The sequence below is a fragment of the Perca fluviatilis genome, chromosome 12 (genome assembly GCF_010015445.1).
Source record: "Perca fluviatilis chromosome 12, GENO_Pfluv_1.0, whole genome shotgun sequence".
Lineage (NCBI taxonomy): Eukaryota > Metazoa > Chordata > Actinopteri > Perciformes > Percidae > Perca > Perca fluviatilis.
Window position 1 is genome coordinate 19,097,456 of NC_053123.1, and position 60,948 is coordinate 19,158,403.

Consider the following 60,948-nt stretch of genomic DNA (forward strand, 5'->3'; position numbering starts at 1 on the left):
CAATGTCAAAGCATGTACAGTGCCTGCAAGACTTATTCCAATGTTTGTCTGCTTTTTATCTTTTACTACTATGCACCACAGTGCAGATAAAGGTTAACTGAAAGTAGATAGCCTTCAGGCAGCATTGTGGCCCACTGGTTACCACTGTGGCCTCACAGCAAGAAGGTTCTGAGTTTGAATCCAGGTTGTTCCGGGCCTTTCTGTGTGGAGTTTGTATGTTCTCCCCATGTTTCTGTGGGTTTCCCCCGGGTGCTCCGGTTTCCCTCACCATCAAAAAAACATGTACTACCCTTGATCAAGGCAATGGCTCAGATCTGGAGTTGGTCCCTGGGCACTGTAAATGGCTGTCCACTGCTCCCTAGGGATGGGTTTGGTTTAGGGTTCAAGGAGTAAGACAGGTTGCTGAGAACTGTCTGAGGAATGTGCTTAGCTATTAGTCCAACAATACCCCTGGCCAGATACAGCACGTCTTAACTTAATGTGCACTATATTGGCCAAATGCAGGGATTTACATGTTGATCGTATGTACATGCTTGCAGCTATGTTTACATTTGTAATAATATCATTAAAGCACACAAACTCCCATTACATGTAATGTGTTCTTAAAAAATGCTTTGGCTTCTAGATTAGGTCTGAGATAAGCGTGTGTGCGCATGTGTGTGTACACACTGCTCAAAGTGGGTCTGTGGAAGCCGTTAAGACAAAGCTGGGTTCAAAGTTTTAAAACGGTAACTTCCGACTTCTGCTATTTGACATTTACTCACTTCCTTTTGTGCCAGGCTGCTGCCACTTCATGCTGTGCACCGCTGTAGAGGAACCTGTAGGTGTAACATACAAATCTCATTCCTGTCTCCACAGGTCTCGAACATTATGCACCAAGCAGAATGTGCATGTTAAGTTACATAATTGTTAGGGAATAAATCATACCTACACACAGTATGTATGCATATAAACACCAAAACAAACACAGTCCACTCATATCTTACAGTTTAATAATATATTGTATACAACCCCAAACAGTTAATAGTCTAGTTCAAAATGCCATTCCTGAGGAGACTTGTTCTTATCCCTTTATTATGTGTGTCCCTGCAGCAATAGATAGAAAGCTTATTCTAACTAGAAACAGGAAATGAACTCTGGTTGTTTTCATTGTGCTGATAAACCACACAAGTCTGTAATAACAGCAGAGCCATTTTAAATGTATTTTCTGGAGCCTATAATCCCTACAATAGTGCAGGCACATTAAAACTCTGGTGCACCCACATGGTCGGAGTCAAAAGTGATACTGCAGCATGTCTTATTCTGTTAGGCATGCAGTTTGCATGATCGCTGGTGGGGGGGGGCTTCTCTTCGTCAGGTTTATAGTTGTGTAATTAGACCCAGCACGAACCTCCCAGGTTAAGAAGAATAAAGGGCAGCTATAAACTCTGACCTTTGGGGTCTAGCCACTTAAAAAGATTAAATGGCAAATTAAGCGCATGCAGACATCAAAGAACAATGCTACTTTAAGCTACAGTATAAATCTGTATCATTACGACGAGAGGCTTCATTATCACAGAAAAATGGTCCTTTAATTGTAGCTTTGATAATAGCAGCATGGAAAAGTACGTTTTGTATTACACCTAGAAAACATACACAGCTGACAAGGTTCCCAAATCTAACTGAGCAAAGCATGGCTTTAAATCCCAAAAGTGGAATACAGCGGGCGTAACAGGTAAAGCAGGAAGAAGAATTAGTGATGGAAAAAAAACGAAAGGTTAGGACCTTAGAAAATTGTAAAGTTGTAATTTGTTTAGGAGCATTTTAAAGGTCAACCTCATCTGAAAAGGAGGTTAATAAAAGGGACATGGATTTAGATATAGTCATCTTACAGGAAGTGTACAGGGGAAGTTCCTCATTAGCTAACCACTGATTTGAAGAAGTGGAATTAAAAAAAACATACTGCAACATCTGTAGATATACAGTATATGTGATGTTGTTTGATGGTGTGTGAGGCTAAGTCAGAAATCTGCGAGGAGAATGAATCACAAGAAAACAAAGTGTTAATTCATCACTTGGATTATTGAATTATTGAAAAGTCAGAAATAATGCAGCAGACAAAGGCTAGTCTCCTCCTCTACTACTGGAAAACTGTGGTACAACTCCAGCAAAGCAACTGACGTAGGTCAGTGTTATTTCTGTGAAGCTATATCATCAGCTCCGCTGTGTCTAAAGAGTAGCCAGCATACAGTAAGAGCTTTGTTTGAGACTGTGACATATTTAATAGGCTACTATAATGTATCTGACCAGGCAAGCCTATTAATAAATAATTATGAGACAAATATCAAGCCTCTTGAGATGTCTGACGCTTCCCCATCAAGCTACCCTCACAGCATGGTACAACTGCTGCATTATTAATAAGAGGAGAATGGGAGGAGGTGTCCAGCTGAGGCCAAAGCCTGCATTTAGCCCATCACACCCATCATGTCGAGGGGCTTTAAAGTGTCTGTGTGATCTCGCAGACAGCCTGAATCCCTAAAGGTCTGTCTCTCTGGTTGCACTGGGTTCAACCTCACTTAGCACCAGTCTGTCATTGTGTAATCTGTGGGCAGCAGATGTTTCACGAGGAGCCCCTAGACTTATAAGATCTACTTTTTGTGAATTACAGGAGGTTTCAGGTTAAGGAAAAAAACATAAAATTACAACTAGAAGTACAAAAATTAAAACTTCTGACTTCTATCTGAGGTTCTTTTGGACACTGACAGTTGCGCTGTAAGGTATTGTGTCCTTAACTACAATATAGCACTCAAACACATTATTTGATTTGTTTCCCTTCCACCTTTTTACATGGAAGCACCTGCACAAAGTCAATATCACTTTGTAATCACTTGTTTCATCCTCTGTCCTCACAAACGTTTAAGACTAGAGAGATGGGCATGCAGGATACTGCAGTCAGATTTGTACACACCCAGTCAAAAAGATTTCTTAAGGCCTCATGTATTATTGCAGGGGGAAGTCACGGCTCCCTCCCTGCACTGTTTAACAGATCTTATACAATTGATCAGGTTTTAGTGGTTTTATAAAGACCACAGTGCAACAGAAAATGTCTTATTTTCAGGATTGAAGCTTTGAAGCCAGATTGTCATTTTTTTTGTTTGATAGTTACCACATTTAACTGAAAAAAAGGATTGTTGCACATAACCTTCTTAAATGTGCCCATTATATAGACTTAAATCAAATCGAGACAGCAGTGTTTGAATGTATTTGAACACATAAGCTCAACTAGTGTACCACAATATCTTTGATAAGCAGTGACCCATTTTCACAGCAGTCAGTATTCTCTGCAGTGCATTCATTACCCATTTCATCTCCCACTCAGGACAGGATGTGGTTCTGTACACACATCACTTTCAATATAAATACTCAACAGTCGTGTCTCTCCTTATATAGCTATATAAAAGCCTTGCTCATTGTGCCAGGGGCCACAGTGAGGGACTGTGTGTGCCCAATAGGGGTCACTGATTTCCTTTAAAAAAAAAAAGCATGCATGTTGCAGGGGGATAACTGGAGTCTGCTAATCAGTTTCAGCTGCATCATCAAATTATAACTTCATCGACTCGTGTCTGCAATGCTTGGAGCCAATTTCATGCCAGGAAGTGGGGAGGCACACTTCCTGAAAGTTAGTCACTTTCTGAAAAAAGTCAAGTCAATACATGAAAAAGGCCAAGTGTGAGTTAAGTCTCGATCTACACTACACTTTACACTAACCCTTTACTGTTCTGAACTCAGCAAAGAAAACAGCAAAGTCGACTACTGACCCATTAGTAATCACCTCTCTTTATAATCAAACTGTACTCTCCTTAAGGATATGATGCAGCTTACTTCAATCAAAAAAATATATATGCAGACAGGCAGGGACCTCTAGTGACAGAGAAGAGACAAAGCACAAAATAAATCACAATCGCTGGTAATATTCCACTCACAAACAGCTGAGATTTCTGTTCAGATCAATGCAGAACACATTAAACCACAAATAAATCACAAACAATGAAGTGGTATGCATAGTCAGTAAAGAATTAAACACATCTGCAATCCATGTGATAGAACAGTTAGATTTTGAAGATGAATGTATGTAGATTCAGGCCAAGTATTAAGCAACACATGGCCTTTTGTTTACCTCTTGTTTCTTTATCTGTGTTGGCGAAAGCTGAACTATGTCTCCCCCTCCTGAAACTAAACGTAACTGAAGAAAAATAAGGAAAGACAAACTCATCTTTGTCGTCCATGAGGGAGAATTTATTTACACTAGGCGCAAAGCAGACTCTGAGAAACTATACATATTTTTTAATACTTGCACTAGTAGGAACACAGCTACATTTGTCAGGTCAGGCTTTTGTTAAACTTATTTATATCTAACCAAGTGTGCTTCCTAACTACCACAAATTAAACAAACTTTATGTTTTTTAGTCATTTAAAACATACTCACATAGTTCAGCCGAGGATATTTTGAAATACTTGCTAACTGAAAAGCCCCTAAGCTGCACAGAAATCCTGTTTGATGAAAGTTGGAGGGCTACCAAATACCAGGGCTTTCTCCTGGACAGAAGATGGTGCTGTTGTTGTGAGCATAATGGCTTCATCAGGTTCACACCACCGACATAGCATTTCCAGGGAAGCAGCTCTAATGTATAGTATTGCATGGCCCACATGCTTGAGATGTCAGTCATACAGAGTCAGGTTGCAGACTAGAAAAAGAAATTGTGTGTTATTCTATAGCATGGAGCCAGAGGTGGTACAGTAAAGACATCAAGCTTGAAATGAAACAAGGACTAGTGACTACAGAAAGTGCTACGTATGATGCTAGAAAACAGTTGCTGTACATCATGTAATGCATAATGTATGCAAACAATTATGTTTCGTGTTTAATGCCATAACTGGGCTAGAGCCTGACACCATACAGACAACAACAACACAACAAGCCTTTGTTTTGTGAGAATACAGCTCTCATTTCATTCCCTAATTTTTGCTGTAACCAAGAATCAACATTGTTTTTGTCATGGAAGAATTCAGAGTATTGCTACTTCCAAATAAATTATTGGAGAAGAACATTGCTTGGGTCAAACTATCTCTTTAAAAATACAATAAAAGTTTTAAAATGTTGTTGCCATGACTTGTGAAAGTTATTTTTTTTTGAAAATATTTTACATCTCCGTGCTCTTGTGAAAACCTTGTGACCAACTAAGCTCCCCAGTGGTGTGGTTATGCCTAAGAAAGTAAAACTACCTAAGTAAGGTTACAGAAGGATAGTGGTAAAGACAGCTAAACTATTAAACTATGTGATTTTAAGACTTTGGTTAAGGTTAGAATATATAATGGCAATTGTTACTGTCCATGGGGTTTGTCCAAATATTTTCTCCTCTATTAACAGATATTGCATACTTTCTGCCAACAATGCCACAACTCAATGCTGCATATTTGCAGCAACCACTGCCTGCTTCCCAACCACACTTCCTCCCAAGCGTCCTGCTGGATTAGCATTTAGGAATTTCTGCATGTGGATTCGGCAATAGGAGTTCAGGTTCACCTTAATAGTTATGAACCACTTGCTCTGTTAAGGAGTGTTTGTGAGCTCAGAGTCACGTCTATGCCACATTGACTTGTTCTGGAGCAACACACGAGCGGAGCCACACCAAAGTCAAATGTGTATTATTTTTGCAATAAATGGGTGCAACAATGGGAGTGTCCAGACTGAATTTGGTTTAACCTCTCGCTGTCTAAATAAAAAAAGACATTTAATTAGCTGAAACATTTCTGCTTCCTGACCGGTGCTGAATGTCAGGCAAAATAATCACAGACTTGTATTGTTGAGCTCAACTACAGTGTGTAACTGCAGACTTCCTTCTCATCTGAAGCTGTTTCCATTGCAGTTTTCTAATCATCATTTTGAGCCTCTTTGGACAATGTGGCAGGGGACAGACGTCCATTGTGTAAATTAATTCAGTGCAAAAAATCAACTATTTTAAAAACATGGGAGAAGTATACACAAATGTGAAATAACACAGACACATCACCTGTCCATTTCTAAGGGTATAGAGGATCAGGACCAGATGTTGGAGCTGACTTTGAAAGCATAAAAACTCATTAAACATTTTTATGGCTGAACTGGGAATTAGCCTGTGTGAGAGAGCAAACGCTTTATGTGCTACCTGTGAGTAAGACATCAAAGAGCTCTGCAGCTGCTAATGACAGGCCTATGCATGTCAGAGTTCCAGAATTAGCCAATACAGCTTATTATCCCAAAAAAAGAAGAAAAAAACACCGGCAGATCATCAAGTAACAAATGCATATGAAGGAATCAATAGGTTGCGCTGCATTTGACATTTTTACAACAGTATGATTTTTCCTACTGCACAGGAAGACTTTCATTTGGTCTTGTATAGGGTTTCAGTGAAGAGAGGAGCACCCCTAAACATAATCCCCACCCCCCTTTCAAACCCACTCCTACCTCCAAAAGTCGCAACCTATCCCCCACAGTGTAGTGTCATTTCACAGTGTCAACCCACCTCTGGAATTTCAGAGAGGGGAGAAATAAAAAAATAAAAAAAAAAAAATTTTTTTTTTTTTTTTTTTTTTTTTTTTTTTTTTTTTTTTTTTTTTTTTTTTTTTTTTTTTTTTTTTTTTTTTTTATTTCTTCAAGAGAATACTCAGAAATCCCTCAAAGAATAAATCGCTTTCAAAGTCAAAAGCGGCTCACGGATCACAGAACATGAAGCCGTTCACCTTGGTCAGTGCTGTTTTTTTCATGCTCCACATCTCCTCTGGCAGTGCGGAAGCCCATAGGTAAGTCAATGAACTAGAGCAACAGAGCATTTTATGTGGTATTGTATGTTTCTACTCTTAAGACCTGCAGCAGGTCTAAACTTTACTTGGACTCAGTCAAGAATTAAAAAGACCTTCCAGGATAATATCAAATAGATATCTATGTATTATAGGGTGTATCACATTGCCTCTGAAATGCACTGGCACCAATTGGCTAATATACAATTTGGCCAACTTCCTGTAGCCATAAAGAGGAATTACTACCATTTAACTGCTAGTTCCTACACATGCTTTTACTTTAAGTGGAGCTTAATGAGTAAGATGACCCACCTATTTGACACTGAATTATGTGCTTTAAATCTTTACAGTGAAAACTGTTGTTTTGATGGTATTTACACACTGTTGCCCCTGCCAGCAGAGGACTATGACAGTTATGGCAGTACCTTCAGCTAAATGTAGCACAGCAACCGTTAATAACTGAAGAGCACCTGTCACACTTAGGAGCCCCTCTCATGTGGGCTATTCTGGATGATTTCTATCAAGTCTCAGATTCCCCTAGTCCCCCTGGAGCCGAGGCTGGTATAAGATGCTATCCCTGTGACACTAAAACATCTGGGATATTAGAGTTTGGCACTGAGCTTAAATATAGACATAATGATGCTAAAAGCTCTTAAGTCAGATTTGGATGTGTGATTCGGACATACATTTACTGTCAAAGTCAAATGGCATCCTAATAGTTTAATTTAATTTACAGGTTAAAAATACACCCATGCAATATAATCTATATGTGGGTTATTTTGAATGTAATGCTGACTCCCTGCCCGCCACAGAGAATAACTTTACAGTAGATTCTCATCTGACTCCAGAAATTTGATTCAGGTGAAGATCAAGGTACAGTGAAAAAGAAGGACATGTGGTTGTGCATAAGGTATCAGTGCAACGCAGGAAATGTCTGATTAGTGTGCTTTTCTCCATCTGTAGCCTACATCCTGTCAGCTGGCTGTTGCTCCACAGGGAGCCCACTTTTATCACTAAGCAAGCCTGTGAGGGGACACTTTATTTAGGTTGTCTTTTCACACAACTACCAGTAGGACCTAAATTAAAAGAGAATGATAGCTAAAATCTACAACTGGGAGAGCGCAGTGAGACTGTGGATGCGTTGGGATAATTTGTTTTCATGTTAATATATTTTATTTTGTAATAATATGTCATAATATTTTCAAATTTTCTATCTGATGTTCCATGCATTAACCAGGGTGGGCTGTAAATGTAGCCGAGACAGTGAAATAACACATCTTACCTTCCGCTCCTCTCTTTTTCTACAAAGGCACTACCGACAAGTCCTTACTGGAAACCAACCAGGTGTGTGTCGCTATGGAAGGAGGCTGGAGTGTTGCTATGGCTGGAAGAAGAACAGTAAAGGACAGTGTGAGGGTAAGAGCAGTCCATATTGATTCAAAGACTGATACTTTAAATATATATATACTGCCACAATACACAGTGTCCTAACAACTGTTATTCTTTTTTTCTAACCCAGAAAATGTGGAGGAAATGTGAAATGTGTGGTTTGACTATTATCCATTATTCTCAAACCACTGATATTTCTGGCTTTATTCTCTTCATGTTAAATGTTTTACCAGCTCAATGTGACCACGGCTGCAAGCACGGAGAGTGTGTTGGCCCCAACAAATGCAAGTGTTTCCCTGGATACACCGGAAAGACATGTAATCAAGGTGAGTAGTTGGGGTCTGGAAAACATAGGTCAAACTGGGTACAGGATAATCTCATTTCCAGCTGATAACTGCCATTACTATCTTATTTTAGGTATGTTTTAATTTCAGCAAATATGTATCTCTTGTGTTTCAATAAAAAGCATTTCAGTTAAAATGTAAATTTTTTAGGTTTTAGAAAACAAGGTGAAACAAAATGAGGGTTACTCTCATTTCTAGATCTAAATGAGTGTGGTCTGAAACCTCGTCCCTGTGAGCATCGCTGCATGAACACCTATGGAAGTTACAAGTGCTACTGTCTCAATGGTTACACCGTAATGCCTGATGGATCTTGTGCAAGTAAGTCCCATTGTGTTACTGTCCATACATACCCTATAAAGTTGCCAAGTTTGAATATTTATAAATATTTGCTTTTATGTTTGTATTCATGTAGATTCTATGACATGCTCTATTGCCCACTGTCAGTATGGTTGTGAGGAAGTTCAGGGGGAGATTCGTTGCCTCTGCCCATCTGCGGGGCTGCAACTGGCGCACGATGGGAGGACTTGTGTAGGTGAGCAACCACACGCACACAATAGATTATAATCACAGTGACTGACTGTGATTGATTTTTAAGCATATAGTTTGAGAGGGAAAAATCAGATGGAGCATAGCCCTTTTCTAACAAGGAATACAGAGTAAAAAAGAATTGGCTTTGGCTTGTTTCCGAGTGTGTGCATAGTAGAACAATTCTGTACGGATTATATTATGTGGCTTTTGCATGCTTGGCCTGTAATTCAGATGGATGCAATTAAGTTATATTTCTTCCCACAAAACTGCTTCAGCGGTGACAGAGCCAGTCTGGCATACTGATCACAAAGGGGAAGTAATATAATAGTTCTGGAGCATTAAACTTCAGTATTACCATGGATTCAACACACTCAAATATCAGAGTTGCAGCAGAAGTACACTTTTGATATACCAAAAAGTACATTATTCCCAGATGTAATGTAACATAACAGACAAATAATGGCCCATTATGAGACAGATGCATATCTACTGTATCCATCATGAAAGTATAAACTAGTTTCTAATAATGTAAAGTATAATTTTAAACCTGAACTAGAGTAGCAATCGTTCAGTTTGTACTAGACATGATAGACCCCTAACTGGCTGTAGGTCATTACATTAAGTTGCTGTCTGACCATACATACAATGTGAAAACATGCATACAGGTAGATACATATAATTAAAGTAACATCATGACATGACTGAATGAAAATATGACGGTCAATTAATGAACTACTACTACAACTAGTTGGCACTGTATCAGCGTTCCTAATGGTGATGTTACGATTAGTTTAAAAATTGTTTTGCACACCTCCTGTGTTAAGTCATTCATTCATTGCATCCACAACATCACAACCTCAGTTACTACTCAGTGGAAGCACTGCTTTTTAAGCTGGCTTGTGTTCTAACACAAATTAGCAGTGATGCAAGTGGGAAGACAGTGAGTGATCATGTTCATGATCATCAGGATGGTGTAATGCACTCAGTAGGCTACACCAACAATGGTGAAGATCCCTGCTGGCAGATGAAAAACAGCAGCTGATGACTCCATGTGATTCAGAGGAAGCACACAGTTGTCTATAACCAACCCACGACAAATAATTAAGTGTTGAGGACTACTGAGTAGTGAAAATAAGCAAAAACAAGTCCATAGTGGACTTATTTTCTCAATATTGCCTAATGTGACATGGTTTAAAGGTTCTCCATTTTCACTTGGGGTGCATATCTGGTTCTTCGATAGCAGAGTAGAGTGGTACCCCACAAAGATGGTGTTGTACTTGGTACAACTATGCTTACATTTTTATGAATAATTTAAACTTGATAAAAATAAAACCATAGGCCCTTTAATGTCCACCCTGGTTTTGTTTCCCTTCAGATATTGATGAATGTGTTACTGGGAAGAACCTCTGCCCATACAACAGACAATGTGTGAACACCTTTGGAAGCTACTTCTGCAAGTGCCAGGATGGCTACGACCTAAAATATGTTGACGGCAAATATGATTGTGTAGGTAAGGTATACAAGTTTATTACGGGAAACAATTGTGATCAATTCTGCTCCTAAAAGGTACAAATAGACTTCTTCCAATTTCAGACCTTGATGAGTGTACAGCCGGCACCCACAAGTGCAGCCACCATGCTGTCTGTGTGAACACTAAAGGATCCTACAAGTGCAGGTGCAAGTCTGGCTTCAGAGGCAATGGCTTTGAATGCTCTGGTGAGATCCAATAACTACTGCGCAGAATTATGAATTGATTAGTTTAAGGGATGCCTTTTGATATAACACTTCCATTCACAAATATATTTTAGAAACTCGTGTCTCAGGCCTCTCCCAGGTGAGAGTAGTCAGTCAGATAGGCCAGGAGCAGTTTTACAGCCACATATTTCATCTGAACTCTTTAAAACATCAGCAAACAAGAGTCCTGCCAAGGCTAGTTTCCTACTTTCAGACACCACACCTAACAGATGTTAGCAAGAGAGAGCCACAGATTGAAAACACACCTGTGTATATGACATTGTACAGTAGCCATCTATCTGAAGAAGGAGAAAGACAGGTTGTGCTGTACTTTATAATGCAGGCCCAGAATACAACAGGTGAAGCCCCATGTAGAAAAAAACAAAACATAAACAGAATATGCAAGGGGTTACAGCGTAAATGAAAGATGCCTTTATTTTTTGTAGTCAAGCCATTTTATCAGAGGTCGTGGGATGGAGACAAAGGCAGTGCAGATGATTTCCTCAATGGTGAGATTTTGTGAAATCCAAGACTCTGCTTCCGCTGTTCACGCCCTGCCCTGCATCCCCATTCATTCTCTCCTCTTGCCTCCTACTTTTAAGAACACCTCTCCAAACTCTCTGCCTTGCATATGGCTGGAAACGTTGTACGTCCACCACGCACACAGCTTGATATGAGACCTGGAATCCTCAGCATGACCCTTTATATACAGAATTTGTGTGATAAAATGCTTGTGCAATTTTAAACACTAATTAACGTTATGTGCAATAAACATTGCTGTCATGCTTCATCTGCATGGAGTAGAACGAGAACAGCAGCTGCAAAATACATGACGACAAACCTGGTAAAATACAGTCTTTCCCACTCATGATTGCGGTTCCACATGTCTAATCTGATTTATCTTTCTGCCTGCAGCCATCCCGGACTCCCAAGTGAGAGGTACACTGGACAACGAGGACATCAAAAATGTTATCCCTGAACCAGTAGCAACGGCGCCTCCTAAGATCCGTGAGCAGCCTTTTGACTATGATGGAGAGGTCTACGTTGGCGAGACTGAGCAGAGACGGGTGGATGAATTTCCTGAGGAAGAAGAAGAGGAGGAGGAAGAAGAGGAAGACAACCAGCTCAATCCAAGAGGAGATGTTTTTAGTAAGTGCCCTTTCGTTTGGCTTTCTTGCAGTAATTCTGGGTGGTCCACAATGTATTAACCATACCATAGACTAAACAAACTCAGTCTCTACAGAGACGTAGCACTGATGTCTACACAGCATCTGAATACAATTATCGATTTTTCAGTAGGCAGTTAAAGTATAAAATAGTAGGTCAGGTCTAAGACCTTGACTGGAGAAGAAAGGGGCTTGTTGCTTTATGTCCCCAGGCTCCTCCAAGATCTGTATAATCAGAATGAGAATCAGAAAGGAATTTATTGTTGTTTACAAACAAACAAACATATTAATAAAACAATTAACAAAACATTAATAACTCAGGGAAGATCTGTTGTTACTGACAATGGAAAAACACATTTGTTGACTCTTTTTAGTAAACAACATGCTAAGACACATTGATACAGATTAGTCAAAGATGTCCTAGTTATTTCAACAAAGAACCACAAGCATGGTGTCATGTTTTTTAGCATTATAAAAATAGGGTCACTAACATTAAGATCCTGTCAACTCTCAGCTGGCATTTTTTTTTAAATGCTATCATAATATTAAACCATTGGCTGAAGCTAAAATATTAAGATCTAAATAAGAACCCAGCAATGTGTACATGAAGAAATTATCTTTAATCAATCTAATTGGCTATTAAACATGATGGCTTCTAGCACATCATTCACACCTGAGTTGTATTTATATATGCACATTCTGGCAACACATCCAGACACTTTCATCAGATAAAAAGAGAAGAGTGGGCAACAGTGTGGTCATGAAGAGGTATACATCTCAATGAGAAACCCTATACATGAGGTTACCTTTACCTTTCACCACTAATCTTGATCTTTATGGAAACCCCCGAGCCTGTGTAATAACTCAGATAGCAAGAGGAGACAAGCCCCAAGACATCCGTCACCTCCAGGGAGGAATTTTACTCTGTCGGCATGTGAGAGCCCAGGGATACAACTCATACTGCTTCCCATCTCCTGGGAGGAGGGTGAGGAAGGGAGGGAGGTCACTTAAGCCTCCAAGCCTTTTATTATGTTTTCCCCAAAACAGCTGTCAGCAAACAGACTTGACTCCTTGGAAAGTCTGTCATCAGCACTCTAGACCTCTCGAACACTCTGGCTGAGCAGGTTCAATAACCCCAGCTGTCACTTGTCTGACTCTCTCAGGCTGCTTGCCATGGGGGTGGTTTGCTGAAAGAGCTTTAAAATACTTGGGGGGGCTGTATCCTAAAGTTGTAGTTTCATCTCAAGACATGAGTGACAGCAGGGCAGGTCTACACCTGCTGGTTAAAAGGCCCCCTGGCTTTTGTTTAATCGTGGAAATATCTTTGCTGCATAATTTTTGAATTTTTGAATTTTTTTACGATCACATTTTTTTAGAGGAATTAGTAGGGAAAATGTTCTTTGTCATGTCTATGAGGCAAAATTTAGGCAGCATATTTTATGAGATTTGTGAGAGTATAATTGTGATACAATTGTGTCTGCTTTTACTCATGTACTGATGATTCAATTTTGCTAAAATAATATACATTCAGTTGCCAATTTATAGGGCACAAGGAATGCAGCCCTGAAATAAATCCTAGCTTCAGTTTTTGTTGAAACTGAACATTATAACCTTTATGAAAGAAGGATTTATTGCAGGACTGTTGTGTGCTAGGTGATACCTAATAAACTGACAAGTGGGTGTACTGTACAGTATATTTAGCTGAAGATTTATGAATTCACTCTAATTGTTACTTTAATCTCTAAACACAGTATCAGAGGACTTTGAATCAGTGTTCGGACCGGCCACAGAAATCAAAGAAATCGAAATGGCACCAGTTCAGGAAGGTAATCAAATATCCGTTTATGTGCTATTGTTATACAATGACTGTTTATGTGACTAATTTGCTAATGTGCTCCTATCGTTTTACCCTCTAGAGTTTATCATGGATTGCAACTTTGATCAGGGAGCATGTGAATGGGTCCAAGACAAGGCTGATGACATGGACTGGAGTGTAGCTTACCATAACGGTAACAGAATTATTATGTTTTAAGATTAATTTAATGTTTGTGAATTTAGATCCATTTACTTATAAGTGCTACAAATTTGTTCAGGTGGTGAATACTACATGGCCATGAGTGGGTTCCTAGGGGTGCCAGAGGATATGGCCAAACTGAAGTTGCTTCTCAGTGACCGGGCCCAGCAGGGCAGCTTCTGCCTCACCTTTGACTACCGTCTGATGGGCCATAATGTGGGAACTCTCAGGGTGCTGCTGGATAACAATGGTTACCCAGTATGGGAGCAGAGGCAAAGCAGAGACCAGGGTTGGCAGACAGAGCTCCTCACTGTGGCCTGGAAAGAGGAGGCACCACAATCTGTGAGACATTTTATCGTTTTATAAGACATATTAGTAATAGATGATTGTCAAACCAGTGCTGTAACTGCTAACAACACTAATAACAGACAAAGTAAATTGAACAGCACAAATGTTGTATCATAAGTCTATGCAGTACTTATGTGGCTATGCTGGATTTTTCTCAAAAACTCATGTGGTCCACAGTATGTTTGCAAGACCACCCTGATATTGTTCACTCACTACTGGAATCTACAGACTAAAGATGTGATGGTACTATTCAATGTCTTTCAGATTATCTTTGAAGCTCAGCATGGGAAAGATGTTGCAGGAGAGATTGGGCTGGACAATGTTGTGCTGACCTCAGGGCCCTGTCAAGACGATGTCAGTCCACTCGTTTAAGAAGTATCTTTACTCTGGATTTACATTTTGAAAATCTGCTCTGACACATGTCAAAGATTCCTGTTTCCTGTCTGTTCTTATGGTCTGGAGTTTCTCAATGTTTTCTAATGGCTTATCCACACGACAGCCACAAAAAAATACTGAAACATGGTCTCAAGGGAAGATGATGTACTATCAGTGCATGCATGTTTACTCCATCACAGTGCTGCTACATCAATACATCCTGCTTTATTCTCTATCGTGATTTTTAAAATGGTCTCTCTTATAATACAGATAACTCCGATCTCAGGAATAGGTGGAAATGCTAACTTTGTCTGTTAGTTAGATGTGACAGTATTGTGCTTAGCCCTTTGTTGTGTATGTGATTGCTGAAGTGAACTGAAAATAATCTATGATATGTAATGTGAATTCTTAGATAAATTATATCTGAAATTCAATCTTAAATGAATAACTTTTTTCAAAGGCTGGTTAGTTTAAATATTAAAATGTATCAGTGCATAACTGCTGTAAATGCTGCTTTCATGTTATATTGTACTATTACATTAATTAAATTAGTTTTTTTTTCTAACTCTGTCTACCGTTCCTTTTTTCCCCACACACTGTATGATTGTACACCTGTATGCCGAATCTTCTTGATCATGGCAGACTTTAGTTTTCGGCAAACAGAATTTTCTGGGTATGGAAATGTATAATATGCCAGTGTTGCAGTGTGGACAAAATCCAAGGTAATATGACAAAGAATGTGGGTAATTTAGGAAACACAGTCTGCTGACTGAAGAAATGCCACCACAAATAAAATGTAAATTTATGGATGCCAGGCATGGCTGGTATTTTATCACAGAAAGTTGTTTGGGGAAGTCAATGAATACAAAACGTAATTACTATAACCTCAATAATGTTGCCGTCTGATAACTTGTGTAACGTTATGCTTTAAGTACAAATTTTGAGGTACGTTACTTGATTAAAATGTTTGCACTAACGTTACTTTATTTCAGAGGAAAATACTGTACTTCTACTGCTCCACATTTACATGCTGTTTAACGTTACTCGTTAATGTTTATTCAACGAGGCCACTGCATAAAAAGTATAATTTTCGAACGTTAGTAAACGATATGTAGGCCTACATTGTGTTGCTAATATTGTTGTACATAACTTTGAAGTTGCTGTAGCCTACATTATGGTATTGCTATGTGGTGTAAAATTCCTTCCATAAATTCCCACAAATATGCTGACAGTGCTACGAACAGGTTTGGGGGTCGAGTGGATTTTGTCTCCGTGTGCAGCTGGGATGCTGGGAGAGAACAGCTAACTAAGGTAAATGTCGCTCCCTGGTGGTTGAACGCATGCATAATACAAAGAAGTAAAAATGTGTTAAAGAAGTCCTTGGTTTAAAAGTAACTCTACGTGTCGAGCGACTTTTTAAATAAGAACGGTATAACGTGTGCGAACAATTATAGCTAGTGCTAATGTAGCTAGACATTGTATGGGGTCTGAAACGTTACCTCAGCGCTCGTTGGTTGTTTCTGTCTGACAAGATCACATGATCCGAGGCTGCCCGTGTATCGTTAGCTTCTTAGCAGCTAGCTGCGTTAGCGCTGAGCTTTATGGGTTCACCAGGAAACAGTGCGACCTTATCTCGAGCCACACCAAGACGAGGAGCTGTCAAACGTATTTATTAACGTTAATATTATTTCGTGTTTCTTGTTGACTCAACCGCTGTCTGGCCCAACGTGTAAGGTACGCTACTAGCAATATTACCTGCAAGTAAACCTGAGCTAGCGAATGCTGTGTATTTCATTAATCTAACTCCAGCTGTGTTCCCTTGTTTTCCTTTTTTATGTTAGCCTAGCTGAGCTAACACGTAGCTAGCTGAGAGACACACAATTCAGACTGCATACTAGCGTGCTACCATGTTATACAGCTATTAGTTTAATACCGTGTACGTTATATGTCACAAGCTAAATCTTATACCCTGTTGGACTGCTCGCAAACAGTGTATTGAACGTTTGGTAGCAGATGAGTGATTTATTGCAATGGGGCTTCTCAGCTGCTGTCATGGGCCATCGGTTAATCAGGAAACTGCTGTGTTACAGCTGGCTGAACGTTACCTACATGGCTGCTCACATCAACATTAAACATATGAGCATGTGACCAAGGACTAGGGTCTACAGCACATGATCTGGACAAGTGGAGGAGGCCAAAATCAATCAGGGGTAAAACAAAAATGCTCAAAACATCTATAAGAAATTGTTTCTTTAAATAAAAAAAGAAGTGGTTATTGGTCACACTATTTTATACAAAAAAGTATATTATAGTGTTGTACAGGTAATACAAATCTATTTTGCACATTGCATCTCTCCATTAGGTACATTATTTCAAAGTGGTCAGTCGGGAGTGAATAGCCATGACAACAAAGACATCCCTGCTTAAAGTCATTCTGCTGGGCGATGGTGGTGTCGGAAAAAGCTCCATCATGAATCGTTATGTTACCAACAAGTTTGATGCACACCTTTTCCACACCATTGGTGTAGAGTTCCTCAACAAGGAACTGGAGGTAGATGGCCACCAGGTTACCCTACAGATCTGGGACACTGCTGGCCAGGAGCGCTTTCGCAGCTTGAGGACTCCTTTCTATCGTGGCTCTGACTGCTGCCTGCTCACATTCAGTGTAGATGACAGCCAGAGTTTTCTCAACTTAGGCAACTGGAAGAAGGAGTTCATCTACTATGCAGATGTCAAGGAGCCAGAGAAGTTCCCATTTGTAGTCTTGGGCAACAAACTGGACGTTACAGAAAGGCAGGTGTCTTCTGAGGAGGCTCGGCAATGGTGCCAGGAGAACGGTGACTACCCCTATTATGAGACCAGTGCCAAGGATGCCACCAATGTAGCGGTGGCCTTCGAGGAGGCAGTGCGTAGAGTGTTGGCATTGGATGAAAGAACGGACCACCTCATCCCCACAGACACAGTTAAGCTTCACAGAAAGCCTCGCTCTGCTACCACTTGCTGTTCATAACATTCAGGGGTTATCACTAACAATACATTGCTGTTATGCCTGTTATGTGATGAGGCTGTATGTTTACAATGCTGTAATAACATCTTATTTAAACAAATTATGCTACTGGCTTTATGATTTGTTATACTGTTGAAGGTTTGATAATGCTAATAGTCTGACTTCTATTTGAAGGGAAAGAGGAAACACTAAATTCATCCCAGTGTAATTACAAAAAACATGAAATCACTGAATCATTTACTCAGCTCTGCCACAGTTCAAAAGTCAGGCTTTGGATGGGTAGCAGAAAAATAAACTATATTTTGTGTTGGCCCAAAACTGGGAACCAAAAATCTGTCATGATAAAACAAAGGCAATATATTTGAAAAGTTTCACTTCCCTCTCAAATGGTTTTCTGTCATGGATGCATATTATAATGCGACTCTTAAAACTACTACCTGTGTACTACCTTGGGAGTGCGATCATGAAAGGGTTACTGAACTTTACTCCTAAATGTAATAACACAGTGATGGCCTATATATTTATATACAGAAAATAACTGCCTAATTAATTTATGCAGCCCAATAACATTATTTGTGAGAATTATGAAGTAGCTAAGGCACTACTATGTGTAACTAACAAATTGAGGCTTGTATTATTGCACCTTTAGGTCTTCTTCGTGCACATTTTGCTTAGTGAATAGATTGTATGCTGAAAGCACTGAGGGACAAGATCCCCAATAGAAGATCAATATTAAAGCAAAGTTAACATGCATGGCATATGGTGTATTTAAGTTTCTGGAAACATTTGTATTTTGTAAACCGTTTTTACCTTACAAATCACTGAATCAATGTTGCCTTGAGGACAGTGCATTGGAATAGCAGTCATGATTGAGTAAACTGTTATCCTCATTGTTGGGTTTGTTTTAAATAATGATTTTGATCTTTAAAGCACTCTATTAACATTTTTATACTTGCAGTTTAAAGTCTTTCCCCACAGCTTAATATTTACAATGGTGAACCATTTATTTACCTTGTTTCTTATTCACATTTCATTCATATTCAAAGTTGTATTACTGGTATGGCAAATGATAAATAAACCACCTGAGAACTGTCTCTTAAAGCATGTTTTGTAGCCTGAAAACTCTAAGTGTGTTTATTATCTTAATGTTCTAACTGAATGTTAACATTCTGCTGTGCTTTGTAACCACTGCAATGATATAAGGCCTAAACAGCTAGATAACAAAGTGTCTATGTCAAGGCACAAGATTGTGTCTTTTAATCACAATATTTTTTTTCCCATTATCGGTCAAGCACTCTTGGGATAAGTTTAAGCTTTAATGCCTTAAAGTCTAATGTTGATCATCAACATACCTTAGCCATACTTACAGCTCACCTCATTGCAAGAAATAAAAACTACTTTACATCAGACAAGAAAATGTTTAATAGAAAATCTGTGTTGAATACATTTTACATTTGTGAAACAGGAAAAGAAAGACAGACATCAATTATGTGTTGGGTATATGTACAAATAGGCAAGACACATTAAAGTACTTGTGCATGTGAAGTAATTAACTCAGGAGATGTTTCTTTCCAAGAAACTGTACTTTCCTCTCGAAAGCTGTTGAGCGGATCGGTGCATTGATTTCATAAAATGGATTCATTGCAAACTGGAAGACAAAATAAAGAATAAATCAAACACTGAAGGAAGAAATGGACCAAAATGTTACCTCATGCAAAGTTATTCTTATCATATGGGAGACAACTTACCTTAATGTATAAATCATATACATCATTAAAGAAGTTCTTGATTCCATCTTCTTGTCGCACATCATGCAGCATGATGAATCTTATATGTACGGCAAATAATTAAAGAAAATACCATGCCAATGAATTCCTTGATGATGACAGAATGACACAATATGGTTGACTTCTAAAAAATATCACATACTGCAAACTAACATGTTAAAAAGTGGCAGTGGGGCTTCAGCTAATAATTATTTTCATTATCAATTAACCTGTTAAATATTTTTTTTCGGTTATTTGTTATATTGAAAAATGCCCATCACAATTTGCCAGAGTCTAAGGTAAAATCTTAAAATTGCTTGTTTTGTTCAACCAACAGCCCCAAAACTCAAAGTCAAATACTCAATTTACAATGATATAAAACAGAGAAAAGCAACAAATCTTTATGTTTAACAGGCTGGATTGAAAGAATATTGGTCATTTTTAGTTGATAAATCAAAACTTGAATTTATATTCTGTCGATTAATAGACTTAATTGTTTCGGTTATCTTGCATTGTTGTATCCAAATTACAGATGTACACCTCTGAAATTAGTTTATTAAACATGATATTTTAGCCATGTAGGGTGTTTTGTCGCTCTTCTGTCAGTAAACTACAACATGGCAATATTTGATAAATTTTTGATTGCGAATCAATAATGATGTATAGTCTTCTGTGAGGGAATAAAAAGGGAAGAATCAAATGGATTAAAAAGGATATGTCCTGCAGTAACAAAGGCAGAAACAAACCACTCGTTGAACTTGTCCACAGTTTTCAAGTACATATTGTTGGACAGCCACATGTTTTCATCAACCAAATCCAGGGCAGCGTGTGCAATGAACTGGTTCAGGTGACGATGGTCATCCTGTGGTTAATGACACAAATCATATCAAACAACATATTAAATTAACATACATTATCATTTCCTATAATTAACTATAAAGGTCCTGTACCACTTACATTAAAGACAGTCTAGTGTGGTCACACTCATACTTCCTAGATTATATCCTGACAATTATGCTGTAGTCTATGGCTAGGCTAATGAATAACACTTATAATTTGTTTACCACTGTTATTGCACAATATGTAGTAGAATAGTTGCTAGTGTTATTAATAAAGCCATGTTACCTTTGATTCAACCTTCCCAGCTGGCAAGAACTCCATCTCAAACACAGGGTTGTCCTGATGACCAACCATGACAAAATAAAAACTTCCAGACATCGTTTCACCTTCTTCTTAGCAAAGCCAAACTGCCCTGAAAACAATTCAAAACAATAGGTTAAACTATTTAATCTTGCCAAATGTCAATATATAACACCCAATTGATTGAACCTTTCAGCTAGCAAGCTAACGTTAGCCGCAGTGCTCCACAGACGCTTGACGTCGTTTAAGTCTTTAAGTGATTCTTGTGTGACTATAAAAATAAAAAACGCATTACGCCTTGAAACAGTATAGGAACAAAAAGCAAGCACAACAGTGAAAGCTTATTACTTTGATACAACTGACTTTTGTTTACCTGTTAATTTAGCTTCCTGAAGAGAAACGATAGCAGTCGCACAAAGATGACGACATGGTCAAGCAGCACTATCTGTGAAATGTAATTATCAGTTATCTGCTGTAAAACGGTTCGGCGGGAGCTGTTTTTAGCTTAACTTCACGGAAATCCGTATTGCATTAAAGAATATATATATAATAAATTACTGAATAATAATAAAAAGTTGCTGCTTTTTTTTTCGTTACATCATAACTGTGCGCCCGGAACGAAAATTTCCGTTGACAGATTTAAATGGTTCCATGGTTGAGGCACACCTCCTCGAAAGGGACGCTAAGACTGGTCGTTAGGCTGGTAGCTAGAGACTATTCTCTTTTTTGAGATGCCTATTGTATCAGGTGTTAAGAAGACACAGTAATAACAGTCCAACACCAGGTAAGACCATTTTAAAAGTTGTTAAAAACTGCAGTTTTTGTTCTCTAGCTCGCCGTGTCAGCTTTACCGTGTTGTTGTCTACTTTGTTTCTCCTTCTGTCAGTTTTAGGACCTACAAAACAACACTTGGCAGTTATGTCCTCGGCCAAGGAAGACACGTTATCTCCAGATGAGCTTAGGAAAAGACTCTATCAAACTTTTAAAAACAAAGGAGTGCTAGATACACTCAAAGTAAGTCATGCTAATAAAGTCGCTGCAGGCTCTTGTAGCCAAAAGCTTCTAACCTCCGCGTTAGAAAGAGTTTAGTTTTGATTCCTCTTGTTCTCTTTCACTCTCCTGATCTGATTCAGACACAGATGCGGAATCAACTTATCCAGGAGTTAAAACACCCACCTTTGACTGGAGGAGAACCAGTCCCCAGACCAGTAACTGTGAAATTTGAACCTCTTTTGGTCTCAGCCTGTAACAGCATAGTGTCTGATCATCTCCGCACCTCAGGTTATGAGTACACCCTATCTGTATTCTACCCTGAAAGTGGCCTGTGCAAAGACAGGGTGAGCATAAGCATTTGTCTAATTAGACTGTAGCTTAAAAAGCACATCATTGCAGATGAAGATTTCAGTCTCTTCTATCCATTTTGGCAGGTTTTCACAAAAGGAGACCTTCTTCAGCTTCTTAAAATTGACCCTGAATCAGCCCTTTACAGATCCCTGGTAATAACATGATTTAGCATTTAGAATATTGCTCTTGAAATAAATATAAATGTTGTCAGTAATAACAAGAGTTTTTTTTTTTTTTTTTTTTACAGTCTTCAAACAAAGATAACAATGATAAAGGTATGCTGCCTTCTGTTCCTTTTTGATAAAGTTGCTCCTGCTCCTAAGGTCTGTCCTTGATATATTTTCTCTCTGTCTAGCAGGGTTCCTGATCAGCCTTTTAACACAGCTAACGCACCATTATACTCACGGCCTGTGCCATGATGCTGACACTCAGACAACCGGCACAGCAAGTTACGGAGAGTCTCTTGGTATGATGAAATAAAGTCTTAAAATGTACTCCACACAGATGCTTTTCAATGCAGTTTTTAATGTTGTCTTTCTTCCATACACAGTTGAGAAGATGAAAATGATTGATAAGGAATATGAGAGCTTCAATTACAGTGGGGAAAAATGGTTTTCTTTCCAATCCAAACTGGCTGCCCATAGAAAAGAAATTGAAGCACAGATGCAAGCAGAAATGAACACAAAGGTACGTCACGTGTATATTTCTTTTTGCAAAGTTAATGAATCAAAAACTGTATGAGCAGGTTGGTATGAAGCACATCTACATACTTATATCTACACTAAACACTTTTTTGAAAAGGTATAAATGCTTTATGGCGTTAATGCATGGCATGAATGCTTTACCTTTTATGAGTGGCTGATATGTAATCATGTAGCTTACCTCCGGGCCTCAACATTGTTTTTTTTGTTTCTTAAGATGCAACATTTTAAAGATGTTGAAATCGCCAAGGTGAGGATGGAAGAAAAAGCAAATTTTCATAAAGAATTTGGTAAGCTAAAGCAGGAGCTGGAGAGGACTTACGAGATGAAGGCAAAGGCGTTGATGGCGCGGGAGAAAAATGCCATTGAGCGACTACAAAAACAACAAGAGGTAGATTACTGCGAATATGATGTTGTGCTCTGTTTCTTCTTTCACAAAATAAACCTTTGCATGTAATAATTTAATTTGGTTAAATCGGAGACGGTGTAATTAGATGCTGTTGTTTGTATTTCTCTTCTCTTTAGATTGAAGAAAAAAATGTGTATATGCAGAGACAATCGGTCCTGAAAGAAATTGAAACAGTGCGGAACAGAGAGAATGAGCTGAGGATGAGAATCGAGGCTTTTGAAAAGTAAGAGCTTTTTATTTATTTATTTATTTTGTACCATTCATGTTCGTAGAGGGGTGTTGTGCTCTCTCATTGTGACAACTGGCTCATGGAGAATGTTACCGTGTTTGAATGATGATAGGACTTGTCAAATTCATGAGGAGAAGGTCAAGACCACTGAAGAGCTGCAGAGGAGGCGAGAACTGGCAGTTAAGACGATGGAGGACACGCACGACCAAAGGCTGAAGAATGAACTTTCCCGGTATTTTCATGTTGTCCGGATTTCTTTTTTAAAATATATTTTGGCTCACATTGTCACCACGAGTTAGACATATTCAGTCCGTTACACATAGGCAGTCTCATTTGATATATTCTCTCTGTTTGTTCACTTTATCTCTCAAGTTTAGTGTAGGTACCCTTGTCAGGGATATTGTCATTGTGTGACCAGAGGATGTCACTGTTTAGTAGGTTTAAAGTAAAACAAACGTATCCTGTATGTACAATGTATATTGGAAATATTTCAAGATTTATTCCATCCTACAGCAAATTTTGAATGCTGTCATGAGACTCAGTTTTCTTTTTGAATGAATGTCAGTTAAAATGTTGAAATTGAGCACTCGACACATATGTCTAGTCCTGTGCTAATATGCTCATCAGTTATTACATCAAAACTATGACTTATTATTTATAATATATTCTATAGATACGTAGTGCTTAAGACTGGTTGGGAGTCTGTTAGCAGCTATGACTATGGAGTAACGATATGGGACCTGATCGTCCACTTGACCAAATGATACGTTGCTTTAACACGTTTAGATGGCAGCTGGTTTGGTTTATTCCTCTGTACCCGTCTGTAATAGAAAAAGGCCACATGGATTTCCAAGATTGTTTTGAGTTGATTTAGTTTCAGAGCTCTTTTTGATTGTTGTTCTTATGTCTTTTATAAAATTAGGTATCAGCTTGAGTTAAAGGATAGCTTTATCAAGAGAACAGAAAAACTCACAGAGAATGAGAACCAAAACAAAAGTGAGTATTTAAATGAATGCAAGATTGCTGACTGGTTGGCTTTTGCCAATGTTTTGGTTTGATTTTGTGTTTACATTCCATTTTATTTCTCAGTGGAAACTGTTCGTATCCAAAAGGAGTCAGCTGTAATTAATGCCAAATTAGAGGAGCACAGCAGAGCATGTTCAGAGCTGAGACGGCTGCAGGTAAACAACACAACCCCAGTCATCCTGCAGTGTTAACCTCACCCTGTATTCAGTCAAAACTCGTAATCACTCAGTGTGATGTGATAATATTGTAATGTAATAATTATGGTACACAGTCTAACTGATTAATTGACTCTTCAGATTTATTTTTTTGCTCTTTGCATGTCTCTTCTGTTGTTTTCCAGGTTGAGCTGGACACAGCACAGCAGCAGATTTCTCTGATGACTCAACAGAAGGAGCTGTTAAGGGAACGACTGGAGACCATGAGTGACTACCCCAGCTTGAAAAGAGAGAAAGCAGAGCTGCAAGGCCAGCTGCGGCTGCTAAAGAAACAGCTGGAGGAGGCCCAAGAGGAGAACCGGCTTCTCCGTGCTGGTGAGTATTGGCTTATATTGGATCAGGGTTTTCTGTCTGTAATAATGTAACTGATTCCTTTTTGTGGCTGGTAAATTCAATGTCTGAGAGTTACCTATTATAAACCTTGAAAAATCAGTACCTCAGAATATTTGTAGTCCCTTTTTTTTTTTTTTTCCCAATTGAGATAAATCCTGTTCCTATCTTGCATTCAACGTTCTTGAGTGTGGGCTCATTGTGAGCTGTGGGAGATGCAGTGTACTGTGAAGCATTCATGTTAGTCTGTCCCACTGCTTATGGCTCAGCTGAGTCTTTTTGAATGTGTCTTGCCTGCCAATGTGGGGCCTCTGTGCTGTGTTTGTAGCTCCGCAGACTACTCTCTAAAAAGTAACCAGTGAGGGAGTGGTAATGAGAAATGGACTGAAGGGGAGCAGAGAGCACAGTGTGCAGAGACAGGGCTCCCTTAACCCATGGCTGAGAACCAAAGTTGTGCCTCTCTCTGAGGGGTACAGTATTCTTCCTGTTTGAGGATGAGACATGGGAGCAGTGGGCCTCTCTCCTCATCACGAACAAAAGGCAGAAACATGGTGCAAAACCCCATGTGCTGTACTCTCATGCTGTTCAGATCCATACAGCTCAAACCGTGAACTGGAGCACTTAAACATATCAGAGCAACCCCTGTGTATCCCCAGATGTGTTTTTCTCAGATAGCTTTCCTACTGAAATAGACATTGGACTGGCAAAAAGGATGCACTTTTAAATTATGTTTTGACTCTAACAACCCCTCTTTCAGATTTGGGCCAGCCGTCCAAGGAGCAGCTGGTGTTGCAGATGGAGCTACGGAGGCTGCAGAGCGCTCGCAGACTGGATGAGGAAGAGTTTGACAACCAGAAACAGGTGTTGCAGGCACAGCTCCAGAGTGAGGTCGGTCACATCACAGCCTCTCGCTGAGTGTGGGAAACTTTGTGGTCAGCTTTTTTCCCCACACAGTTTTGTCTCACCTTTGGGGAAGTTCTTGTGAAATCTTTGTTTCCAGCAGCGCATACCTATACTTTTCACAGACCTTACACTGTGTGCAAACAATAACTTCTCATGTTATGTCCTCTTGTCTGCTGTTTTCTGCAGGTGGAGCGGTGTGCTCAGCTAAAGGCTCAGTTGGCAAAGTGTGAGGAGAGGTCACAGTGGATGACTAACCACATTGAGGAAATAAAGTTACAGCTTCGCCATACTCAACAAGGTACCCCAAGAACGTCGCATCTAGGGGTGCATGATATATCGACTCGGTATCGTTATCGCAATATCACGTTGCGCAATATTATATCAAAAGTGTCGCAATAAGTATGCAATATTTAGTTTATTTTGTGGAGCGATGCATCCTGTCCGTTGGCTGTGTGGCTTAGTTGTGTTTGATTTAGAGCCCGCTTGAAACGCTATAATGATCATGTTTCATTGGCCAGTTACCGTGCCACTTGCACATGTTAGTACACGTCAGCGCATGGGTCCACTACGTGACAAACCCTATGGAGCGTACCACGTGTGCATATTTCGACAGAGTGACAGTGTAAATGAAGAAATAGAGACAACAAAATGGAATGAATCAGAGAAGCGAAAGAAAAGTTGTGTCCTGTTCTCATTATTTATATATTTTATACTGTAGAGGCAGTAAAACATATCCTGTTCTATAGACATGGTCGTTATTTATTTATTTTATACTGTACAACCAGTAAAACATGTCCTGTTCTATAGACATGGTCGTTATTTATTTATTCATGTTGTACCAGTCCAATATGACAGTCAGTTGAAATAAACCTTGTGTTGTATTTGTTATAAATCTATTTTGATGCGTTTTCCCATAATTTTTGTAATTTTCCATATGTTTAAAATTATCGAAATTAATATTGATATCGCAATATCACATTTTGTCAATATTGTGCAACCCTAGTCACATCTTAGTGTGATTGATCACTTTGAACCATGTAGCTTTCTGTATGCAGTTATGAATGTTACAATACATAACTGTAGTTAACTTTATTTCTGCTTTTCATGAACTGGCTCTCTTTCTTGGAAGTTCTTGGGGGGGAAAAAAAAAGACCTCAAACATTCTCCCTTTTTAAATAACTGCTTTTTTTTTATTTTATTTTTTTAAAGACAAAACTAAAAAAGGCATGTAGTAGCAACCAGATTCTAGGTGTAAATGCATGTAAATAGTTCTTCGAAATTAGTTGTAGCAACCCTTTTTTTCTGATTTGTGCTATTTAATGGTGGTTGGTCTTTTGTATTAGTGTTCAATTCTCTTCCTTTTTCTGTCCCTTTCTTTTGTGTAATCGATGCGATGATGGCAGCTCTTGAAAATGAAGTGCTGCGTAACCCCAAGCCCTCTCTTGTCGATCGCTCAATACTGGAGCTGAACGCTGACAAACTGGTTCCCCCTGACATCTATGTGGACAGAGCTCTGCTGAGGGCCAGGGTGGGTTATGATGATGTTTGTGAAGCAGGTGGGCCCATGCGAGGACACAAGTCGCCTTGGAATGACTCTCCAGACTCCGACATGGAGCTGGTAGCTGAGGCCAAGGCTCGGATTCAGGAGCTGCAGGAGGAGGCTGAGACCTTAGAGGAAGCCTACAGGAACTACCAGCAGAGGGCAGTGCGCTCCACCATCTCACACATGCTTCCCCCAAGACCTCTTTCCCCACAACAAGCACATCCTTCACATCGTCCCGACTCTCCCCTGAGAAAACAAGTTTCTCACCATTCACACACCCACTCCCCCCTCAAATCAAAGGTCTCGCACAGGCCACCGTCTCCACAAACTACCAGAACCCCCTCCTATGCACCCTATGACACCAGAAACACTGTACCACCTTCACAACCAAGAGTGACCTTTTTAGAAGACCATAGCCAACCCCAGTCCACAGCTTTCACTGACCACAGTCTCCATTTGGTGACTGAATCTCTGTTTATAAGAGATGGACACCCCCAGGATGCAAGCAGCCCTCCACCCAGACGTCTGTCCTCCACATCGCACTCCTCCAGGAAAAAGCATCAAAGAGAGATTGCCGAAGGTACCTTCAAAAAATGGTTTATCCTGTGAAAACACTTCAAAGAGGATTAGATGCACCAAGCTCTTTTAACTGTCAAAAAAAAAGTTAAGAATGAAATGGGTTCATGTCGTCAGCACCTGTATCCTGCACATTTAACACTTCCTGCAAATATTTTCATAATGTGCCAAAACATTCAAAACAGTAAATTCACACCTTTTTTCCTGTCTGCTTTTAGATCATAATCTTTCTCCTATGAGGATATTTCCTAACATGAAGTCTTTGCATCTGATAGAAGCCGTTGCGTCTCCGATTGCGTTCCCAGAGTTGTCGTTTGACAGACGGCTCCCTCGTGACCCCCGCGACGAGGTGGAGACCTCCGGTGACTTTTCCTCTGAGCTCAGTCCCCCTCGCAGTCCTCAGCTCAAGAGCACAGCACGAGACCAGTCCAGGTACCATCTGGCATCGCTTTGGCAAGGACATTACAACACTCCTATACACTTTTAGAGATTTTAGAGAGTGCATACTAATGCCCTCATTTTTGCCCTTGTTTCTGTCAGTCCACCAAAGCTGCACCCTGTGTTCTCCAGCTCGGATTCTTCCCCACAGCCTGAGAAAATAAGCCTAGAAGATCTCACAGGGATTTTGTCAGGTACTAAACTAGTATTTTATTTTTATTTTTATTAAAACTATGCTACTGCATAACTCAGTTGTTATTTTTTTATTATACAAATGCACTGCGGCCTTCCTGTGGGGATGTGAGACCCAGTTTAGATACAACATGGCAGTGTGATTTTTTTTTTTTTTTTGTATACTGAAAAAGCTGCTTGGTCAGGTCATTGCACTTGACACACAGGAGCAGTATTGTTGTAATCAACAGGGAATGTTTGAGTAGGTACTCTTTATAGTTTATAGTTACATGTTGTTTTACTGTCTGAAAGACACGGAGAGATGGTAAGCCCTCTATATATCTATGTCGAAAGCACAATTTCCTTAATAATCAGCACCTGGAGGTTTTCCTGTTCCGCCTAAAGATTTTACTGTATCATTGGATGAACAGCCTTGCATAAAAACAAAAATCTACAATTTCATTATCATTCATTTCAACAAAATCCCAGTAACAAAATGGGAGTATATCCGGTGTGGAGGTTTTGGATTTGAGAATGGCTGTTTCTTTTAATGAGTGTGTGACTGGCCTTCAAAGTGTCCTTTCAGTGGCCCCGCACAATGGTGAAGATGAAGGCCAGCTGATTATGTATTCTGTGCTGGTCCTCTGGCCCGTTTGCATTATGGTGGAGCATAAAAGATCTCTTTGTGCATGTCTCCCTCCAGAGCCCGGCCACATTCCAGAGCTTCTCCTGGACACTGCCGTCCCTCTCTCTGAGGAGGCCCCTGACGGCCCCGCTGTCCCCCGCCCACAGGACCTCCCAGAAGACCCGATAGACTTGCAGGGCCAGTCGGGTGAGTTGTTAACCCCCCCCCAATCCCGTTACTGACCATGATCTTGGTTGACCCCAAATGACAAGAATGGCCACCTTCTGCTGTACAGTCTAACTGTACTCTCATATCTTGCTCAAATTGTGGCCATTCTAGGGGTGCATTGCTTCTTAAACCAAAAATAAAGTGACGACTGACAATTTATATGACTCATGTGTTATAGAAGTCCCACAAGCCTCAGGTGAATCTCCTAGGGAAGAAGATGAAGAGGATGAGGAGCAGAGGTGGGAAAGAGAGCGAAAGGAAAGACTAGAACAAAGGCAGAGGGATCAAGAAGAAGCCAGAGAGAGGGAGCTGCAGGAACTTGAAAGACTGGAGAAAGAGATGGTAATGAGTATCTTGCACCACGTTCCTTTTAAAACTCCTCTTTAGAAAAGGTAACCTGATTAAATGAGTATTGACAGTATTTATGTCTATCCAGCTTTTGCAAGAGATGGAGCAACCAGAACAGAGAGGAGAAGAAGAAGAAGTAGAAGAAGAAGAAACTAGAATTAAGAAAGGAGCAGATGAAGAGCAGAAGCGAGAGGCAGATAATGATGGGAACGAGTCCAAAGGTGAAAATCCATTGGAGAAATACATGAAGATGGTCCTGGAAGCCAGAGAGAAGCAGCATGCACAGGTGAGTTGCACGCACTCTTGTAAAACTTTGCTTTTGTGACTTGACTTGTAGCAGCTGCCATGTGTTTTAAACTGAGTGTGTGTGTGGGGGGGGGTGATTTCAGAGCCCTGGAAGAGAAGAAGTAGGACATACGAGCCCAGAGGCCAAGAGTTTGTCTGAGGAGAAAGACGACAGGTAACTCAAAACAGTTGACAAGACTTAAGGCTTAGGTTTTCTAATTCAAAAGTAATGCTGTTACTGTAGGACAGTTTAATAAATATATAAGCCTACATAATCCTCAATCCTTCAACAAAATTTAATTTATTTTGTGGTTTCTCATCTCCTGGTCTTTTCAATGTTATTTGTTCTAGAAATTATGTTGTCTTAAGGATAAATTCATTGAGAAATACTATTTTTGGTTTAGATGTTTTTTTTCTGTCCCTCGAGGCTTTCACAAATTAACTTGATATTGTTTTCCCAGCATTGCAGCATTTTCACACAAGGATGAGGAGGATGATGATTTCTGGTGAGCTGGTTGTTCCAGGCTGCCATCGTGAACGGATGAATTAGCCTCTGTATTCTTGGACAGTTTGTAACAACCCTGAAGCATTGATTGTTTTATATTTTTAGATGTTGCTTTTCAGTATGTATATTTGGCAGCATTTTTACATTAACTGCATACGTTTTGAATAAATCATATTGGATATTTTTCTTTTGGATTGACTATTACACCAAACAAGATATTCCTATCATGAAGAAAAAAAAAAAAAAACACAGCAAAAGAGTGAAGTTTGTTTTATTTTGTTGTTTTTTTATTTTCATAAAAACAGTCAACAGGCCAGTTGAGTAATGTCATAAAGGGATTTCCAGTCAGACAGGATGCTGGATTGTTGTCGTCCTGGTGATTGATAGATAGCCTTTACTCTTTAGTTTTTGGTTCATTCAACAGGAAACTCTGCATATTAAGGTGAGATGTACAGTACATTGGCATTATGTACATCTGTCATCTTTCTCCTTGGCCATTGTACACATAGACATATGTATATATGTCTAGGATTGTGCACCTGTAGCTATTACTCCTGCAGAGAACTATGCAGGTTGTGTATTACAATATCTCACAGATTCTGTGTAAAACACTGGGCGGACAGTCACAATGGCATTCATACTTTGGCTAACTTTAGCATTTAGAAAGCCATACAATTTTTTTTTTTTTTAAATGACTGGTGTTGCATCTAGTTATTTGAAAGTTTATTTAAATGTTAAGCATCAGATATTCACGAGGAAGCCCTTGACATTCATAGACAATACAAGTATACTATCAGGCAACAAAATAATATAAAACATTTATACTTTTGACTTTAAAGAAAAGAACCTAAAAAAACATAAGTAATCAGCTACAAAAAAATGGATTAATTTGTATTTAATTAGAAAAAAAGGAGACAGGCAAACACTGCCTACTACTGATGTCAGTATACATGACTGTACATCACGTGTCACTGCAGAAACAGTTGTCTTCATGCAACAAAGAAACTTATCTCTGTAACTAAACTAATAGAAATACAAGATTACATGAGTAATTATGTCAGCATTATGACAATTGCACATCAAAAACTGGTGCAATAATAGAAAATTAAGAACACAAATGAAGTGGTTTTATCTTGAAAAATAAGCTAAAAATCCTGACTTAACAAGTTTACATTTTTCACACCTTAAGTTCTGTAGATTTTTCCATAGTACGAATGCACATGGGACATACACTTGTTTATAAGGTTTTTCAAAATCAAGTATTTTTTTATCATATTTTACAATATGAGATATTACAATAGACAATGAGCTAAAAAAGCATTTATGATGGATCAGAGAGCGCTCTCTCTGTTTTTTGTCATTTGCATAACTGAATACACGTGGACCACACTTTTAAAGATATTGAATACATTGACTATCCTTTTGTCTAATTATTGGCAACAGTTCACATTTAGCAAGCTAGTTATTCTTATGGCATTATCCATAAAGATTAAACCCTATGATAATGTCACGTAGAGAAGCTCCCGGTGTGTGTGATTATAATAGGATCAAACCATAGTTTTGCAAAGGAGAAGTGTTTCTTCCAGATAATTGTTCTATAGGCTCTAGTGCACACCTGAGGTAGTGTTATTATAGGCCATGAATGTTCTGCGTGACTTTTTGCGTAGCTGTACAATGAAATCTAGAACCAAATGATTAACACTGGGATTAAGATGCAGTGAAATACCCCCGAATACAACAGAACTACTGGGTCCACATTATAGATTTGACCCATTCTCCTTGCTGTGAAGTCAAAGAAAAAACATCTTGTGACATGCCGGTCTTGTGTCAGTATTATTATCTTGTGTCATTATAATTGGATTCTGACATGCTATCTAGAAGTGTCACGCTAACTCTGAATGTAAGGCCTTTCATGTTATGTATAATTAGTCTGCATTTTTGATTGGAAAAGAAAGCAAACAAAATATTGTATTCTCTTGTTGAAAACTGGCCACCACAGCTCAAAAGAAAGACAGCAAGACCGTAAAACAAACAAGGCATCGTTATTCGTTATATAAGAATAGTGCAATGACTCAAGCATCGCCAGCAAAAAACTGGCTATAAAAAGGGCTAGAGAAAATCAAACACTACATGAATATCAGAATTCAAAATTGCCTTTTTTTTCCTTCATAAAAATAAAAATAGAAATGAAATTTGAAGTAGCAGTTTCAAAACACTTCTTGGTGAGTTAGTGCAGAAAGCAACATTTATGCATTAGTTTGTTAGGAGCCTGGTTAGTACTGCACAGTGTCACGGCAGTTGGCAGGTTATTTTAGCTGAGTGTCATGGTCCAAAGGGGCCACAGTGGTTGGCCGCAGTGTCTATGTGTCTTTACATTTGTGTGTGTGGATTGTGAGTGTGTAATATCCTTATGTGTAGGAATTGAGGCATTCCTTTGAGCGTGAGGTGATGTCCTGCAGCTCCCGCTCTTCCTTCATTTTGATGTCTTGGTAGGCATGCATTTGACTGGCATCCTTAAGGTAGGCCCAGTTTGCTGAGAGAATCATGAGGAAGTGGATCTGGAAGAGAAGGGTGAGGTGGATGGCCGGTGAGCATGTCAAAGATGCAAAGCAAGCTACAGGAGTCAGAGCTACACATCACAGACAAACAGATAAAGTTACGCTTTTAAAAAGACTTAACGAACAAGGGTGACATTACTCAAAAAGACAATTATTGTAACATTACTGTTACAATCATTACTAATACTGGAGTTATGTTACTAATTTGCTATGCACAATACTACAGAACACTTTTTAGACGTGAGAAAGAGAAGAGAAAGAGTGCCGCAGGTTGTGCATGCGAGTTTTATGCAGCAGTAAAAGCTTGAGGTTAGTGCAAAGCATGAGTTTTTGTGAATCTGACCCTGATCCATATGCAGTTCAGTATTATACTGCTGTACGATTGATAAGAAATAGACCAAGTAGGGATACTTTTGTAAACAAAGATTGTTTATTTTATATAGAAAGTAAAAGCTACAGTCTTCAAAAACTTAAGAGAAAATTAAATATATGAAATATGGAGTATAAGTAACTATAAACAGATCAAATAATCTGAAAAAAATTTAAGCATGCAGGCTCAGTGTTAAGATAAAAACAAATGGCTCTGTAATGGCACTTTGAGAAGGAATAAAAGGAAAAATGTAGGAAACAAAACATCAACTTCATAGCTGAGGCAATAACAGCATCAGCCCTCATAGAAAAAAATACATTTACTCTACTCTAAAATAGGAGAATTTCTTTTTTTATTTATAAAATACATGAAATTAAAGTGAGGCTTAGGGCCTTATGCAGAAGTATACCCCTGGTACTGGCCTAACCCTTCATAATGTGCTGTTCTACGTAGGTATTTGCAGTTACTTTGAAATCTACAAAAAACACTGGTCACCATAATACTCATCAGCATAATACAGTTGATGAAAGGTTTTTAGTTCAGTTTAGAATCTAACTTGTGACGAAAGAAATAATACTGAATATTTTCCATGTAACACTTAATGGTTTCATGGGTCGGCACCAAAATTTGAAGGCTAAGGAAAGATAAATCAAAGAAATATAAGGCAATACAAGGCACTTTGCCTCTGTAGCTCATCCTTTTACAGATGTATCACTAGAATTCATCCTCACCAAAACTGTTAATCTGGCAATCAAAAACAAAGCCTGAGAACACCTTTAATGTTTGTCATCAGATGTCCTCATGGACTAATTTCAGAGCTTTATACTGCACATTATGTGGGCGTGGTGCAGTGTATGTCTTGATGGTCTCATTTCCAACTTGGATCATTTTTAAAAGTGTGTGTTACAACCTGCGCAACAATCTTACATTAATGTTCCACAAGTGCCTCAGGAGTTTGTGCACAAATTCGCATTACAGCTCTGACTGCAGTCAACTGATGCTCGTCCTGTTATGCAAGAAAGTGACGTACTGCAAGCTAAATACTGTAAGTCTTCAAAAATAATTTGAAATACTACTTTTATGCAGGTCAAAATCAGCTTTACGCATTACGAATATAAATAACACTGTTGTGGATTTCTAGCTGTGTGCATTTCAATATAATCTAATGGTGACACATTTCTAAAAGTGAGTGCCAAGGAAAGCAGAACAAACCAGCCAACTAAACACCACCCCACTCTGAAGACAACTTTCATCAGGTGTCCTCGGACAAGCAATATCCCCGGATACCAAATGCTAAAGGAAGCATACAGTCAGCTATTTACACTTCATATGATTACTAATGGAGAGATGTTGATTTTTCTATTCTCAGGTTGTTGTTTTTTTAGTTCATTTGTTGTCAGTGGCAACTGTCTCTAATCAGTACAGCCTCAAATGCTGTACCGTGCTCCTAAAACAGTTTAAAACTTAGTGCAGCAGTCTTCTCGACTCTTAAACTTCAAAACAGCAAAGTTATAAGTGGTAGCCATCATGTAGATCAGCTGGTGGAAGAGAACAGAAAAGGTTGTAAGAGAAAATGCCGGTGATCTCCTTATCACTAGTACTCTGACAAGTTAGTAAAGTGACCAATTATTTTCCAGCAGTACAAAGTTAAGTATAATTTTCCAATATCCTACTTGATTTTGTGGTTCAAACTCATGATTTCTTCTTTTTTTTATTTTTTATTATATACTCTTTAATGGCACAAAAAGCAAGACAAACTGCACTCTCTTCCATCCATCCTAAAATTAATACAGGGCCATGTGCATCTAAGGAAATGGTAAAGAGCAAATGGAATTGGAGCTGAGAAAAAGCCTATGTGTAATCTTCCTTGGTCTGGGAATGAGTAGAGGAGCACTTGACACATGATCTGCCGAGATCTGCAAAGATGGACTAAAGGGAGAGGATGGAGAGAGCGGGGGGAAGCTTACCAGAGCGATCACAGTGGCTCCTGCCCCGGCACACGCTACGATGTACAGGTGATAAGACAGGTAGAACTGGAAAAAGACAACAAACAGTGATTACTCTTCAGTTTAAAAAGTGATGCCATGCTCCTCTGCTCGTCTCTGCTGATCTGTGTAGATAAAAAAAAAAAGACGTACCTCACTGGTGTTGCAGATGTCACCTAGCGTAGATCCACAGGCCTTGCCTGGTGTGGCATTCCATGGAATAATTCCTGTAGCCATGAAATTAAAAAGGTTTTATACACTTTATACACTCAAATTCACTGTACCATGTGAATCATGAACAAACCTGTCAAGAACTATGAATTGAGTCTACTGAGATAATGTCCACTGAATACAAAACACAAAATAATAGTTTTTTTTCTTGCTAAAACGTACTCTTTGTTTGAAATGGTCACAATCTCAAGACATATGCAACAGGTGATGAGGGCTCACATGTAGACCTTGCTCGGTTTTAGATTATAGCGTATACACTAATAAAACAAGACATATTCTCGGACAAAGTGCTATTTTTTTTTTTAACCTTTATTTTATTCAGGGAAGATTCACTGAGAGGCAGCCTCTCTTTTGCAGGAATGCAATTCATACCTGGAAGCTGCCCAGTACAACCACAGTCTGATCTGCTGGCCACTGAGCAGCTCCACTGGAGCAGTTGGGGTTAAGGGACTTGCTCAAGGGCACCTCAACGTGGTAATGAGGGAGGGACAAGGGCTGCTCTTTCACTTTCCCCACCCAGATTTTATCCTGTCGGTCTAGGGATTCTCTAACCTTTAGGCCACCACTGCCCATGCTCAATGCCTATTCTCTTACCGTACTGACGAACATCCACACAGATGGAGTCAATGTTGGTGAGGTTGGCTATGGGAGACCTCATGGCCGCACAGGTAGACCACATGTTGTAGAAGAGGAAGACTGGCACGGCCGAAAAGCCAAACACACCGAGCCAGGCCACACCCAGAATGTATGTGAGGAACACAAACTGAGGACACAGACATGGCACCATGTTGGCATTATCAGATAACCATGAAACTAAACCAGTTGTAAAATGTAACTATTCATCATCTTCATCTTTGTGTGTATTTTATTATCTAATCACATGGCATGAAACCTTTTTTTAAGCACTCTGTGTTTAAAAATCAGGTGTGACACAGCGATGTGTGGTTGTATTAACATACCATTCCACTGATGCAGCGTCCACAGATGGTGGTCTTGAACTCACTGTGCAGTTCCTTTACGGCACTGGTTGTGTAGAAGCCCTCAGCCAGCAGAATGATCCCATACAGGAAGAAAAATGAAGCAATGCCGTAGATGACATACTGCATCAGCTGTATTCTGTTAAAAAGCAATGTCAAACATTGGCTTAGTTGTGCCTGTAAAGCTGCAATGGGTTAAAAACACATATCCAGCACTAACATGCATTTAGCCTCGAAACGTAACACCTGGAGAGACCCACTAAAAATGTGAGGTAAAGTAATAGCATGACGTACCACTGTCTGGTGTGGAAAATAGCTGCTTACAATCATTTTAAGGTTTTTTGCATGCAATCTTTAAAACATAAGTAACCTGGCCTGGCTGATTAACCATAAACAGATGGTTATGATTAAGATTGTGATCCAGCTTCCCAAAGACGTGCAGAGAGACACTTATATGTGGAGATAACAGGTGATGTATGTCTCTGGAAATCATCCACCAAGAGACGGACTGCCTCTGTAGACATCTTTAACTAAACAGTGCACTCCAAATCTACACCAACATGAAACATATGTGCAGTCCTGTCTCTTGTCATTCCTCTTTTATTGTCTCGACTAATGGATGCACTGTAAAAAAGAAAAAGAAAAAGAAAAAAAGGTCCATATTAGGACTGTTCACCAGGATAAGGTGGACATGGGAGATGTTATCGACTAAAAATAACCAACATAAAGACAACCTCATTAAAAGTGAGATCCATCTTACTTTTAGGCCCCTCTTTATTGTGATGGTTATGTAAGAGCACATTTTCACAGTGAGCATATTGGGTAATGGATCCTACTGTGACAAGCATTACAAGCAGCCATGTAGCACACACACAGAGTACAAGGTCACTTACACATCAGTCAGCATGGCGTGATCACTGGTGACCTTGGAGAAGTGGGTTTCCAAGATGGTCACCGTGCCAGTGAGAGCCACATGGCCACATCCACAGAACAGGGCAACGCCAGAGAAGCAGAGGATTGTAGCCACCAGCGACGCATACGGCACCCCGCCTAAACATTTGATGCAGCACTCAAAGCAACCTGTAGGGAGAATAGACAAATTGGGTCAGCGACAAGTCTCACTTGATATCCTGAACCAGTGTTTTATACCAGATCGTTTTGCTGTAAAAGGCAATATAGGAAAAAATGATATGTCAACATCAGCTCCCAAGTCCATATAAGGGATTTTGTTTCACTTGCAGGACAGGAAGTGATCTCAGGGGAATGAAGTATAAGATTAGTATTCATATTGAGTCATCCATTCATCCATCAAGCCTATCCCAGCACACCCTGGACAGATCACCAGTCATGTATCATGTTGTAACTAATAACACAGGATCAGGACTCCTTAAAGAACACTGCCTTTTCACTTTCAACTAAAGAACAAAGGAACTGACACCGACAAGTCTGTTTCAAAATAGGTTTGTCTGTGATCACGCTTGATGAGGCATGCTTCCTTTTGAGACTTCTGCAATATAACAGCGGAAACAGTACAGTTTGCTGTGTGATGCTGAGGTTTTTACAGTCTATACTGCCTTTAAGGTTTAACCTGACATTTCATCACTACACTTAAAGGGCACTAATGGCCATCCAGCAGGTCAGAGCAATGGGTGTCAGCCAAGCTGTAATGGAAATCAATGGCAACTCCCAATGAGGGAATGAAGTGACCCAGATGGATCTGCCTCATGCAATGTGTTCTAATGCCTGGAAATAGAGCCAGTCACCACAATGTGCTGTCTGTAGATGCATGCAAACAAACCACAGTGTGCTTCCAATCAGACCCACATGTGTTTGACAGGATGATGTTGAGTCATAGGACATCCAGGTCAATGGCTGTTTATGCTTTAAGCTCTCACAAATGCCTGATCTCGCACAGCAACTAAAGTATTTAAAGCTGCTATAATCAATATGTTTACATTAACAATGGATCAAATGACGTAGTGATGAACCTACAGTGAATTATCACCAACTGTACAATTCCCCTCAGCTCTATGAAGAATTTTAGCCTCTTTAAGCTCATTGTTTTGGTTGTCACAATGTTTTCAAAAGCAGGTCAGCAGTTTTAAGTGAAAAAAGCCAAAACATGAATTATTACAGGTTTAAGAGTAGAAAATTAAGCTTATTTATATTGTTCTGGCTTTAAAAGAACTGCACCAACAATCACAGAACAGATCAAGCAATATCAAGTAAATGCACCATTAATCAAGCATAGCCTATGTAATAGAAACAAGACAATGTGATTATAATATAATGGAAATTATTGGGCAAAGGTTTGCATCAAAATCGGTGCACATTCTGTTCCATGTCAGCAATGTAAGAGACCATTATATGCATTTGCTAAATTGTGATGTTATGATCTGTAATTTCTATATGGTAGGTTGCGTAGAGGCTAACAATTGACGTACTGAATAAGTCTTCTTGAATTATCACATTCATAGTTTTTTCTTATCTCTGCTCTTTCTTGTATGTAGTAGGAAACAGGGGGGGGTAATTGGGAGGCGGCAGAGCTTATTTTAACACAAATTTGTGTTTTTCTTGAAGAAAAACGGATCAAAAAATATTTTCTACTTGCTTGCTTCTTCAGTGAGGTGAGAATCCTGAAAGTTAATCTGTGTTTGTGCTAGTTGTCATAACAAATAAATGGGCCAATACTTTAGCAGTCAGACGCTTCATCCTGACTATTTGTGTAGTACGGGGAGATAAAAAACATTTTTGTCCCATGGTGGGTGAATAGGAGTTGTCATGGCAGCATGTTAACCACAACTCAATGAGGTTGCCCACAGCAGAGTAGCTAACATCTACCGCAGATCACATTTTTGTCGGGGAGGGTGAGTGGGCTGCTGGGAGTCAGAGCACACAGGATATTGAGCCCAGCTGCAAAGTAAATACAGTCCATTTTAAGGAAGAACTGCTGTTGTAGTGAATGCCACACGCACAATGCAACTGTATTTTAGCTATAAATCCACTAGGTCTCACAGTTCACCCTCCTGAAGAGAATAAATGTTTCCCTAGGAAATGTCTGCCTCTATTACCAAATCTCTTGAATTAAATCTGCACAGAGTGACAGAAGCAGTCACAACAGTCACACTGGTTTATTGTAAATTAATTTGATTGTAATAAATTGTGACATGTCATGGATGAAAATCAGTGTCTGTTTGTTTTCAAACCCTGCCTTGAAATATGTCACCATTCCCATTAGATCAACTGTCTAAAAGTTGAACGCATGGTACTGGATGCCATGATATCATGATGACAGTCAGTCTGCCTCAATTGCCTGAATTTTGCTAGATCTGAAAATGAGAAGAAAAAAAAACACATACAGGGATGTCTAAAGCTATAAGAAACTTCTTCTTCCATGAAGTCTATACTGAATGTATAGGAAATGCTTTAAAATGTCACGTTGACCATGCACCACCCTCCCTTGGAGCACATCATGGACTGTCGTGGAGCACCTAGAAAGACATTATGTTTGAAAGCCACCAATCCAATCGATAAGCCACATGTTTGATTAGTGTTCATTCCACAGGAGTGGTTTGCTTTTGAAGCATTCATCCATTCAGATTGAGCATATTGGAAAAACCTTGTGTCACTTAGTGGTTGTTATCCTTAATAACACAATAATTCCAAGGTGGTATTTTCACAGCTGGACTGGACATGTTGGCAGGTTAGTATAACTCTGTTCTGGCTGACTGAAAAAACACTGGCACGAGGATAGGCCCACTGACGAGGTTCAACTATTAGCAGCCTCAGGAATACTACTCTGTTCACAAAAGGCCTCTGTGAAAGCTTTAGTCTTGGTATTAGACATCAGGGGAAACAGAACTAACATCAAAGCCACACCACTTCAAGCAGTCCTGCACAAAGCACCATGGGGACGGTAGTCTGCACCAAAAGTAAAATCAGTCTTATTCAGTCAATGGATTCAAAGCAGAGGTGGGATTTTGGAGTAATTGCCGGATCTGTGAGATATTACGTGCATCCTTATCATTAAATCTGCCTACTTTATAGAAAGCCTCATGTTTCAGAATCAGATCTTGACACAAGCTTTGCTTTTTCTCTCTTCTTTTTTAAGGGAGCTGGGGCTGCACTGTTGTTTTAAGGAATAATTTGACATTTTTGGAAGTTCATTTGTCACTTTCTTGCTGAAAAGAGGAAAGGATCAATCTTTTCCTCTAACTCTTGGAAGGAAAGCAGATAAGAATATTTTCCATGGTAAACTATTGTTTTAATTTACTGTAAAAAAAAAGAAAAGAAAAATTCATCTCTAAATCAAACATCTATGATTAGACTATTTTGTTTCCAAGTTAAACATAATTCCTTGGTCTTGCATCTTTTCAAATTACAAAGTCTAGTTCAAAGAGGTAGATGGATTCTACAATTAGACAGTTGATGGTTAACAAAATTGCATACATGATGTTGTAATTGTAATGTGCATTTGAGAGTTATAAGACAGCCAGTATGAGTAAACCTACCACACAGTAATGTACAGTCTGTTTTCTCTAAGTGTACTTTGTGGGATTTCATAGCGTACAGGATACTTCAGCTCAAATCACCCTCCTCCACAGGGGGTAACAGTAGGAGCTGGTGACTCTCTCAACAACAAGCGTGTACTAAATGGATCCTGCTGGCTTGTTCTGAGTGAAGCACACTTCTAAATGAAATCACGTTGGGCCTTATCCTTCGGATGACTTTCACATGCTCCCAGTACTGGTTAGACCTCAAACCACTTCAGGACTCTCCACTCTCCAACTCTTCGCTACAGTACATGAATGAGAGGAGAACAGAATGAAAAATAGAGCGATACAGACAGACAAGTTAGTGACTGTTTGTAATGACAATGTGAGGCCTTACAGCAGTGGCTATCGGGATCATGAGGAGAGAGGGAAAAGACGCTTGTGTGAGAAAGAATGTGTGTGTGTGTGTGTGTGTGTGTGTGTGTGTGTGTGTGTGTGTGTGTGTGTGTGTGTGTGTGTGTGTGTGTGTGTGTGTGTGTGTGTGTGTGTGTTTGTGTATGTGTGTGTGTGTGTGTGTGTGTGGTGTGTGTGTGTGTGTGTCTGTGTCTGTGTGTGTGTGTCCGTGCGTGTATAACATTGTGTGAGAGAGACAGAAAAAATAGAGACAGAGTCCAAGAAGCCCTGATACAAAGAGCCAGTGTGCGCAGCCCTAGACTGTCCATCACACAGGACTCTCAGGGGCCATTCAGAATGGCAGTGAACCACGGTCTTGCGCTTCCGGCCCACAGGCTTGAGGCCCAGGACAAGCCCACCGCTGAGCTCCATCCTGTGTGCCCCTCCAGCACTGCACATAGCCCAGCCAACAATGGACCACTGCAGCCACTTCACACTCCAGGAGGATCCTGTTTGTCAAAGCAGCTCAAATCATTCAATGTGTGAATGAGATGGCTCATTAATACCAACTCGTGGACAGATAAACAGACACACCAGAGTGACCAAGAAAACAAGGGTTCATCTTAGCCTTGTGTCAATAACCACGATGCTGGATTACCAAGTGGGCAAAGTGGGCAACTACCCCAGGGCCCCAGACTTCCAGAGGCCCCAAGACCCCTAGGTCTACTTACTTCGTGAGTGACCTGGTTTTTGGTTACTTGCAAATTTGTTAGGGAATTTACATCATTAAAAGGACAATATCAACTGGGTCCCGCATTAATATATAATATAATACAGCTTTATTATGTTATTGTATATTGTGCTCACCTGGTGTCTTTTTCTTAAATAAAGCTGTGTTTCATCAAATTACCACATACTTTGGTAAAGAAAAACTGGGACCAGGTAATATTTCAGGAGTTAGAGCTGCATCGATTGGTCGATTGATCTATTCATTGATTAGTTGACCGACAAAAAGCAAACAATTTTGATAATTGATGATAATTATAAGTAATAATAAGTCATTTTTAAGCAAAATGGTAAAAATCCACTGGTTCCAGCTTCTCAAATGATAGAAAACTGAATATCCTGGGGTTTTGGACTGCTCGTCACACAAGACAAGACATTTGAAAACGCCTGCTTGAACTCCAAACAATGAATCCAAAAAATAATTGATCGATTTATCAATAATGAAAACAATTGTTACTAGCAGCCCTAATAGGAAGACTACTTATACCAGTAGCAGTTGTTGGTTGGTTTTTCTGCAAAATATAAAGAAGCTGCCTTCTATAGTTTTCTGTGTGCACTGTGCTTGATGGGTACAGGTGGCAACAGGGGCCCCGACAATAACAAATGTTTGCCCTGGTGTCTCCAAACAGGTTAATCCATCTATGCATCACCACAGTTAGCTCGAGCCCAGACTCATCAAACTAACCCCTGCAGGTGGTTCATGCTACATCGCCACCCTCCATCCTTCGACCAGACTTCACATGAACACGGCCTGTCAACACCACGAAGCTGAAATGTTCCCACAGCTGGGACCCTCAGTGGAAAGTGGAAAAATGTCTAAATTCGCCCCCGATTCAAGTCAGCAGCACACATTTGGAAAAAGACTGTTTAATTTGATGTCCATACCAGACATAAACACAAGCAAAAACACACCTACGCAAACAACGAATCACATGCAAGACAAACGCGTAGAAACACCACATAATCATAGAGTATCTACATAGTAAAAGTATGTATATCATATACAAATAAATCCCACTCACACAAATTAACACACATGGACAGGCACAATTTGGGATGAAGACGCTGCAACTCTTCCATCTCTTCGCCGGGCCCTGAACAACAAATTTGCTTCTAGCTCCGACAAAAACACCATCCAGTTTTAATCTAGCATAGAGCCTCATTGCTAACAGATGTGTCTGTTTACAGCTAATGTTAGGTATTGTTGTTTGTTGCTTCATTGGGGCGAGCTGCCAATAGACTATTTATGAGAAACAGTCTCATTTTCCACAATCTCCACTTTGAGAGGAGACTTAAAAATGCCCTAATGGCTTTAATGGCCATTCTCGGGGGACAGGGGTGATTTGTACCTGCCAATTAGTCATAAAGTGGTCTTACTGTTTACTTACCTAACAAGGGAAACTTATACTCTTTCAGCTAATAGCTGTTGACTGCAGCTCAGCCATGTCTGTGTGTAAAAGGAGCTGAGGGGGATGTGTGGATGTATTAACAATAAAAAGCAATGGTGGCCATAATGGGTCATAAATTGCGTGTTTGGGGACAGTTGAGGAGTAAATTTGTGAACATGAGCTGTGTGATGTGTAAGGAAATGATGGGAGAGTTTAGTCAGGTCAACTCTTTTTATAGGCCTATGGCCAATAGCACATAAAGTGTCTCTATAGGTTTACAGACCCACAGGTTTCCGACTCTGGGTCCTTTTAAAAAGACATAGCTCAGAGCCCCAACCATGTTATCAGAACGTCCTCGATTTGAGTCCGGCAAGGGAACTTTGTTGCTTGTCATTCTCCATCTCTCTCCTATCATTTCCTGTCAGCTCTATACTGTCCTCATAAAGACTTAAAATGTGTTAATCGGTTAATATTTTAAAGGTATTTATCAAGCAAAAATACTAAACATTCGCTGCTTCTCAAATATGAGGAGTTTCTGCTTTCTCAGGCAAACAGACAACATTGGGACTCTGGGAAGCTGTGATGGACATTTTTCCCTATTATCTGACAGCGGGAAAATTACTTATCATTAGTTACAGCCCCAGATACATGTGACTTTTTCTACACGGTCAAAGGTTTAATTATTTATAGATATTTGTTTTGGTACAAAACTCTTCAAGTTATACAAATTTAGAGATTATAAAAATATCACTAAAAGAAAAGAGAAGTTTAAAAGTCACAGACTTTCTTTTTTTTCACAAATATTACATTATTAAGCAGTACGGCCTTTCTTGGCAAAGTGCCTGTCTGAATGTTCAATATTTTACCTGGAATAGATGTTCAAAAATAGAGCAATAAAATAATCAATGGTTCCTGCTGATTTCTACAAGATGGGTGAGCAAGTTAATGACTCTCTCTCTCTCTCTCTCTCTCTCTCTCTCTCTCTCTCTCTCTCTCTCTCTCTCTCTCTCTCTCTCTCTCTCTCTCTCCCTTATTGTACACACTCCTTACAGATGTCTATATGCGAGACTGATAATGTCTGGTTCATTTATCTTTGTCCTTGTCAGCCCCTCATCCACCTCATTAATCACCAGTCCCCCTGAAAGAACAACTCAAACACACCCTGCAGGTTTGATTGATCTGCTGTTAATTCTGCAACAGCCTCATTAAGTGACACTAGCATGATGATGACCAGCGGCAACACAGCATCCCTCCCACTGTAAGAGGTAGGTCTGCTAAAATCGTCTAATTAGATCATAAAACAAAAACAAGCAAAAATACTGCAGAAAAAAACAACAGAATGGAAGCATGACAGAGACGACAGTGATGCACAATCAGCAACTGGATGTGATATCTACAATGATGTGCATACAAACATTAAAACAAGGATGCCGTGCTGACATTTAAAAGTCCCATCTGAGAAAAATCTACCCAACTATTGTTTGAAGTGAAACCAAGCAGGCTGGAGTAGGTTAAAGCCCCAGTAAACAGAGCAGTGAAAAGAACTGAACTGGCTCTTTGTGAATGCTTATTGGTACCTCTTTTGTCCTGCCTCTGGTCTTGGTTTTCTTCTGACGGAGTTTCCATGGTTGTTTTTCTCCCATCCAACAAAAATGCTTCCTTTCAGCAAATTCTCTCTTCCTTTCTCCCCTCTCCTCCCTCGCTCACTCACTCTGCTTCACGCACGTTTCTGCTCTCTCTCTCGCTCTTACTCTCTCCTCCACGTTCGCTCTTTTCGTCTCGTCCTGCCTCGCGAAGGCAGCGCTCCACTGTAGATCACAGCTCCTATCCAAGGCTCAGAGGTCTTGTCAGTAGGGTTTTGGTTGAGCCCCAGTCATATATCACTTAAAACACAGTTTCACAGGCAAAATGTGCACCTTTTCCATTTGATTTGGCTGTTTTGCGATTCAGTTGAAGTAAAATCAATTTGTCTTCCTAATGACATGCAAATCCTTGTCCATGCCCTGAACAGACTCCCTCTTCTCAGGTGTGCTTGTCTCAGAAACAAAAGTAAAACCCTGATTAGCAATCCGATGAGAGCAGGATTGTTATATCAGAGAGGGTGCAGATGGGTGAGTATGGACCCCTACTTTAGTCGACTGAGTGCCGTGTAGGCTGAGGCAGAAAGCATATCAACTCTCTCTATTTCACATCAGACCACAGTTCAAGAAAGAGGGAGTGGGAGTGGGAGAGTGAGTGTGTGTGTGTGTGTGTGTGTGTGTGTGTGTGTGTGTGTGTGTGTGTGTGTTGTGCACGCTGCGGGTGTGTGTGTGCACGCGTGTGTGTGTTGTCACGCGCGTGTGTGTGTGTGTGTGCACGCAACGCACACACCGCGTGGTTGTGGGTGGGGGGTTAGCCCTTCATCTTCTGATTGGCACCATATGCCCTCTGCTCCTGCAAAATACATTAGCAACCTCTGACCGCTGTCTTCCCTCCATCTGGTGGCTTCTAACTCACATAAAAAGCACACAGGAAAGAAAGGCAAATCTGCATTTCCTAAACAAGGACACAGAGCGTCTTCTGGGCTGATACAAATAACAGAGGAAACAGCATGTGAAAAATGGGTGATCCAGAGAATCATGAGGGCAGAAACATGAAGAACGTAAGCTGATAAAAGGACGGAGAAATAAGAGAATGCTAAGGGGATGATAGAGTGAGAACCAAGTTGTTAAAAATAAGCGAGAGATTGCCGAAAGAAACAGACAGCGAGGGAGATAGGGTAGAAGATCTTGGCTGCGTTTGTTTGGCAACAGCAGGCCGAGGAGCCCCAGGGGCATGCTAATGAGAGAAAGGCCTTTCAGCGGTGGGGGGAGAGCCCTGCTGGAGTGGAGCTGGAGTGGGGTCTTCTCACGGATACCAGACCTCAGAAAGGAGGGGGATCAGCAGGGGATGAGAGCCTCAGGGGTCAGGGAAGTGAACTTAGCGGGGATCCCACAACAACAAATGCAGCACTAATCTTTAGTTTTTTCACTGTCAGCCCTGTAAAACGGCAGGAGAACTGACATCCTTGTGAAGTGGAAAAGGGAGACTCCAACCCATATGTAGAAGTGATGGCAGTATGCGAGAATACAGGCGATTTCGAGGTAGCTGTGCTTGGGCTTACCCCATTAATTGTACGGAGGCGCTCAGGTGAAGCTTAAAAAAAGAAAAGGAGTTAATACACAAGACAAGTTGTCAACAAGCCAGTGATCCATCTGCAGCCTTTTAAAAGAACGAAATGTTCATTGCACACCATGCAAAAGGAAATTCAAAACATGTGATCAGGCCAGGTCAAATTGTGCAGTCAAAAAGTGTGATCAAACCAGTGGTAACAGTTGTAGCAAAACTCAGAAATAGAATTTCAGCATATATAGCGTTGTCACAGAGCTCATTCTCAAATAATGAAGTCAACTAAAACAGTGATTACGAAAGAGATTCATATCTTCCACCTTAGCTTTAACATCTGTTTCAGTCAAGAGACACTTATGTCAAGGAAAGACATTAATAATAAATGGTTACGCAATTAGCTTCGGCGTAAAAGTCTCCACTCTTTGAATGAGCTGTCAAAGAATCGTAGCTGCAACAAAAATGTATAGGAGGACTAATCCCCCCCCTTTGGCTATCGGTGTGGCAGCAAAGGGCACTGGCATGTAGGCATCAGCAGAGTAATCGTGACAGGTGTCTGGTTATAATGGCCATGCTCTATAGTACAACTGCGAGAATACGACTGGACATCACTAGTCAGCTGGTAACCAAGCAGCTGATGAATAAGACAGTGATTGTGAAGCATGAATGAACTAATGCCAATCAGCTAATGCAAGCACAATTTGCCTAATTCTAGGGATCCAATGCATAGGCGCCGATACCGTGGGTGCTCCGGAGCTCGAGCACCCACGGAAAATACTTAGCACCCACGTGAGCCAGACTGCCAGTTCATTTTTACATTCATTTAAAATTAAACATTGCAGGTTCTAAGTGGAGCGTCTGTCATAGTGTGATTGGTTATGTCGGTGGCATTGATTTATAATTTCCCACAAAGCTGGTCGCGGTTATACGTGTCAGTTAAACTTCTCATCTCCAACCCTGTCTGTATCTGTGAGAAGTGGCGCTGTCCTGAGTTGAAAGACTAAGTTATTATGGCGTGTGTGTTCGTGTCGGCCGCTGTCCATTTCCTAAGGTTCTGAAATGCAAAAAATTTTTGACTACTTTTTTTTAAAGCGTGTGCGCGTGTGAGCACCCACGGAGGAAAACATAAATCGGCGCCTATGATCCAATGTACAATATTATGTCTATTTTGTGTATTCCTTAGGGGCTTGAGAGTTCTCTAACATAGAGAAACCACTTTACAATAATAAATAATGCGAAGAAGATACAAGTATAGTGTTTATATACTTAAATATATAAAAAGCTTTCAAACATAACTTAGTAGTGGTAAATAACTGCTATGTCATGCTATAGCAATCGGTAATACGCTGCTGTAATGTCTAATAATATATCTCGTGCTGCAAGATATTTATTGACAAAATCAAATAATGACAAAATCTAACGTAAAGTGGTACCAAATGTATTAGACAAGAAAGGTATTGTTAGACACATAATGAGACTAGACTGGAGCTTTACCAAAAATACGGTGACAGGCTGAGTGGCTGTGGGAATAATCATGTGAACGTAGGAGGCGAAGCCTGAGAGCTGCATGCTCAGCCCGTGTTGAGACAGCGCCACTCCCCTACTTGAGGACACAATCTGAATGATGATGAAGCTCATACAAATGGAGGAGGCTTCATTGTGGGTCAACCTTTCACGCTGTGAGACTGGGGGCCCTGAATGCTCCACAGTGTTCAGTCACCCGTGAAGACCTGCACCCTGCTTGGCTCACAGTTCTCAGGGATGCAGGCTTGTGCCCAAGCCGAAATACCTCTTACGAACATTGACAACGGCCTGAGAAAGCAGGCTCACCACACCAGAGCAAAGAAGCACAGATCAAACCAGCAACCAGAGCTGGTTGTCAAAATATCTGAATATTTTGCTGCTCTCATGGAAAAAGCTATGCCATTCCCTTTCTTGTATATGACAGTGATTAGTGGCACATTACGACATTCATGGAGACCTAGATTCTTATAAACACTGTTTTGGCGATTTGTTGCAGTCAGTGAAAATCATTCTTATGTACTGTGGGGGCATTACTGTCCTAGATTTAAATGCAGGCCATCTTCATAGGTCAATCTGCTCTGGATGTCTGCCTTCATGTTTGGTGTGCTGAATCCAAGTCATTGATTGGTTTACAAAAGCAGTGCACTACAACCCCATTATACAGATCCATTGGCTTGTTTTGCTGACCCATTTTCCACAGAATAACAAAAGCAGTGAACATTTCTATAAGACTTTTGTTAAAAAATTCAGCATATGATTTGTTATAACAGTCATTAAATCAAAATGCATGCCTCAAAGTACAGCTAATACTTCCATGGAAATACAACCAACATGATCCTTGAAGTTGTATTCCTATTTCCTAAGAGTATAAATCCTATCACTGCAATGGAAATAATGAATATGCTAACTGTCCTCATCCATTATAACAAAATATGTGGACTGTGAGAGGGAAAACCACTGTAAACAGGCAAACTTATAATGATCCGGGTGCATTCTTTTTGCTCTGTCAAAAAAGCTATAAACTAAGAAAAATCTCTTTTTCTCCACTATCATCGTTTGCATAGCAGGAAAAAAATGGAGGAGGAAACTCCATCAGTGTTTGAGTAGAGTGAAGGTTCAAAGGTATTTGAATCTGTTATGGTATCATACTTAAATAAAGGCTTTCCAACCTTTATAATTGAACTTGAACAAGTGCCTGTGATGTTTCTCTTTTGTTGGAAAGTTTAAATAAAAAAGTACAAAGATCTATGCAGTCCACGCATTCTTCTACTTCCTTGTCAAACATTGGCACCTACATACAGTAACCCACAATGCAACTTGACCACCAACAGTTTGGTCAGGGATTCAAGTGTGTCATGCTAGTAGCCGCTAATGTAGCCTCGAGCTGCTAGCCTTGAGCCGTAACTAACACCTCCAGATGTTTTTTCATTTTCACCACCAACCATTGTTGTTGTGTGACATCACTTGAGGCAATTTATCAGACTTCACACAGCTCCTTTTGTAGCCTCAAAAGGCTTTATAAAACTTTTTCCACATATAAAGTATACTCTAAGTCCCCAACACCTGAACATTTTGGAAAATAGCAGAAACCCAACTCTGCTATTCAATTTCAACCATTTCTAATAGAGACATACTTTATGTCTTGGCGTTTCTTCCTCTGTGCAATTTTCAGATTGAATGTTTTGCTCCAGTGAAATTAGTGTTTAACCAAACAATGCCCAGGGTATCTGACTCAGCACTTCTCTAATTGCATGTTTGTGATACTATATCACGTTAAGTCTGGAAACGGAGCAACACTCACTCAGGGATGCCTGGCAGTCATGTTTTTTCTTTTAAAAATGACTTCACAACCCTGACTCTCTGGCACCTCCACAGCCACTGTGGTTTTGGCCTAAGTGTGTTGGAGAGAGAGTGGGAAACACAGATGCTTCGTATTATCCAGGTTTCCTAGCTTACAGTACCTTGGACACTGCCACTATGGCTTGGCCAGACAGAAAAACCAATGTAATATCAAAACCTAAAGGCTAACAATTTCATAATTTCAGTCTGGAGTCAAAACAGCAAATCAATGCCAGGAAACCGAAACATAAAGCTGGAAAAAAAAAAAAGTGAAAGAGAGAAAGGCAGAGAAAGAGAGGAGGCGTTTATAGTAGTTGTACAACCTCCTCCCATACAGGCCATGAACTTCTGCCATTTTAGAGAAAAGTAAAGGTCTTTGCGTAATTGTTTGTTTTTCTTTCAGTGTCCTCTAAATATTTTAATGATGCCTCTGGTCAGGAAGAGGCTTTGCCGTCTTTGTGGTCTGCCACGCTTACATTATGGAGCCAATGAACCAGCCAAGAGGCACTGCAAGCGAACACCTCTCCATTATCCAGTTAGAATAATGCTACATAATAACCTCTTGTCTTTTTCATCTATATTGTGATAATACTTTGCCAAAATGTGAAGGTACTGAAAATACCCAGCTACCCCTGAATAGTTGTCTGGAAGAAAAATTTAGGGGGGTTGAAAACACACTTTTATTTCCCAACACGGAACAACACATATCATTCGTCAGTTTCTCCAGAATAGACGAGCCTCAGGAAAAATTATTTGTGGAAAATGATCAGGACGCTGAGTGCCTATTAACCCAATGAATCATCTTGCCGAATGCTACCAGTAACATTAACCCCAAGTCTAGATCTCACAGATATGATCTCTTTTTGGTCTCCACAAACTCTTAAGGGAAATATCTGGCTGTTGAGGTGCTAAACTCAAAAGTAATTTTCATTAATCCGCACCATCTGTATATCTGTGTGTATATATACTGTCTGTTTATATGAGGTTTTTATTGTGTAAATATGTTTGTATTATTATTATTATTATAACTAATTCTATTTTTCTTATAATACTTTCTGTATATTTTTTCTCCTATGTCTATTCAATGTGTATTTGTGTTATTCTGATGTGTGTAAATTTTTTTCTTTTGAGCTGCTGTAGCACAGGAATTTCCCCAGTGTGGGATTAATAAAGTCCATCTTATCTTATCTTAAACGTTCCAATGTGGTCACCAGCTAGCAGCGAACTTTGTCTGTCTGTCATTTGCTTCTGTACAGAGATTTGCTTAAAATAGCTGCAAACAACGGAAACCAAACCAACCAACAAGAGATGCTATAAAGCAGAACTTCAAAGTCAGGTGATCATTTTCTGTAAGTTTGTCACTATGAGCGAAACCTTCCACATACAACTAGTCAGCTCCTTCATGTACATGTTATCATGGCCCCCTAAGGTGTCCTTCTAATCATATTTATGGGTCTACTCTCTTTATATTCATCTTTCTCGGTACACATTAACTGCAAACTGCTTCCACCCTGCAGTCATTTTGACAGTGAGCCCCTCCCAAAGCCATTTGAAATGTATGACAACAATTAAACTGCACTAAGAGTACAAAATCCCACAGGGACTTCCCTTAGTGGTGTTAGTCCTTTAAATACAATAACTATCACAGTAAACATTTTTATATTTATCTCAACACACAAAAGACCAATGAGTTGCCTTCTATGCTATATTATTGACGGGACAGCAGTCAATTTAAGGAAGTTAGCAGATTATTTGTTTCCATCTTGTACAGATGTGCACATTATTGAACTATGAATATTCTGTTAGCAGATGAAGCAACACAAGCACATAACATTTTGCACTAAATAAATTAGGAAAATCTAGCATGTTGTCTCAGGAGGCCCAGAAATTGTGTAAAATTAATTCTAGTTTGATGTCTCACATGTTACATTCTTACACTGATGAGGATCTCCACAACTTCCTCACCTTGCAGCTACTGGAATGGCAAAAAGCACAGGGCTGGAGACAGTCTGTCATTTTCCTACTTGTTGCACAGGGCAGAAGCATGTAAACACACACACACACACACACACACACACACACACACACACACACACACACACACACACACACACACACACACACACACACACACACACACACACACACACACACACACACACACACACACACACACACACACACGAGAGACATAATGAAGGGACATCAGACGAGACTCTCCAGCTAATCTTGGGGTTGCTTCCCACCATCCACTGTGTCTATTCCAGCTGCTGGGATTTCTTTCTCCCGCCAGTCCTATTGTCCTCTGCCTCATGCTGCCAACCTCTCACCTCTGACCCGAGACTTTACCCTTTTCAAACCTCTCCTTTCCTCTCTGTTCCCCCAACCCTCATTAGAACGAGAAGAAACCTCCTCCTTTTCGCCCCAGCCGACTGGCTGGTCTGTGAAACAGTTGGACCCCACCGTGTCAGGATTCATCATCAGCGCTATGACAACAAAGCAGATGACACGGAGATCACTTTAATGCCATTGTTCCACAAGTCTCTCCTCTCTTGGCTCAAATCCCTGCGTCCTGCAGCTGGATCCTGGAAGGACAGGGAGTCAGCCATAACCTGAACCTGACACTTCAACCCCTGCAGATATGCGTTTGTCCTCCGATTCATGATGGAAACTGTTAAGACGTGGAGTAAGTGCTTAACAATAAGTGGCAAATACAGCTCATCACAAGAGAAAGACGGAAGCTAATCTCTCTAGCGGTTGGCATATACTCTCCCCTGGCTGAACGCGGTGAGAGTGGGTCAATCCATTACTTTATTGCTTTAAGCACTGATGGGCAGTTTTCCAACTGCACAGACTGTAATGACCTCTTGTCCATCATACTGGACTTTTCAAAGCATCTACTGTGCAAATTAGAACCCATTTATGGCACCATCTGATGTGACGCAGTCACTACATCATTGTCAGTGTCTAAACATTGACACTCTCACAAATGTATTTTGTGCACACTCCATTTAAATGATGTGGATGTCTCTGTAGATGGAAATACATGATGCAACCACTGTTCTGATAATACATAAAAAAGATTTGTCTTTCTTAAATAATTTTGTTGGAATACATCTATCTTCACCCCTAGAATGTTGTGTTTTCTACTTTGAAATCAATAAATGCAGAAAATGATGCACTTCGCGCACACACACGCACACACACACACACACACACACACACAGACACACACACAAACACACAAGAAGGTTGCTCTATACATTCCAGATTCTCAGTTTCTTCACAACATTACTTTCCCCTTTTCAGCTGTGGACACTATTGTTACAGTATTGTTTTCCCATAGAGTAGAGGTCAGAAGCTAAGATGACTTATGAGACCTCTCAGTGGTGTAGCTGTAACATTCATATTGCTAACTGATCTCTCCTCTGGTCTGCACGTGGTTTACGGGGTCAAGCTGTTTTTCAGACAGAAACATCTGGGATTTCCTCTCCCCTGAAGTTAGCTGGTAGGTTTCTCCTTTCCTCTCGAGTGAACCTACAGCGACACATAAACCTTACAAAACCATGAAGTGTGCAAATGGTAAAAGCATCACACATTACTTACTGTCTCAATTGTGTGGGATCAAGTTGATTATTATTATTTTTCTTTAAATCCAACATTCAACAATTTAGTCTAATTGAAATCCATCCTCTTAAACCCCCAAACACTCGGTCTGCGAAGCAAACATGCTCCTCAAACACTCGCCCTCAGCTTTTGGGTTTCCTGCAGCTGTCGCTTTATAAAAGCTCAGCTATTGCAAATTTTCATCTGCTTGGAATAATTGCCTCCTCCTGCATGTCAAGCCGTTCTCTGGAGAATAATATGCAGACAATGAAAACCCTCCCTTGGACACCTTTTTCTTGGGCAGGAAAATAATTTCAGGTGGAAGAGAGGGAGAGAGTGTGTGTTCAGTGGCCTCTAACTCGGGTTTCACTTTGTCACATGCAGCACCACATCACGACGGCATGAGCAAAGACGAGTCATGAGCATTTCCTGCAGCATCTTACACAACAAGCTGTGAAGAAATAAGTCATCACAAGGTTTGTTTTTATGAGTGCTATCACAAAAACATCTTTGAATATCTTGAGTAGGATTTTACACATAATCCTGAATATAGAAGCAAAGAAAAAGTCATGAGGGATTACATAGGCATTCAACTCCTGCTTAAATTTATCCCAAGCATAGCATTTAGCTGCATCGAAACGGTCTCAGGCTGTCTGGCACAGCTCTTCATATGGTGAACATTTCTCATCGGTGTGCTGGGGTACCCCAGATGCTTTTGTCTTACGGTTGTTTAGCAGCTGCGTAAAAGCGCAGAGGACAAAGATCTATCTGTGAAGGGTTGAATACACTCAGTGGGCACACAGCCAACAGCTCAATCCTACAGGCTCCCACAGTTGAAAAGCAGACTAATGCATTCTGCTCTCACTCCGAACAGATGATCTTACAGGGAAATTAGCTGGAGGTGCTATTATTTCTTCTCACTCCAGCTAACTGCTTTCACATCTGAACTGTGGTCACATCGCGCTCCTAAATTATTATCTACATAGACATTTTGGAAGCTTAAAACAATACTTTGCATTTCCTCCCAAAATAGGAAACATGAATACATACAACTTTGGTGACACACTTCCTCACCCCCGTCTCTGAATATAGCATGGAAAAATATCAATGTAGCATCATTGACAACAGGTGTCTGAAGGGAGATTCTGAAGCATTACTACTTGCCAGTTATGTTTACATTAAATTTGAGCAAAGGGGATGAAGCCTTGGTAATGCTGCAGCAAGCAACACTTGACTTACTGACCACAATACGCTGAGACTCCTGTCAACTATGGATTTTGTCCCCCATCACTTACATTGGAAACAATCTTTTAATGGCCAGTATAAACATAAGGTTTGTAGTGGTTCATACAAGCAAAACCTGTTTCCAACTTCATATGTGTACCTGAATATTGTTTGAAGACCGACTTGAAAAATCGTAAACCTTTAAATCTTTAAAGACCATGGTGCTTGAAACAAACCATGCGTCGTCTGACAACATCTGATAGCAAAAGTGTTAATAGCTTTTCCAAATTGCCAGAATTGCCGGCAGGGGTGAAAAGCAGCGAGATGTAATAATGACTCAAATGGGATACAAGGGCTCACACTTTTGGACAGTCTTTCCTTTAAAAGGTATTCATTGTGTTGCACTCGTTTGTACATGGCAGTGGTAATTGGGTGAACTGAATTATGAAGAAAAAACCTGCCAACACACACACACACACACACACACACACACACACACACACACACACACACACACACACACACACACACACACACACACACACACAATTGCAACGTTAAGTGAGCGTGCTTGTTGGATTTTCAGTTTTGGAAATTGACAAAACATTTTATCCAACAGTTTTTGTAAGGAGAGGCGTTTCGGACATTGTTTGAACATCCGTGGACTTGGACACATGGACGTGTTGCTTCAGGTACCGGTGAGACATGAAATACGATCCAGGAAGTCCAGCTTGAGGAAAAGATCAGTGAGTTTGAAGGCTCAGGTAGGTTCAACCAACTTCTTTTACTGGCGTTAGCCATTAACCCTGGTGGTCCCCCCATGGCTCTAATCCTCTAGCCCGGAGCCTGGCCATCACAGAGCAGATGCATTAGATAGCATAGCCCTCTCTGTCACAGGCATCATTTTGTGTAGAGCAATCACACTGTTCAGTCACTTTTAACACTGACCAAATAATGATCTTGCCAGTCTTTGGCGAGAGAAGATAGGTCAATCTGTGAAAACATTATTGATCATTAAATCAATGTCCCCTGCTCATGTGATACGGACTGAGTGAATCAAGGCCTATGCACTGTTGTTGTTGCTGTAGCAAATGCGGTCATACAGAGTTGCTGTAACGTGGTTTACTGTAGATAGCAGAAAATCCTGCAGTGAAGCTGAACGCCTGTTGAATGAGTGAGTGAATGTTCATCAGCTACAGAGGCTCTTTGCTCTCCCCAACCTATTATTTCCCACAGGGCTTCTGGAACAATCATCTGACTGTGAACAAAACACTGATAGATTGCTGCTCCACTGGCAAATATCACCTCTGCACTCTATGTACATGCAACGATGCCAACATTCTGTAAAGCTGAAGAAGCAAAACCCAAATTATACCTTATTATGCATGTATTTCGCATTTTAACCCTTGAAAACCGTGGGTGTTTTTTGGAAGTCTTGCAGATAAAATAAAGGCCAGATTGTATCTTTGGCATATTTTATGCAGCACCAGGGTTCATATCTGAAAAGCCTGTGGTCTTTTGCATATAGGGACTATTTTGAGATATTTAAATGCCATCCTGTTTCTACCATGTTGCAGTTTGACTGTAACATCTTTCTAACAAGAACAAACTTGCGCGCGTGCGCACACACACACACACACACACACACACACACACACACACACACACACACACACACACACACACACACACACACACACACACACACACACACACACACACACACACACACACACAGTCACACTTGCATCCCGTCTGTTCAACTGTGAATAGGCTTTTAGTAAAAGTGACAGCCAAGGCACATGCTTCAACAAGCATCCCCACTCAGGAACTTCTTTTCCTATCATTTCATGTCACAATACTCAATGGCCCTCTTTGTTGTCGGAGGAGTTATTAAGCTCAACAAATTATCATGACTGCTCTGGCAGACCTGCAGGGCTGGAGAGAAACAAAAAAATTAAGTAAGAGGAAAGCAGTGACGATGACCCCAAGAGAGAGAGAAGGGAGATTTCAGAGGAAACAAAGTGGAGCAGGAAGGGAAGCAGGAGATGAATGAAATCTCGAATGAAGTAGAGTCTCTTTTTTAATGCTGCATAGTTGCAAAAAGTACTCTATGGGCCTCATCTGCTGTATAATTATGAAAGATGTTCGGTCATATCCTTTGCCAAATGGAAAGAAGCCCAGAAATCATGTAACCATGACAGCAACTATCTCATTATGGGGGATATTCAGTGTAATTAATGATTGCAAACCGAAGACGAAAAAGCAATTTAGGAATTATTGATGGTGACAGAAATGATGGGGATCATTCATAAAATGTTATGACCGCATACTTTATTTGGACTGAACTGAGGAAATTCAAGGAGAGTATCTTTTTGGAGTTAACAAATGAATGGTTTGATTCAAACAAACAAACTTTCTCTTTGAGCACCCTTTGACCATCTCTGCAGTGACTCATTCTTGCAGTCCTGTGTTTTTTCTCGGCATCTCTTGGAAACAGAAGCATGTGCATGACCTACAATATGCCTCTGAGGACAATATTGCCATGAGTCAACTAAAAGCAGGGTCAATTATCTGACTCTCTGTTATTGCTCTGGCATCACTTGACAAGATGTTGATTCTGAGAGCACAAAAACACCTCCACTGGCACAGCGTTAGCAGTCATGGGTCTTTCCTCTCCTCAGACTCAGGATGCAGGGTCTCACAGCACATGTGTCTGTGACAGTGATCACTGCTGATGTGCCAGCTAAATAATCAGACACTTTCCAGACATCCCAGTCCAGATGGAGGAGAAATACAGGTTAAAAGAGCACGAGACAGCTAACAACTCTGAGACAGTTCACAGACACAAATGTAAAAAGTCATTATGAAGGAGACTGTCCAACCTCTGTGTTTGGGGATCATTGAAGGACAGAATCAATCAGAAGAAGTCTTCACTATAACCAATATAACCGACTACTAACAGTTGACAACAGGATAGCCTCCACTTGTACACCAGCAAAGCAAGTGGCATTAACAGCTGAGCTGTTGAACTACAGCAAGATGTTTAATTAAAGACAGTCTGTCAGCTGTGCTTTACTCTCTTTTTCTTAAAATACTTAAAAACAATGATGTAATATTTGGATCTGGTTTGCATCCAGCCTTGATGACCTTTTCCACAAGACCACCACGCTGAAAACAAAACACTCTGAACAGAGGGTTCATGAGTTTCCATGAGGAAAAAAAGCAATCCTTCCTTCTTTTCTTTTTGTTTTTTTGATCAGGATCCAGCTCCAAGAAGAACAGACGCAGTGTTCATAGTCATGTCCATAATTTGCTGTATTTGATTTGTTGAATCTCCTGTCATAAGACAGCTTTAAATGTTAAGCACATAATCAAAGTTAAAATATCAGGTAAACGTTGCTAATGTTTGACAGTTTTTTCTCTATACTGTAGCTCAGGGGCTACAATCTGCAACCAAGTAAAACTATTAAGCTGGCTATGCAGAGTAACTTCTTGGTAAAGGGAGTATGATCATCACATGCAAGAAAGAACATTTTTATCTTTAGGCTTTCTCATCCAATAATAAAAATATCTGAGTAGAGCAAACCACAATTGTCTCTTATGTGTTTAGTTATCAAGTAACTCTTGGCAACCAAACACTGTTGGGTGAGTAAATGGTCACAGGGCAAACACCAAGAACCTAACAAGATATTTGAGGAAAATGACTTGCTGTCTCCCTCTGAATTAAGCACAGCGGACTGAAGCCAAGTTATCCTCCCACATCCCTCACTCAGGCCAATGCACTGTTAAATCGTTCACTGCAAGGATAGAGGAGAATCTCTCTTAAAAACATGTGGTCACTGTAAAATCAAATCATACATGAGTTATATAACCTCTGAATGACATATTCACTTCACAGCTCCACACACAATCGCCTTCAAGACATTCTGTTTATTTTGGGCGGAACAGTTTTTTGCGCACAGTTAATCCATTTTCTGTTTTCAAAGTTATTTCACGTGAAACAGCAAATCAAAGCCCAGCAGTATGATATCAGTTTCTCTGACACAACAAAAGGAAACCTTTAAAGCAACTAGCTAGTCTCCAAATGAATCATCTAATGCCTATAACAAAAGGCTATACTACATTTCCTGAAAGGGCCTTTTACAGCAGGCACGGGTTTTTGAATTTAAAAAATGGGAGTGTTTGGACAATGCACAAAGTCGATTGCCATGCAGAGTAATATCCTCTATGAGACAGTGAAAGAGGGTTTGTGAGGCATCAGTTCACATGGTATCCGCTCTGAAACTTGAAATTCTGTGTTCTTCTCTCTCTACATTAAGAGCCACTGAAGTCGCACAAAGGAGCAGCTCCAAATTAGAAGCACAAAGACGCCTCTGTGAGAGCTTCAGAGCGAATTAATGAGCATTGATACACATTCGCACACAGTGTTCTTCCCTGGCCTCAGCTGGGCCGTGGTACACAAGAGCCAATAAATTCTGCCCAAAAAAAACAACACAAAAAACTCGAATTGGTAGAATTACAATTATTGGATCCATTCCGTGTCATCTTACTATAAAATATCTACCCCAGTGCAGGATGAGAACAGTTGGGATGTCAACGTCATATCTAGTCTATAGTTTATCACTGTTTCAAATTCTCAAAGTTAGCAAGAAGTTACTAAAACATCCAAGGCATGAGCGCCTCACTCCTCCCATGCACCCCCCACCCCAGGTTGGGAGCACAGATGGCCAACACTTGGGGCTGATTTTAAAGATGGGACCTTCCCAGCTCAGACCTTCAGATAGCAATTACAAGTTCTTGCAGAACACAACGCATGCATGCTTGAGCTATGGAGGATCTGACTAATTCAATATGTTGCCTGTTAGTTTTTTGTTTTTTTTCCAGTAACTTTTAGTCATTCTTTACCAGCAAAACATTATTGTACAGTTTGGTTTTGAGAATACCTCAATCATTATCAACCATGCAACATGATCAATCACTGCTGACCAATAATGAGCCATAAAGATTGTATTTTTATTTTAGTTTTGATCAAATAGGACCAGCTCACTCCCAATAGTTCAGCACTGAGGCCCTATTGAAAGCAGTAACAGAGACAGTAGAGGCAGCAAGTTGATCTGGATTTAACACCTCCGCAGAATCGCACAGAGTTGACTGCAGGAATCCAGATGGACCTAATCTCTCTAATCGCTTTCCTCAAGTTGCTTCAGCAGGCTGCTCTAATGCTGATTCTCATGAAACCGGGTCAGGTAAACAGCCTACCTCTGCAGCACTAGTAGTAGAAGTTGAGTTTACGTTAAAACAATCGGCGCGCCCCGAAAGTTGGAGCAACAATAACATTTAAGTATGAAGCGTGCTGTCATCACGAAAAAAAGAAGCGACGTTTAATATCCGTCTTATATCCCGGCTATAGTAATGGAGCATGTGTTGCTAGAAACTTACCCATTGTTGTAAGTTTCCCAAAGCGTCCGAAGTGAAGCGATCAGCTGAAAGTCGAGCCCCAGCTACACTGATGTTGCGTCCTGGGATGCACACACTGGCCGCCTGGCTGCTCAAACACTCAACGCTGCGTCCGTTTGGAAACAGCCTGGGTGACGTCACCACAGAGGGGATTACAGATGGGAGGACGGCCCTCAACCCTCACCTCCTCCAGTCAGCCCTCATCAGAAAGTCATACTGGTCACTCTTCTCATTATCAGCCACTTGTATCTTGAAGCATTCCTGCAGCTCTGGGCTCAAAGTCCTCCAAACATAAGATAGATGATGCCTTACTATGTGTAGGCTATTGGTCATCACAAACACATAGCAAGGCAATGTTGAGGATAAAGTGTTACCATGTCAGTTGTGTCAAACTGACAACAGACAGGTCAGAGACTAACTGCGGAGTCAGGAATTATTCTAACACTGGTCTGTGCCCATCTGTGCCT

At 40.2% G+C, this 60,948-nt stretch overlaps 5 protein-coding genes and 1 long non-coding RNA gene across 15 annotated transcripts; 3 read left to right on the forward strand and 3 right to left on the reverse strand.

Annotated features, from left to right (window-relative positions):
• The first annotated feature begins 6,730 nt into the window (after positions 1 to 6,730).
• Positions 6,731 to 15,237, forward strand: egfl6 (EGF-like-domain, multiple 6). 2 transcript variants are annotated; one of them, XM_039817370.1, is made up of 13 exons: positions 6,731 to 6,819; positions 8,126 to 8,232; positions 8,439 to 8,531; positions 8,748 to 8,867; positions 8,962 to 9,081; positions 10,453 to 10,587; positions 10,671 to 10,793; positions 11,258 to 11,320; positions 11,727 to 11,960; positions 13,729 to 13,803; positions 13,894 to 13,986; positions 14,071 to 14,333; positions 14,604 to 15,237. In XM_039817370.1, the coding sequence occupies exons 1-13, from the start codon at positions 6,746 to 6,748 to the stop codon at positions 14,709 to 14,711; spliced, it is 1,608 nt and encodes a 535-aa protein (XP_039673304.1). In that variant the 5' UTR covers positions 6,731 to 6,745; the 3' UTR covers positions 14,712 to 15,237. The 2 variants fall into 2 exon arrangements, with proteins under 2 accessions (XP_039673304.1, XP_039673305.1); XM_039817371.1 differs by lacking the exon at positions 11,258 to 11,320.
• On the reverse strand, positions 11,229 to 16,326 carry LOC120569517. The gene is made up of 3 exons (XR_005640882.1): positions 16,214 to 16,326; positions 14,180 to 14,308; positions 11,229 to 11,891 (listed from the first exon to the last, which is right to left on the reverse strand). It is a non-coding gene; the product is annotated as an uncharacterized LOC120569517 (long non-coding RNA).
• rab9a (RAB9A, member RAS oncogene family) lies at positions 15,950 to 18,843 on the forward strand. Of its 3 annotated transcripts, none has more exons than XM_039817375.1 (3): positions 15,950 to 16,025; positions 16,805 to 16,924; positions 17,077 to 18,843. In XM_039817375.1, the coding sequence occupies exon 3, from the start codon at positions 17,116 to 17,118 to the stop codon at positions 17,722 to 17,724; it is 609 nt and encodes a 202-aa protein (XP_039673309.1). In that variant the 5' UTR covers positions 15,950 to 16,025; positions 16,805 to 16,924; positions 17,077 to 17,115; the 3' UTR covers positions 17,725 to 18,843. The 3 variants fall into 3 exon arrangements, with proteins under 3 accessions (XP_039673309.1, XP_039673310.1, XP_039673311.1); XM_039817376.1 differs by lacking the exon at positions 15,950 to 16,025 and adding an exon at positions 16,316 to 16,448 and having other exon boundaries at positions 17,078 to 18,825; XM_039817377.1 differs by lacking the exons at positions 15,950 to 16,025; positions 16,805 to 16,924 and adding an exon at positions 16,326 to 16,448 and having other exon boundaries at positions 17,077 to 18,825.
• Positions 18,844 to 19,119: 276 nt separating this feature from the next.
• Positions 19,120 to 21,132, reverse strand: trappc2 (trafficking protein particle complex subunit 2). The gene is made up of 5 exons (XM_039817378.1): positions 21,001 to 21,132; positions 20,613 to 20,739; positions 20,205 to 20,349; positions 19,470 to 19,555; positions 19,120 to 19,369 (listed from the first exon to the last, which is right to left on the reverse strand). The coding sequence occupies exons 2-5, from the start codon at positions 20,703 to 20,705 to the stop codon at positions 19,271 to 19,273; spliced, it is 423 nt and encodes a 140-aa protein (XP_039673312.1). The 5' UTR covers positions 20,706 to 20,739; positions 21,001 to 21,132; the 3' UTR covers positions 19,120 to 19,270.
• A 118-nt stretch (positions 21,133 to 21,250) lies between these two features.
• Positions 21,251 to 30,687, forward strand: ofd1 (OFD1 centriole and centriolar satellite protein). 5 transcript variants are annotated; one of them, XM_039817365.1, is made up of 23 exons: positions 21,251 to 21,411; positions 21,514 to 21,641; positions 21,761 to 21,964; positions 22,055 to 22,123; positions 22,219 to 22,246; positions 22,327 to 22,437; positions 22,522 to 22,658; positions 22,890 to 23,063; positions 23,198 to 23,304; positions 23,423 to 23,542; positions 24,233 to 24,306; positions 24,400 to 24,491; positions 24,677 to 24,866; positions 25,639 to 25,769; positions 25,971 to 26,082; positions 27,188 to 27,907; positions 28,122 to 28,335; positions 28,444 to 28,535; positions 29,216 to 29,344; positions 29,544 to 29,707; positions 29,802 to 29,999; positions 30,103 to 30,173; positions 30,460 to 30,687. In XM_039817365.1, the coding sequence occupies exons 2-23, from the start codon at positions 21,546 to 21,548 to the stop codon at positions 30,506 to 30,508; spliced, it is 3,282 nt and encodes a 1,093-aa protein (XP_039673299.1). In that variant the 5' UTR covers positions 21,251 to 21,411; positions 21,514 to 21,545; the 3' UTR covers positions 30,509 to 30,687. The 5 variants fall into 5 exon arrangements, with proteins under 5 accessions (XP_039673299.1, XP_039673301.1, XP_039673303.1 ...); XM_039817367.1 differs by having other exon boundaries at positions 28,179 to 28,335; XM_039817369.1 differs by having other exon boundaries at positions 28,209 to 28,335.
• An 81-nt stretch (positions 30,688 to 30,768) lies between these two features.
• gpm6bb (glycoprotein M6Bb) lies at positions 30,769 to 60,610 on the reverse strand. Of its 3 annotated transcripts, none has more exons than XM_039817373.1 (7): positions 60,464 to 60,610; positions 37,518 to 37,704; positions 36,607 to 36,763; positions 36,242 to 36,410; positions 35,570 to 35,643; positions 35,399 to 35,464; positions 30,769 to 33,061 (listed from the first exon to the last, which is right to left on the reverse strand). In XM_039817373.1, the coding sequence occupies exons 1-7, from the start codon at positions 60,465 to 60,467 to the stop codon at positions 32,912 to 32,914; spliced, it is 807 nt and encodes a 268-aa protein (XP_039673307.1). In that variant the 5' UTR covers positions 60,468 to 60,610; the 3' UTR covers positions 30,769 to 32,911. The 3 variants fall into 3 exon arrangements, with proteins under 3 accessions (XP_039673307.1, XP_039673306.1, XP_039673308.1); XM_039817372.1 differs by lacking the exon at positions 60,464 to 60,610 and adding an exon at positions 45,262 to 45,381; XM_039817374.1 differs by lacking the exons at positions 30,769 to 33,061; positions 60,464 to 60,610 and adding exons at positions 33,470 to 34,969; positions 45,262 to 45,377.
• Between the last annotated feature and the right edge of the window lie 338 nt (positions 60,611 to 60,948).

Excerpts from the sequence above, each read along its gene's own strand:
- egfl6 (XM_039817370.1), top strand. The coding sequence starts at position 6,746 with ATGAAGCCGTTCACCTTGGTCAGTGCTGTTTTTTTCATGCTCCACATC. Across the intron at positions 8,532-8,747 it reads CGGAAAGACATGTAATCAAG|ATCTAAATGAGTGTGGTCTG; the intron begins GTGAGTAGTTGG and ends TCTCATTTCTAG. Across the intron at positions 13,804-13,893 it reads AATGGCACCAGTTCAGGAAG|AGTTTATCATGGATTGCAAC; the intron begins GTAATCAAATAT and ends TTTACCCTCTAG.
- rab9a (XM_039817375.1), top strand. The coding sequence starts at position 17,116 with ATGACAACAAAGACATCCCTGCTTAAAGTCATTCTGCTGGGCGATGGT.
- trappc2 (XM_039817378.1), bottom strand. The coding sequence starts at position 20,705 with ATGTCTGGAAGTTTTTATTTTGTCATGGTTGGTCATCAGGACAACCCT. Across the intron at positions 19,556-20,204 it reads TGCCTTTGTTACTGCAGGAC|ATATAAGATTCATCATGCTG; the intron begins ATATCCTTTTTA and ends TATTTGCCGTAC. Across the intron at positions 19,370-19,469 it reads TATATGATTTATACATTAAG|TTTGCAATGAATCCATTTTA; the intron begins GTAAGTTGTCTC and ends TTTGTCTTCCAG.
- ofd1 (XM_039817365.1), top strand. The coding sequence starts at position 21,546 with ATGTCCTCGGCCAAGGAAGACACGTTATCTCCAGATGAGCTTAGGAAA. Across the intron at positions 23,305-23,422 it reads AGAATCGAGGCTTTTGAAAA|GACTTGTCAAATTCATGAGG; the intron begins GTAAGAGCTTTT and ends GAATGATGATAG. Across the intron at positions 29,708-29,801 it reads AAAGACTGGAGAAAGAGATG|CTTTTGCAAGAGATGGAGCA; the intron begins GTAATGAGTATC and ends ATGTCTATCCAG.
- gpm6bb (XM_039817372.1), bottom strand. The coding sequence starts at position 45,310 with ATGGAAACTCCGTCAGAAGAAAACCAAGACCAGAGGCAGGACAAAAGA. Across the intron at positions 35,644-36,241 it reads TGTGGATGTTCGTCAGTACG|GAATTATTCCATGGAATGCC; the intron begins GTAAGAGAATAG and ends TCATGGCTACAG. Across the intron at positions 35,465-35,569 it reads ACATCTGCAACACCAGTGAG|TTCTACCTGTCTTATCACCT; the intron begins GTACGTCTTTTT and ends GTCTTTTTCCAG.